Genomic DNA, 62204 nt, shown 5'->3' with positions numbered 1-62204 from the left:
AGAGGTCCCGGAGGTTTGGCCTACTAAGTAGCCTGCCTACAATTTTAAGCGAGAACAAAAATATATAGTTTTTATACCGACTTTTGTATACATTATATATTCTAGTGTATTATCATAATTTGTTTAACATGTGCAAATATTTTTTTTTTTCCCTCAACTTCAAACCAGATAAAGACTTGCGCACCCCCTGTGATCTTTGCCGCCCCCCTGAGGGGTCCCCGGACCCCAGGTTGGGAACCACTGATCTACCGGACCGAATAGTAATGCGGATTTCGGTGCCTTATTAGGTGCCACTTAAATGACTGCGCTTCTTGATGCTCTGAAAATGGACGTTAGAGGGAACTGAAACATCGCCGCACGGGATGCTAGTTAACGCTACACCTGACAGCAGCTAACGTTAGCCTACCATTAGCTAGCAGCTGGATTAAACACGGTTAAAATGCTGACAGCTAAACGGTGTAAAAGTGAGTCTGTATTTCACTGTAGAGGATTCTAACACAAGACTGTTGCTGCCGTTGTCTGAAAAACACAGACTCAGTCTCGCCTCGCCAGCCTTGTGACTGATTTTAATATAACATTATAGTCATTATGGCCTTTAGAAAAATGTTTTTTTGTGGGGGTGGGGTAGTGCACTATAGAGAGCCGAAGTCACGCCCTTCTACTTCCGGTCCATGGGACCTATCTTTCGAAAAAATATGAACGAGGGTCAATGGAGAGATAATAATAATTTTTTGATCCCGTTTGAATTGAGCCATGGATTACAAATATGATGTTCGTCAATTTAAAACATTATTTTTCAACCGAAGAAAGTCTCCGTTTATTGTTAAACTGTTGAAGTATAAGACTGTGAAAATACGTAATTATAAAGACTACAAACTTCATGGATGACGTCCCACTGAAGCTCCGATGTCTGTGTGTATCGTACCAGGGATGTAATGTTACACAAATGAGCATAGGATCTCGCTTGTTCTTTTGCTAATCTGCTGAAAACACTTGACTGGATAAAACACATCAGTTAAGATAACGTTACATGTGTTGTGGAACAGAGCTAAGCTAGCTAGCTAGCGAGCAAACCAAGCATCAAGCTAGGTGACGTAGATTGTGTGAAACGGGAGATGTAGTCCACTGAGGGGTTTCACACAAAACTAAGTGGTACTACGACAAACCTTCGGGTAACTGAGACTTTCTTCGGTTGAAAAATTATCTTTTAAATTGACGAACATCATATTTGTAATCCATGGTTCACTACCGTTCATATTTTTTCTGACTTAAGGTCCCATGAGGTCCACCGGAAGGGGCAGGACTTCAGCTCTCTATAGGCCCCTGTTGGGCGGGCTAAGCTTTTCTCCTTGATGGCAATTTTTTCCCTTAGATTACTTTTACTTGAGTAAAAAGCTTGAGTTGATACTTCAACTTCTACAGAAGTCTTTTCAAACCCTAGTATCTATACTTCTACTTGAGTAATGAATGTGAATAATTTTGACACCTCTGCTTATAGCAAACCAAACACGATGGTGCTTGTGCAAGTAGTGTATGATGATTTTAGTTTAAAGGTGCCCACAACTTTACTGTTTAGGTTTAGTCCCACTGCTCCTGTCAGCCTGATTTACAGCCACAGATATTTTTTTAAAGAAAACAGCTCAGATGAACCCACTGTAACCTACCTGCCCAGCACCAAACAGCAGATGAAGTTAGCGACTAGCTTGTGAACATAGTGGAAAATTTTGCAGTTAAAAAGCCTGATTTTTCCTTTAAAGCGCCCATATTATGCTCATTTTCAGGTTCATAACTGTATTTTAAGGTTGTACCAGAATAGGTTTACATGGTTTAATTTTCAAACAACACCATATTTTTGTTGTACTGCACAGCTCTCTCTCACTGCTGCAGATCCTCTTTTCACCTGGTTTCTGTTTTAGCTACAGAGTGAGACCTCTTTTCATCTTCTTCTTCTGTACTATCTTTGATTGCACTTCGCATTGCGCTCAGTAGTTCAGATGTAGATCATGTCAGCTAGCTAACTCTAGAGACAGTAAAAGAAAGCTTGTTTCTCCAACTTTGGTCAGTTACAAGGCAGGATTAGCTGGGAGACTTCTAAATGAGGGCACACATGTAAGTAGTTCTTTTGTAGATTATGGTGAACTTGTGTGTGTTGTAGCAGTGCTTTGCTATTGAGAACGACGTAGCATGCTAGCGTTAGCATTAGCGTTAGCATGCTAATGCTAACGGTTACGCACGCTAACGCTAACGATGATGGAGTAGCCAGCTTCGGTTTGACGTGCACAGGACGAGCGCCGATTTGAACAGCTCACTGGCAGAATTGAAAGGGAGACATCATCAGAAAGCGGTTCAAACTTAAATAGTATGATGGATTTTTCGAAGTTTGCATGTGACCAGAGACACAAAAGAACACCCCAAATCCCAGAAAAAGTGATTTTTTCATAATATGGGCACTTTAAGCATTGTGGAAACCAAATCGGAGCTAAAGGGAGAGTGGTAATGTTGTCTATATCCACGACATTCCACTTCCGGGATTGCTCCGTTGCTGCCGAAAATTCCGGATGTCACTATTTTCGGCTGGATGTCCGTTACCGTCTGCTTTCTTTGTTTTGTAATTTTAAACTCCAGTCGGTTTATGAGGACTATGGTTAACTGCTCCTCAGATCTCTGCAGGGTAAATCCAGACAACTAGCTAGACTATCTGTCCAATCTGAGTTTTCTGTTGCACCAAAACAAGTTCCTTCCCGAGGCTATTTTGCAGCGGCACCGTGGCTCCATCCAGCGTTTAGCACCGCCCATGACGATTGTGATTGGTTTGAAGAAATGCCAATAAACCAGAGCATGTTTTTATCCCATCCCAGAATGCTGTGTGGATTAGCCAGACCCTCATCACAGCAGCACTCTGGAGGAAGTGGCAATGCGAGACTAATGGTAATGTCGCTCTGTGCTTGTGGGTGTGAAAATACTGTTTAACATAACTTCATAAGGTGATAATATGTCAATGTTGTGTTTACAACTTGATCAGCTGACCATCAGCTGAGGTGTTTAAATTAGGTGGTTACTGCTTAATCAGTTAATCAATGATTACAGCTTTAAGTATTAGCTTGGACTGCCATGTCTTCAAAGTGAACATTGTTGAGATACTTTGCCATTGTTAGACAGTGCAAGTTGGCATGTCAAAGTTCACCAAAGTTGAAGTTGATGTTTTCTGAGCATTTACCTTGCTGCCGTGAGCAGATGCACCGATAGCAGCGAATTCTGCTGGCGTGAATGGTTTTACCGCAGCCATGTTGTTCATCTCTGCTGCTTTCTTAGCATTTCTGTAAGAATGAGTGTGCGAGTGTGCAGAAGGTGGGTGCATCAGCATGTGCACCGCATTTTAATTTTAAAGTACTTTTATAATTTATGTGGAGTAATTTACACACAAAGTGACACACCAACAGGAATTAGAGACACATGCAAACTACTCTTTCTCTAATTTAAGCTACAGTGGCTCCACTCTTCTCTTGTCTTTCAATTTGTTACGCATTATCTTTCTTTGCTCTCTTTTTCGCTTTGTTTTTTATTTTCCTTTCATAATTCCTATCCTTCTCTCTTTCACACTCTCAAGCGCTTTTTCTATCATCTCTCCACCTTCCCCTGTTTCTCCTCTCTTCCTCTCTCTCCTCTCTTCCCCCTCATTGCCTGAGGGTGAGCCAGGGTGTCCTGTTCCTCTCGCTCTCATCCCAAGCCTCCAGTCTGCATGAATGACTCTGCGTTACCTGCTGCAACCTGGCCTACTTCGAAAGTTCCTTTTCTGCTTTGCTCCAGCGCCACCAGCAAAGTCACAGCCAGACAGAAAGAGGTGCTGGGTCGGTGAATTAGCAATGTGGAGGGAGGAAGAGAGAGCAGATAAGAGAGGAGTAAAATATAAAAATGTGAATATATTTCCAAGAGCACATCATGCAGCATTCAGGTTGTGGCAGTTACTCATTGTTTTAAGTTGGGGAACAATGGAAGATGTTTTGTCAGTGCTCATGCAAAGGGGTTCATGCTTTTCTTTCCCTAGATTGTATCTACTGTTGTAGCAATGAAGAAAAAACAGACATGGAAAATCCTTTCAGAATGGATGCAGCCACTTGTGTTTGTCCAGCTCTGCTAGCTTTTCATGAGAGTTGTACAGTTTTTTTTGGGACATAAAAGTGAAATTTAACTTTTCCAATTTTCAGTGGAAACATTTAAACTGGAATCATTTAAAGAAGTCATGTCCGCATTCATTTTCAGAAATAACTATAATTACTATCAACAAATTAGACCATCACTGAGACAACAGGCAGACTAAAATGGGTCGGGCTCTGTGGTGAATCTGCTACATTCCTGTGTAGCACAAAACTGAAACTCTATTTACATGCTGCAGCTTTATTCTGAGTCTAGTTTATTCCAATTTGGTTTTCACATTAGCTGACCCAGTCAGAATACATTTTTGCTGTTATCAAAAGCTGTTACCAGAGGGGTAAACAGCAACATGCTCACTGTACTCACAAATATGAGAGTATGAGAAATATGGTCTTTCTTAAAAAGCATAAAATGCTACAGTACAGCTTTGATCATTTATTCAAAACGTATCGGTTTATTAGAGAACAGGCAAAGCTCTTTAAAGTGTAATTTTACCCAAATCACACCACACACACACAAACATTGACCTAACTATCTGTAGCGGTACAGGTATCAATGTAGAAAGTGTCATTTTTATATTCTACAGCTAGAAGTATCTTCAGCGTTTTCTTATCCTGACTAAAGGGATGGCTTCCTGACCTCATTTCATGATTCATTTGCATTAGATAAATAATACATAAACACAATCAGCCCAAGTATTTGTAGAAGGGTTCTGAATCCTCAAAAGCAAAAATGAAAAATCATGAGTAGACGCCCCTTTTACGTGTGCAAAATGCATACTTGTTTATGAATGCCCAAAACGTCCATGCATGAATTAACACTTTAATTAGAATGCAGTCCTGCTTGTGATTTTTTGTGTGTGTGCATGAAACCATACTGTTTCAGTCTACCTGACTGATCTTTTGTGTGTGTACTGTGTCCCCTGACCGGAGGAATCGGCAGGAAATTCACCTTAATCAATTTAGAGAGGAAAAAAAACAACAATAAAAAAACATACAACATCCCTCCATCTTCGTCCGCTTATCCGGGGTCGGGTCGTGGGGGCAGCAGCTACAGCAGGGGACCCCAAACTTCCCTTTCCCGAGCCACATTAACCAGCTACGACTGGGGGATCCTGAGGCGGTCCCAGGCCAGGGTGGAGACCCTAGTCCTGGGTCTTCCCCGAGGCCTCCTCCCAGCTGGACGTGCCTGGAACAGCTCCCTAGGGAGGCGCCAAGGGGGCATCCTTACCAGATGCCCGAACCACCTCAACTGGCTCCTTTCAACACAACGGAGCAGCGGCTCTACTCCGAGTTCCTCTAAGGGAGACGCCAGCCTCCCTCCTGAGGAAACCCATTTCGGCCGCTTGTACCCTGGATCTCGTTTTTTTCGGTCATGACCCAGCATTCATCACCATAGGTGAGGGTAGGAAAGAAAACATACAACAGGCCATCATAATGGCAATAACAATGTCGATACTGTGGAGTGATAATGTAGTTGTAGAACCTTTTTCAATTTATAAAATTGAGATTTTTATAAAATCTTGCTCTTGACATATTGGCGTATTGCTCTTGACTCCAAGGCTGAAAACCACAGATACAGCTAAAATACTTTGTGACTTTGTCATAAACATTTATATGGATGCCTATGAACAGCCTTGTATTCAATGTCAAGACTGTAGGTCTAAGAGCTAACATGTATGTCTCCTTCCTTAAGCCAGGGGTACAATTTAAATAAGCAGATAAGTGCAGAATTGAGTACAATGAGAGACGGGCTAATTGCTGTGGATTTTCAGTCCTCCAAGGTATTGTCTCCCAGACCCTGCTGTTACAGAGGTGAACTTCTCTCTCCTCTCGTCTCCTGGGTGAACGGGGGAGGTCCCGAGGCGGCCCTCCCTCCTTAGGAGTCAGTGTTAATGGGGGCAGAGCAGAGCAGAGCAGAGGGAGAGAAAGACAAGAGCTCAATCAAGATTTCTTTTTCTCTTTTTTCACACTCAGCTTTTTTCATTTCCTGTCTCTCTCCCTCTGTCTCTCTTTCCTACTTTTTCTCTTTTGTATTCTGACCTCCTGTTGAAGATTCCCTGTGCCAGTGTGTTTCTCCGTGGTGTGTGTCGGCTGGTATCCACACTGCATGATACTGAGCTGACAGACTCGTCCCAAGAACACCGGCCTACACAGAGCCCACCTTATCTTCTGTCACCTGTTTGTCATTATTCTCTACTAGTTTATGTACAGCAATTGTGTATCTATAGTGCAAGTAGCACCATTAGTAAGACGTCTGAAGTCTGTTCATGCCCTATAGAGTTGCGAAATGGGAGCATCATTATAGGCTCTGGAAGTTAAAAGGTTTCTGAGAATGAATCCTTATGTTTGGTTCATTTATTCATTTAGGACCATTATCATGAGCTAGTGCAGCTCTTTGACCAAAATGTCAATTAGGCACAGATTATATCTCAAAAGGGCTTGTGATTGATTATACGCACAGATTATATTCTATCTTTAAAGGAGATGCTCCAAATTTACACAATTGTAAGATACAAAAGGGTTCATTTCGTGATTCAAATGGGCTTTACATTATCAATATGTGTGTTTTCTTCACTATGATGCCATTTATAGCAGCTTTGCCACTCAGCGCGGGATAGAAGGGTGGCATCACAAGTCAAAAGTTACATGAATACTACTCTAGAGCAATACACTAAATTGTCTTCTTTAAAGTCAATGTCTGTGTTCCAACCAAAAGACTCAGGTTCAAGCTCCCATGTCTGCAAGTGTCAGCTCTGCTTAAGTGTCCTTGAGCCACACATTGAGTCATGATGAGCTCCAGGATTGCTGATCTGTAGCTGACATTGACCTCTGACCTGGGGGCAGATTACAACCTCATTAAAGGTAATTCAGACATAATATATCTTAATGAATCAGGTTGCATTTATTTGCCTTACAAGCACAAGAGGATACGATTGTATTGACAGATCGCTGTGGAGAAATCTAGTCATTACAGCCGCCAGTAGCAACAGGGTAGCCTGGCTCCGTCCTCCTACGTACTTCCGCTCAATTTTCATTTTCCTTCAGTACTACGTCTGGGTTTGCGGTATATTCTTGGGTTTTCTCCAGCCAAATCTTTAGCGGTCCAATCAGCGAACAGAGGGAGTGGCTGAGGACGATGATGTTGAGGTTTGGTAACCTTCGGTGAGTTCTGTAATGGCGGCTGAGAAAGATGCTAGCGAAGCCATTCGGTCCGTTGTGGCAACGCTGCCGAATATCCAGAAGTTAAAGCCCGAGCAAGAACAATCTTTGCTGAGTTTTGTTGGTGGCCATGATGTTGTGGCCCTCCTCCCCACGGGGTTAGGGAGAAGTTTGATTTTCGAGCTCGCTCCGTTAGTGGTGAAGGAGTTGGCTAAGGCTAACGCTAGCGATGCTAAGCCGATGTCACGACCAAACGTTAGCGATTGATTATGGCTCTGAACTTCAAGGAAGTTAACACTTGTCAATGGAGAGTGGCCAGACTCTCTGTACAAATGAAATGTACCAGAGTCTGGAAGGACCAGGCTAGCAACAGGAGCCAATAAAGACAGAACATACAAAACGTCACATCAGGGGATGTTTAGCTGTAATACACTCACCGACTTACATGAGACATTAAAAAGAGTATCCTGGATGAAGATGAAACAGCTATAATGATGTACAATATGCACACTGCTGTGCCGGTAAAACAAATTCATCGTTGTTCAACTTCGTTAAAATCATGAAGTGCTGAAGATACTCTGTCATCTTGTAAATCCCCTATAACATGTTTCACTTTTACAGAAAGACCGATGAAAGACATTTTCAACGGGAGATTACAAGGAAATTTACAGAAGTTAGTGGAACAGCTGCAAACCCGGATGTGACGTCAGAACTCCTGCTCTCTCTATAGACATCATAAAGCCTGTAGTGACACAGAAGAGACATATTCTTTAGCACATACTCTTCTGATACTGACTTGGACAACTTAGCTGTATATTAGAAATGTCCTTTGGTTAAGGTCCACCTTTACCCACTTTCCTTACTCTCTCTCTCTCTCTCTCTCTTACACTCTCTGTTTCTTCCTTTCTCTCTCTCTCTCTTTCTTACTCTCTCTGTTTCTTCCCCTCTCTCTCTCTCTCTCTCTCTCTCTCTCTCTGGAAGTTAAAGGACCAGTGGAGCCTTATTAGGATGCAGAGGAGGAAGGCTCTGCTGCAAATTGAAAACATATTGATTCTCCTCATGCTTGGAGGGAGAGGGGGCGAGAGACAGAGGGAGGGAAGGAAAAAGATGGGGAAAGAGAGAGAAAGAAAGAAAGAGGGGGTGAGGGTGAGGAAAAAGGAGGGAAAATTCTGGTGATGAAACAGAGAGGGCACAACAGTTGCCCAGTGCCAGTAGCAACTTGCATTGATGTCTGGTCTCTGTCACTCACACACACACACACACACACACACACACACACACACACAAACACACACACACACACACACACACAAACAAACACACACACACATATGCATTTTTTCATTTGCTAAGATTACATCCCATGGGTTCAGGGCTCTATGGTCGCCATGGAAACGGGGTCAGGGCAGCAGTTGTGCGCATTTGCATGAGTGTGTGCGCCTTGTGCATGTGAGCGCATGCTGTCATGTCCAGCTGTGGTGGGGTGAGGCCGCGGGATGCCGATGAGAGAGGACAGCCCACAACACGTACAGATGTGCTGACTGCACAGTTTCCATGGGAACAAGCCCCCCCCTCCCACCACCAACATATCCCTCCTCCTTCCATCGCTCCTCATTGCTCTTGCAAAAGCTTGACAAGCTCCACTAATATGTCTCGCTGCGTCTTTATGTGTGTCCATGCATTCCTGCTCTCAGATCAGCTACAGCTCAATCTATCTTGTTCTGAGTGCACGAGTCACATCCTCTAAATGTGTGTGTGTGTTTGTGTGTGTGTATGTGTGTGTGTATATGTGTGTGTGTGTATTAGTATGTGTGACATGCTTGTCTCCTTCTTTAATCAAGGATGAGGGTGAAGAGAGGAGAGTGTGAGGGAGTCAGTGGATGTTATCAAACAGAGTGGCTTTCTGTCTTGCACACACACACACACACACACACACACACACACACACACACACACACACACACACACACACACACACACACACACACACATCATTTGTGTGTACACAGACAATCACAGTCATTGCTTGTCATTGTCAAACCCTGTTGACAGGAACTGATTTATTGTCTATGTTGGTGTTATAACTACCAGAGCTAATCAGTAAGCATATTCTTTTCTTGTTGTATCTAAAAAAGTTGCCATCATTTGTCATCCATTGCCACTGCGTATTTAGTAACTCAAAGTGCTGGTGGCAATAGTGAAATATTGGTATTAGATATCATGCGATTGTGCACATAGTTATTGGTATCCAGATTCAGACTGCTTTGAGTCCTGCATGACCATTTAAAGTATTGCAGAGAATGCCAGAATGACAAGCAGTGGATCATCAAGCATTAATGAGAACCATTCTCTTTAATGAAAGTCACATCTGGCATTAAGATATACAAAAATAAAATAAAATAAATAAAAAGCATATTTCTAAAAATTTTTTTTAAAAAAAAAAAAAAAAAAAAAAAAAAAAAAAAAAAAAAAAAAAAAAAAAAAAAAAAATATAATTTTTGAGAGGATTGCCCTGCACTTTGCCTCCCTCTACTTGATTAATGAAGAAGTGGGCTAAAAGTTACTAAAAGCATTAAGATGAAGTCATTGACGTTTTCCACGACAATTATCTCAGCTAAATATCAACTAAAACAGTAATACATAATGTTTTACGACAAAAAAACGTCTGGTTAACTTATAGCCTACTGTGAATCATTCACCTGTTTTAAAATCCTTGTCAAGACAATAAACAGGCTATAACAATGGAGAAAGGTGTAACGACTGTGATGACATGATAATAGCATAGACTGTATGCTTGTATAAAACTAGGATAATAGTCATGCATTTGCATAGGCTATATACAGCGGGGAGTCAACATTTTTCCCAGTAAATATTTCCAATGGGGCAATCAAAACATGTATGTCCATGACAAAGCTTATCTGTAATAAAGTGGAATGATAATGGGAATAAATATTGAACACATGAAGTAAAAAAGGTGTAAAAAGGCACGGGAAGCCAATAAACCAGCTGTGATCTGTCAGTATTTAGGAAGCAATCCTGCCCCCTATTAGTTCAAATCAATATCAGCTGGATTAGTCCTAATTGATGGCCTATAAAAAGGTTTCTTATTACCAAGTTGTCACTCAAGAAGCATTTCATGATGGGTAAAAGCAAAGAGCTGTCCCAAGACCTTCCCAAGATTATTGTAGAAAAACATACGGATGGCATTGGTTACAGACGAATATCTAAACTTCTGAAAGTTCCAGTGAGCACTGTTGGGGCCATTATCCGGAAGTGGAAAGAACACCATTTCTCCATTAACCGGCCACGACCAGATGCTCCTTGCAAGATTTCTGACAGCGGAGTCCATAGAATACTTAGAAGAGTTGTTGAAGAACCAAGGAGATCTTCAGAAAGACCTGGAAGAAGCATGGTACAGTTGTTTCAAAGAAAACAATTAGTAATGCACTCAACCGTCATGGCCTCTATGCGCGCACACCAAGCAAGGCACAACTGCTCAAGAAAAGGCATGTGGAAGCTCGCTTAAAGTTTGCTGCACAACATCTGGACCAGCCAATGAATGAGAATATATCTGGTCAGATGAGACCAAAATTGAACTCTTTGGCTGTCATAGCATACACCATGTTTGGAGGAGAAATGGCACTGCACATCACCCTAAAAACACCATACCAACAGTGAAGTTTGGAGGTGGGAGCATCATGGTGTGGGGCTGTTTTTCAGCATCTGGCACTGGCAGACATCATATTGAAGGAAGGATGAATGGACAAATGTACCGTGACATTCTTTATAAGAATCTGCTGCCATCCACCGGGATGCTGAAGATGAAACGAGGGTGGACATTTCAGCAAGACAATGATCCCAAACACACAGCCAAGGAAACTCTCAATTGGTTTTAGAAAAAGAAAATTAGAATGGCCCAGTCAATCACCCGACTTGAATCCAATTGAAAACCTCTGGAAAGAACTGAAGATCAGAGTTCATATAAGATGGCCCCGGAACCTTCAATATTTGAAGACCGTTTGTATGGAAGAAGGGGCAAAAATCACAGCTGAGCAATGTGTGCTACTAATTTCTTCACAAAGGAGGCGTCTTGAAGCATTCATTACCAACAAAGGCTTTACTAAGTATTAAATAATTTTCAGCAGGTGTGTTCAATACGTTTCCCCTGTGTCATTTCGCTTTATTACATACAACTTAATTTATGGACTTATTACTTATTTATTTTGATATCTTTGTATGTGTGGATTACTTGGGATGTTACTGACATCTGATGAAAATGTCATGCCGATAGACCCATCAGAAATATATTTACTGAGAAAAATGTTGACGCGTTCAATACTTATTTTTCCCGCTGTAAATACTGAAGATCACTAACCTACATCTTACATTATTGATGCTGTCTTTTTTGGTGTATTGTCGCCATTAAATGCACCATACCATGACGTCTATCCGTTGCCAACATATTGACAACAACAAATCGAGTACTATATTTATTCATTTACAAATTTTTATTTTCACTAGCATTCAAAACTTGAGATAATGAAAATGGAAAATATGGCAACCTTCGTGGTTTGAGAGCCTGCTGATTTACGACAGTTTCAAAAACACACCGCCCACTCGCTTTACGGTAGTGGGTCGCTCGCTAAGCACAGCCAGGCAGCTGTAAGAAGGTAAGTTACAAAAAATGACTCTTGACAGGTTTGGTGCTACAGAATAACGTTAGGGGCTTTTTTTCCTCTTGTATTGCTCCGTAGTCTTGTAGTGTTGCCCTGTCATAAAGTTCCCGAAGCTTTAATCCCCGACTAACAACGTTACTGCTTGCGCTCACGCATACTAACGTAACGCTACTAGTACTAGCTAGCTAGCTAGCTAAACACACCTCTGCAAGGACCCAATAAACTAGAAACTATGATAGTTAAGAGGTTAGTACAAAGTGTTTTTTGTCACATTTGCATTATCCTTGGGTGCAAATAGCTGCCTGTTTATCTTAAGAAATAAAGTAAAGTAAATGAGTGTAGTAGACGCGACTGCTTATTGCTATTACTGTACGTTACTACAACTCTGTAAGTTTGGACAAAGTTAAAGTACAAAATACTCAAACTGTGCATATTTGCAGTTCTCACATGTGAAACATGGCAGCAATGACTACTATGTGAATATGCTGGCTGGCCAGTGGCGGAAAGAAACTCAAATATTAATCAATTTGTATTCGTCACATACAATTGTACTAGGGAAAAGTTCCAGTGATTTTTCAATTCCAAGCAGCTCCTTACACTTGACTCATCATAAAGCAGAATGTGTCCGTCAGATCGGCATACAGAAGATCTGGTTTAATGGCATCGTACAGTTTTGAGGTTAGTGAAGGACAGAATATTATAAGGTATCGTGCAGTTTAGTGTCCCAAATTCCCCATACAATGTCCTTAATTATGAACCTGCTAAACCACCTGTGCTACCCTAACCTGTCTCAAATAAGACCTACATCATTTGGGACACTCTATAATAATATAACACTTTGAAAGGAGCCATTCTGCATTATGAACACTTTTACTTTTGCTGTTTTAAGTACATTTTGCTGATATGTCTGCACTTTTACGAACATTTTTAATCACGATTTGCATTTATAATAGAGTTTTTAGAGACCATGGTATGTCTATTCTTTAAGTTAAGGATCTGAGTACTTCTTTCGCCACTGTGGCTGGCTGACCGGTGTGTTTTTGACCCGCTCAGGCAATGCACATTGGACTGCCCAGTGCAGAGACACTGCAAGGTGGATCCTTCAAAGCTTTGGTTGTGGTGAGTGTTATTTTCCTCGATGCTCCACGCTGTGTGCAGATGTCTCTAAATAACACACTTGGGATGGTTTTGTCCATGTTTGTTAAACGTCATGCCTATGCTCTAACCTGACCTTGTTGCCAGTGGTGGAAGAAGTATTCCGATCTTTTATTTGACTAAAAGTACTAATATCACACTGCAGTACTCTGTTACAAGTAAAGGTCCTGCATTGAAAATGTTACTTAACCCTCCTGTTGTCTTCGGGTCGAATTTGACCCATTTTCAAAAGGTTTCTACATCGCAAATTTGGGTTTCTTTCAACAAATTGTCCAAAAAATTACGTGGATGGTTCCATACAACGCTCTTTATAAGTAAAGAATCTTCATTGAATTTGTGTGTTTTTTTCTATTTTATAGCATCTGAAGAAAAGAAAAAAAGACAAAAGAACATTGAATAAAGTGACAAAAATGTCAGAAAAAGCTTCCAAAATTAGAGGAAAAAAATCGACAAACATTGGAAAAACAAACAAATGAAGAGGACAACAAATAAAATGGACAAAAAATCAGGAAAAGTGACAAAAACGTCGGAAAAAGTGATGTGTCGAAAACGGAAAAAAAAACGTTGAAAAAAACCCCACAAGGGTTAAGTAAAAGTATGTAAGTATCATCAGGAAAATGTACTTAAAAAAATCCTCAGATTTAGAAACTGTAGAGGATCCAAACAGTTCTGTGTTTAATGGTCTAATCATTTCAGCTGGACCTGTAGGCCGTTATATTGTTGGAGTTTCATTTATAATGACAAATCATATTTTATGAACTACATGTGTTTTGTGTGCAAAAATCTAATTTTTAAAGTGACTATAGCTTTCAGATGAATGTAGTGGAGTAAAAAGTACAATATTTCCCTCTGAAATGGAGTAGAAGAAGAAAGTGGCATGACATGAAAAAGACTCAAGTAAAGCACAAGTACCTCAAATTTGTACTTAAGTACAGTACTTGAGTAAATGTACTTAGTTACATGCATGTCTGCTTGTTGCCTTGTTGGTTGGGTCTGATCGTCATCCTCCTGTTCTCCTCCCAGACGGTGCTCCTGAGTGTGTTTATGTTCCCTCTGCTGAGGACTGTTGGACTGAGGGCCTTCTCCATGGCGTCTGAGACGTACACTTCTGGTACACACTCTGCAGCCTTCGTCACTTGTCCCAACGACACAGTGGCTAAAGACTTGGCCAGGTGATACAATCAGTCACATCCTAAAGGGTGACTACCGTTTTGTTCAATGCTATTTTCCTATTTTTTTGTGTGTAAGTGACAGAAACAAAATTCTTTGAAATTGGTCCAGTATTAAACGTGAAAGCTGTAACCAGCAGCCACAGACCGGTCTGCAGTATAACCCTATGGGGCAAATGTGCATCAACAATTTGGTCCACTAAAAGGGATTTATTTGCCACTGATTAATATTCTAAGTGTCTGACAACATAATGGAAAGTAGGGATGGGCATTCGATTACATTTTCTTAGCCGATCGTCGGGAGAATTAACGATCAACTATCGATTAATCATTAATATTTTTATATTAAAATTCATTTTTTATTTAACTTATGAGTTAAAAATTAAAAACTTGTGGCAGTTAAACTGGAGGTTATAGATATAGATTATAGATATATGCGCTGCGGTGCTCTGAAGCAGCAGAACCTGCAGCTGCGAGCCGGCGTTCTTAAACAGAGACCCTCGTTTGTTGCAAAATAATAAATAAAAAGAATCATGTTAAATAATAACTTAACCAAAAACCTAATACTTAGATCTGACAGGTTTTGTCAAAATGTAACTCAAAACTATCCAAGGCACGGACAAGGCCTTATAACAAAATAACCAGTAGGCTAACTCAGATACAACTTCTGCACCAGTCTACTGATTTGTGTTGAGAAAGATTAGCATGTTGACATGATCTGGGGTCAGACGCGACCGCTACCTGGTGACCGTCAGTCCAGCCGCCCAAAACACCCGCGTTGCCGGGATGCACAGACTAACTTGGCCAGCCCGGCGAATCTTATTGCATTCTTCGTAGTGAGTTTCTACCAGACTGGTGATGGTACGTCGTGACGAAATGTGATATGCTGGTTCCAATATCCATGTCAAGGAACTTGCAGCTCCCTTGGGTAATTTTCTCTGCTCGTTGTGCATCGCAGCTCCTCCATGCTAACGCAGAGTTTTTGCTAGGTTGAGACTGAGAGCAGGATGCGCCGCGGCCACCACCAACATTAACCAGGGTCGGATACACTTTTAGTGGTAGGCTACATCATTTGAGTTGTGGCCGTGTTGTACTTATACACAGCATCTCCGTGTTTGCAGTGAACAAAGTCATTTCTTTTTTTAAATCAAAATGGTCCCACGCCACACTTAGCCGTGTCCTCTTCATGATACTTTTGAAATCAAAACTCCCCAGGTGGTCAAATGTTTAATTGCTGCCACACTGTGAAATTCATTTAATTGCTTCAAGTCTCCCACTACGCAAGGCAACCAGCATTAGTTTAATCGATAACAAATTAACGTGATCGACGGAATTCTTAATCAATTATCGATCGTCGAGTAATCATGCCCATCCCTAATGGAAAGGATCCCTACAGAGAGAGGCCTTTTTAAAAACCTATTTATGACCTTTCTGTTTAACCAGAAAGAGCTCTGAGATTGCTAGCGCTAAACCCACCAGACTCCATTTAAAAAAGAAAAGCAATACTTTTAGCGTGTATAGAGCCAACATATTTTCACATTTAAATCGGTAAACTATGTGTTTATTTCAACCAAAACTAGAGTTGTGATGGCTGGAAAAGTAGAAAGACGACCCAAATGGCTTTATGTTGTTACTGTCGAGAGTGTGTTTTACAATGCCAGAATTAGTGTTTATTTACATGGAGTCTGGTGGCTTTAGCGAACGCAATTTCACGGATGTTTTTATGTTTAAAAGAAGGATCTTACTCTTTAACAGAAAGGTCGACCTCCTTAGAAATCAATTCCATAATGTTGTCAGACACTAAGAATATTAATCTGAGCCTGTCAGCGGCAAAAACGAGCACTTTTGTGCCCTATTAACTGACGTAGCTTGTTTTGCCGCTGCTGCAGCGATCTCGCTTAAAACTGGACCAATGTCAAAGATTGTTGTTCCCATCAGTCACTTAGACACAAAAACATAGACAAATAGGGTCCAGGTTGAAAAAAAAAAACGGTAGTTACCCTTTTAATTCTGTTTTTAGAAATGTTTTTTTTTGTTTAAACATGATTACAGAATAAAAGATCAAATAAACCTTATGCAACTCTATTCTTGATGTTGCTCGCTGGACATAATGAAAATAAGGATGTCCCATTGGATTGGAAACAAGTTTAGCTCGTACTCCACATCATCACTCTGCAGAACAAATGTTTATTTTCATTTCTGCCATTCAGTCAACAGCATTCAGCATTCTGGCCAGTTCTTTCATACGTATTCATTTGTGGCTGATTCATTATGTTCTTCTATCTCACAGGGGTATTGTGGAAAGGAAACTAGCTGCGTGCGTCAACATTGTCCCAGCAATCACATCTGTGTAAGTTTTGAGACGGCTGCTTTTCAGTGGCCTGCTAGACTGAGTTGTTTGTGTTTTCAATATGTACAGGGTGTTATTGCTTAATGACAGGTTATGAATGAAGGTTTTTTTTTTTTCTTCAGGCAAACAAAATAAGGATGACTCACAAGGATGTTTTTAGATGACAAATTACTTATTCTGTCTTGTTTGTTTTTTTCAGATATGAATGGCAGGGTAAGATTGAGGAGGACAATGAAGTGCTGCTGGTGAGTGCTGATGACTAAATGTTGTAATATTTTAGGCTGTTTTAAAATGTCACTCTAAATGCAGCTAAATCCTATTTCTACAACACAAGGTCAATTAGTATCCCTGCTACCATTACTTAACCGCATGGTGTATACTCCCCGTTGTCCTCCGGGTCAAAAATCACCCGCCTTCACTAAAACCAAAACCCTAAAATAAAGCAGCTTAATTGAGTTTTAAATGCCAAATCTATTTCGGATGAACAAACAACTTACAACATCGATCACAGTGTGTCAATATCTGAGTTACCCTTTTTACATTGCAGAAAGACTGCATTTATTCAATGGAGACACCACTTGTTTTATTACAACACAGCTGTCATAATGCTTTTCTTCACTAAAGTGGAAATGTATTACAATTTTATTTTTTATGGTACTGCATATGTGGCAAACAATATTTTTTTATGAATAGATAGTATTTATTTATATTATCTCTGCATCCCAAATACTAGATGCCGCCTTGCCTCTGGACCTGTAAACACCTGCTAAGATGAGGCTTACATGGAAATATGAATGAAATGCAATATTTAAATTTTTGTAGAGTTTTCTCTGCCGGTAGCGGGTCATTTCTGACCCAAAGACAACACAAGGGTTGAATACTATTATTCCTGCAACTGTACCTGTAACCATTACTGCTGCTTAGGTTATTTCTACCACATGTCTTACCATTACAGTGTAGTACTAACTGCTGCAGATAGAATTACTTAGAGGTATGGCTGGGATTTTATCATTGTTAATACAGTACTGCTTATTGACATTGATAATTAGCAATAACTTCATTGCAACTTCTTTAGAATGTTGGAATAAAAAAGGTGGATTTTGACGGGAATGGACAAGATAAATGAACAGTGTAAAACAAGATCATCTGTCAGTGGAGAATCTGGCATCCTCTCTCTTGCGTTACTAAGATAGTTATTTAACTTTCCACAGTGGTGCATTTCTGGCTAGGCTTCAATCAATGACTACGTTTACATGCAGCCAATAACCCGTTCAAAACCGGAATATTAGCAATAACCCGGTCGCGCACGGCCATGTAAACACCGGCAAAAACCCGAATATGCTAATATTCCGGTTTTTAAAAACCCGAAAATGATCCCTGGGTTACCCCTTTTCTAACCCGAAATTTTGGTCATGTAAACGCGTATCGGCATATCCCCATCAAAAGGAACATTGATTTGGTTTCTGCGCATGTTGTATTCGCAAGGAGTCTCGGTCTTTTGAGTAGAGGAACTTCTTGTATGCGCCAGAAAACCTGCGCGCAGTATACCGGAAGTAAACAAGAAGTAGAGGTAAACATGGCGAGACGCAGCACAGCACCACACTTTTGGAGCGAGGAGGAAACCAATTTCTTTATATTCATGGTGAAAACCATGAATATATTGTCTTTTGTTGACTGCAAAAAGTACCGAGATAGTGAGATTTATAAGAAGGTGACCGAAAAGTTACGCGAAGCAGGGTTTGTCCGTAGGTCCAGATGCTAACCGTGCGTCGCCGTTTACATCGGGATATTGCCAATTGATTACATATTCCATGTATACAGGAGTAACTCTCTCTGCTCACGCATGTAAACGGGTTATTCCGAATGTTTCAGAAACCCGAATAGTGACCTTAACCCGACCGTAACCCGAAAATTGACAGCTTGCAAACGTAAGGCAGGTTATTTGCATTTGGTAACATCAAATGATTTGATGTAAGAAGAGATCTCAGACTTCATGTTGAACCGTGACCGATGTTAGATTGTCCTCATATCATTGCCTGCAGGAAAGGATAGAGAAAGACTTTGGGGATCAGGATTATGGTTGGGTACCGAAACCTGGTTCCTACGCAACCAGTAGGAATTGGACCAAAGTATAAGCATATTAACCATTCACTGCACGTGATCGCTAGTAAACATATTATATCTTTTGATGTCATTTTTCAGTTTTTCAAGAATCTGTTTAGGAATCAAAATTGTAAAAATACAAACGATACCAAACATAATCAGGAAAGTCAAAGTCAAAGATCATGAGCATGTCACAGACTTTATCATACAGAGTGAGAGCGAGGGCAAACAATTTTGGGGCATCCTAGACTCAGAATAGATTGATTTTTATAATACTAAAATCATCATCAAGTGAGTGAGGAAGTCTGCGGAGCTCACACAGCATCTCTCCCTTGTTTAGATGATTAAAACGAGAAGTTCCAAGGTGCCGGCTCTCGCTGAATATGTCCGGTAAGTTCATTTTAAAAACTCGATAGAGAAAACACTTTGCGCCAGCCTAAACTCTCCCAGGAACACTTTGTTGTTCCATTATCTGCCGTGACTCATACAGTCAAAGAGCCTGGCTTTAATTACTGCTGTTTATATGCACTGCGTGCCAGTCTGTGCACTCAGTTGACTCATAACTGCTCATTGTCCTCCCAGCTCCAACCATCCTTATGAGGTGGCCGAGGTCATCAGTCTGCCCATTGACCAAGGCAACCCGCCCTACCTCAAGTGGATAGGACAAGTTGTCCCCGAGTGAGGATGGACCGATGGACGAGTGGATGAATTAAATCCTGGATGGATGTAAAACTGAATCTGAAAAACACTTTTCTATTTCCCTCAAAGAGACAGCAAGACACTATCCAAATCAGTAATGTTATTAATAACTGCACAAGACCAAGAGTTACAAGATGAGACAAAGTGCCCATCATGTAAATAAGCAACACACTGGGTGTTTTAAAAAGATCCAAACTATGATGTTATCTAAAATATCTTTGCCATGTTCCAGCCATTATTTGATTCTTGTAAGTGTTAATATTTCCCTTTCATTATGTTTACCTCTAGAGGGCAGACTTGGTCTTTTGAATTTCAAAGTTAACCAGGTGCAGAATCAACTGTGCTACAGCTTTGACTAGTTTGAACATGCCACTGTAATGTTTGAACCGACATCAGTTGGATTTCTCGTTTCTTTTGTGAAAGAAGCATTTTTGCAATAAAGTGGAGGATTATTTTTTAATTTTTTAAGTCTTTTTTTCGGTGAACAACGTACACTAAACAGTTACAAACATGTACATATTGTATACCTGTACACACTATGTGCATTAGTTCAAGTGACACAATTGCATACAACACCAAGTATATTCAGGGACAAAAATGTTTACGTACAACAATCCTCTGTAGGGCGGCATGGCGGTGCAGTGGTTCGCCTCGCAGCCAGGAGGTTCTGGGTTCTGTCTGTGTTTGCATGTTCTCCCTGTGCCTGCATGGGCTTTGTAAGGATGCTCCTGTTTCCTCCTAAAGGCCAAAGACATGCAGGTTAACTTATTTAGGGACTCTAAATTACCCGTATCAGTAATGTGAGTGTCAATGGTTGTCTGTTTATGTGTGCCTCTCGCACAATGTCCCCTGGGATTGGCTCCTGCTCCATTGCACCCCCCTAAAAGGATAAGCTGATATGGCTAATGGATGTGTGTATGGAAAATCATCTGTAAACATTTAGTGAGCCACCTCTTCTCACATTACACCTGGCGTGTGTACTTGACCAAAGCTCTGACAACATTGCTGATAATACATCGTAATGGCAACACTGATCATAGGAAACGAAAGCAGTAATTTGGCAAAATGGTCTAGTAATACAACCTGCCTTTCTGGGATTTCACATAAATAAGACATACAAATATAGAGTTCACGATTCACGACAACACACACACCCCGACTATTTCAACCTATCATCATAACCAATCAATTAGCTTTACACTGACCGTATTAACATAGTAACTATGAGCATAAAACGGCGACGCAAGACACTTAACATGAATGCACCAGGGATACACACTGTCTATCTAATGAGTTAAAAGAAAAATAATCTTTTTCATGTCTCATTCATAATTATAAAAAGGATTTACTAAATAAATACAAACTTAATCGTCTGTTTTCTACCCAGGGTGTGCCGTTTCCTCACTAGCGTATTTCAGATTTGATGCAAAAGTATCTCCCCTAAAGTTCCAGTTACACAGCAAATAGTCTTTAAACCTGCTTCTTCCTGAAACCTAGAAGGGCGCTGGCACTATTTTTTTTTTGTGTGCTGCCCATCTTGGGAAGTAAGCTGAAGCAAGTTTTCAGTTACAGTTGAAGTGAGAAGATAATTAAGAATACTGACGAAATGCAGCGACTGAGTTATCTGTGCTCAGCTCCATGTATGTGTGCTTAGGCACGCACAGTATTGAATTTGTTGCACAAAAGCTCAACAAAAGCACTAAACAACAAACACTACAATGTGTTTTCGTAAAATAAACAACACTACAATTATCTTTGTGGGATGTTTTTGTAAAAGTAAACCATTTTTTCATTTCACAGTGGGTCATTAGTTGTTACCTCCCACTGGGATATGATTCATACAGTGCATTAGACGTTTCAGAACAAGATGTTCCTAACTCAAAAAAACAGTACTTGTGACAGTCCTTTTCAACATTATTATTGAATAAATAAATATAAAAAAAACAATATTTAAAAAACAAATAGTCACTGAAGCACTCACCAACCGTCATTAATGACCTTTTTGCTCTTTCATGACCTTTTTGCTCTCCGTATCAATGACTTTTAATCTAATTAAAAGCCTTGTCTGGGCTTTTGTCAGTTTTAAGGGGACCATACCATTCCAGAATGCAACACAGTTTCAAGTTCAAGATTAAGTCGCGACAAAAAAATCGAAACCTCAAAAATAAAATGTAAATATATTTACCATACCAAAGTGTTTCTGCATGTCTGTAGACTACTTGCAACAATAACTCCAAACTGTACTTCACAATACCTGCAGCCAGTGATACAGATCAGATATTTAAATTTCTCATTCCAACTATTCAGGTTTCCATTTGCTTTCAATCCAACATGGTTAACATGCCTACTTTCATATTTTCTCAAAGTCACATTATTTTAGCATTCTTGCACCGTGGCAAAAATAATTGCACTTTTTGGCAGACTATTACATAATGCAAATTTCCATCCGGGGGGAAAAAAGATTTGCACAAATTTGTAAAGTAGTCACCCCACATGATCTAACACTGTAATGTAATCTGTAGTTTGTAATATTCACAGCCATTTCAAATATCTAAGAAATGATCCAAATGGCATCTTTGGGGAAAGAACTCCACAGACTTTATGTAATCTGTTACAGATAGGTGATTTCAAGCACTTTGTTATCTTCCAAGGAATTTTCCGGTTGTGACCTGCTGTCTTTGCTTTTGCTGGCCGTAGAGGACGCTACCTTAGCAGGATCAAAGCCTGGGCCTTTCTCAGCCAATTCTCCATGTTTGGAACTCTGACTTGGCTCCGGCTCAGGTTTACCTTTTTGCACGACCTGTGTCTTTGTTACTTCACTTTGGTTTCCATTTTGTGATTTTTTGCATATTTCACTCATCTGTATGTTCCCTCCTCCTGTTCCATTGATTTCCTCATCTTCTTTTTCAACACAATCCTTCCTATGTACATTTATGACTCCTTCACATTTTTGTTGTTCTTGGAGCACGATGCCGCCCCACTCCTCTGTTGGTCGCTGAACCTCAGTGCCGGCCCTGTCGTTGTTCATCACCCTGCGCGAAGTGCCGCACAGGGCCTTTCTGAAGCCTCTCTTGAAGTTGTCAGACAGAAACCCGTACAGTATGGGATTGGCACAGCTGTTCGCATAGGACAGCACAACAACAAAAAAGTAGAGCCCCCGGAAGTCCCCAGGCAGGACCATCAGGAGGTTGACGATATTCAGAACGTAGAATGGTAGCCAGCAAAGGACAAACACTGCCACCACGACAACCACCATCCTGGTGACTTTACGTTCCGACTTCCTGCGCCGAGAGGACGTGGCCTGCGCCCGCTTTCCAACGCTACGCACCTTTTGAAAGAAAAGACAAAGAACCCACCCTACTTAGACACTCATGTTCACTGGTAAAGGCTCATAAATGCTAAGAAAAAACAGATTTTCACAATTTTGCCATTTCGTCTGCTGAGTTATCCCCACCTTAGATTTGCAATACAAAAGTAAACGTAACTTTGAACCACTGTACCTAAGAAAAAGTTTGTAAGGAAACTTTTGTCCGTCATGTCTGTTTGTTATCTAAAGCAGATATGACATTCTTCCTACACTTTTATACACTTTGCTGTTTTTTAGTCCATTAGAGGAATTAGAACATCATCTCTTTCCTACTATGCTTTCTTTAGCAAAGGTGGTGTTTCCTGTTTTATTCTTGGAATGCATTACAGTGCAATGTTGCTATATCACATCAAATACAATATGCATGAACATTTATGATGAAAGATACAGAAAAAGTATGATTGAAACAGTGAAATAGTATATAACTCAAAACGTAACCAACACTAAAAGGATATTTCTGAAGGTAGTGAGAAGAATGGAGCCTTTATTGTGTCATATAATGTGGTGGATAATTACTGTTACTGTTTTCCACTGAATCATACTGTGGCACAGTGTGCTTCTCCATTATTTATGTACAAATATTGCTTTGGTACAAGAGCCCTCCAACATCGTTAGTGATATCAAGAGAGAACAGTCCAATTATAAAGGATATTTGTGTGACTGTGTACTAATGTGTTTGTGCAGTTTGAGACAAAAGCTGTAGCTGCATTGAAGGTCTTCTCTGCACTGCAGCTTCATTTGCAAGGATTTCTTTGTGAGTAGTCAAAAACAGCATGTTTTGGTAAAATATATTCAACATAAAAAGAATGTAATGCAACAGAGTTGGAACGTGGTATGAGCTAATTAAGGGACCCCTGGTGTTGGAAGTAAAAGTCCCATTTATTTTTCCCCCTAGAAAATGTTTTGTGACTCACAATCGGAGTGGTGGTCATACATAATATAACATAGCTATGACAACATAAATTATATTACATATCAAGGAGAGTCTCATGTTTCTATTTTAATTAACAGGATATTATTTAAAGACAATTTTGAAATGGGAATTCAGAATAGGGAAAATCATTCAGGTGACAAAACATCTGTATCACTGTAAATGCTGTACCTTGATGACGATTAGCAGGTAGCACAAGCAGATGACCAGCAGGGGGCAGAAGAAGCCGACGGTGCACGTGTACACGATGAAAGACGTCTTCCACACTTCTGCTGGCTCAGGCCACACAATGCTGCAGTTCCCATCATCCTTCAGCACGTCTGCAAACACCACCACAGGCAGCACCACCACAATAGACCCCGCCCAAACTGTGGCACTGATTGCCTTGGCTACACGGGGCCGCCGCCACCAGAAGGAGCGGATGGGATGCACCACAGCCAGGTAGCGGTCCACTGACATCACGGTTAGGCAGAAGATGCTGGTAAACTGGTTGATGGCATCTACCGTCATGACCACACGGCACATGAGAGAGCCAAAGGGCCAATAGAGCAGAGCGTTCTGCATCGCCAGGAAGGGCAGGCCCAGCATGAAGAGCTCGTCTGCAATGGCTAAGTTAAGGATGTAGATGTTGGTGACGGACTCGTTTTTGGTGTAGTTGACAACAACGTGGATGACCAGAGTGTTGCCTACGAGGCCAACAACACACACTATCGCATAGATAAGAGGGATGAAGATCCCAGCCAAGCCAGGGAGGGATCCGGGTTCCGGTTTGGTGCAGTTCTGGCAGGTGCTGTTAAAGAGGAAAGCGCCGTCACTGGTGGTAAAGCCGAGAAGTGGTTCAGAAGTGGTGGAGAGGAGCAGGAATTGGGAGTAGGGGGGGATGGAGTTGTTGCTCCATGTAGCTGCAGGGGCTTCCTGAGGCAGCTGGGTAGACTGGATGATCTCCATGGAGGCTTTAAGGAATACACGGCAACGAAAGTTGATAAGATCCCATCAGTGACACGTCAAAGGCCCTACAAGGCAAAGCACAGTTAGCACATTTCATACACATGTGTATGTCATACACGTTACATAATGCATTAAAGGAACACGCAACGTATTGGGACAGCCATCTTCTAACCGTATACATACTGGGAACTATTGTCTCAGAAGGCGAAGCACTGCTACTTCTGCTACTTGGGTGTAGTGATTTGCTCGCAGCACCTGAGAAGCCCTGTGGTGAGGAGCAGAGAGTAACATCGGTGCTTTTCAGGTGTTGTGCTAATCACTCCGCCCAAGTAGCAGTGCTTTGCCTTCTGAGAATATAGTTCCCAGTATGTATACGGTTAGAAGATGGCTGTGTCTCATGTGCAGTGTTGGGAGTGACGGCGTTTAAGTATAACGGCGTTATTTTTTCTCGAACTGGAAGTACCGGCACTACTTCCCGCTCATTGAAATTAAAGTTAAAGTTTTTATTCTTCAATCAGTTAACATCTTCGACGTTAAAGATGTTATAGAACGTAATAGCGTTATAGAACATAAAAAATAACGTCACAGTTACTTTGCTGAGTAACCAATTACTTTTACAATGTGGTAACACTTACTTTTTGGGAGAAGTAATTTGTAACTGTAACTAATTACTTTTTTAAAGTAAGATGACCAACACTGCTCATGTGACCTTGTTATTTGTACACGCTGTGACTATACAAATCACAACATGTAAATAGGAAAATGTTGGCGTTATTTTGTCACTTATTGGGAGCAGTAGGCTAGATGGAGCTGGTTACCTCCAGGATCTGTGCTAAGCTAGGCTAGCGGTGGGTGCCTCAGACAGAGTTACGACATGCACGGAGATGAGAAGGGTATGTATGGAAGTCCCAATAAGTCGGGGTGTTCCTTTAAAGGTGTTACACTTGCTTTCTCCAAAGTTAAAAAATATGACTAACCATAATAGTATATTGTCTAATTTTGTAAAAGAAAATTAAAGTGGTAGTTTGACATTTAGTTGTTTTTTTTCCCCACTTAGTTGCCAAGAGTTGTGGTGTATTCACCTTATCACAGAAAAGAAAAAACGCTTTTACACACGCCTCACCATTATTGTGTATGTGGTGTGTTGCAAAGTATCTGTGCGGCTGCCCTCATGGCGAGGTTGTGGCTAGAAAGGATTCAGCTATGGTGTTTAGCCGAGAAAAGTGGCGACGACAGTTAAGTTTAGCCACCAAAACGACAATGTGAGTTTGATTCATGTTGGTCTACTGCAAAGACCAACATGCAGCACACCTTCTCGTAATATTAATATGCCTTTAGATAAGAAGTGAATAAGCGTCAGTCCCCCATTTTCAAACTATTCCTTTAAATACAATAAATAATGACTGCAGCCAAAGAAATTACTTTTTCCAGAAAGGGAGCACGGATGAGAAACAACTGACATATTTTAAAAAAAAATCTGAGTATGTGTGCAATCAAAATGGTTAAAAAATGTTTGGTCCGAACCATAGACAGTATATAATGGACCAACAGATCCCGTTGCTCTGGACGGAGACCAGTGAAGGATATTAGAAGCACTTTTCCGGTGAGTGCCGAGTGTTACTGCGCGCAAAATTACGAATCCCACTATGGCCACGCCAAGACCCACTTGGCGTTGCTTACTGCGCAGCCTCCAACTGAGAGAGACGACGTAAATGTGAAGTGAGCAACCTGCTTGAAAGTTGGAAGTCTTCTGGTAGCTGTGCCAAGAGAAATCTCAATCATTCCCAATCTTGCAGAGATGGAGAGCGTAGGTATATTTAAGGAGATAACATAGGCACAGGCTAATTATTGCTAACTAAAATGCTAGTTAACATTAGTAATTAAACCTAAACAGCTCATGTAAGTTGAAACTGCCTGCGAGCTTCTCCTGTACTATACGGTAATTCCTCTACTATGCGACAGTAAGTTGCGTGGTTATGACACAATCGTTAGCCTATTTTTATAAAAACGTCTGCTACGGAGCCATAACGTGAGGTACAAGATAATGGAGCTTTTTGTACATTGTCGTGTTTCTTTAGAAATAAACAATGGACAAATAAAGTCTTTAAACGCTTCAGATGTAAATTTATTCGCTGTCAAAGTGACGTCAAAATGAATGCTAGTCAATGGGATGCTAACGGGGGGTGAGTGCTCGTTAGCATCACTTGCCAGACGTTCGCTTACCCCCTTGGTCCAAACTCAGATGAATGAAGCTGGCAGAATGCTAAACTATACTAATCAGCTAAACAACCCTGCTTCCATTACAACAAAAACAAGCCTGCACCAGAACAAAAACATAATGTATTTCGTCCTATTAGTACCAGACTTGTTTGTGAAGCCATCCTGGAACTTAATAACTAACATGGTGTACGCAGGCACACCCTCATCCCTCACAGCGATGGTTAATAATTGGTCTGATAGGAACAAAATGTACTGACCTATGGAGAAAAAATAACAGAGGCATGTCCTCCACAACCTTGACTTAAATGCATTAATGCATTAAACCAGGAAGAATAATTTACAGTGCTACAATAACTATACTATAACTATATCAACAAAGGGAATATTGTACAGTTTTAATGTTTGTTTGATTAAACAATCAGTGTGATTTTTATGTTTTCCCTTCGTAGAATATTGCAAGACGAATACATGGTAAAGTAGATATTGGATTATCTTGGTTTTATTTCATACTAAAGGTCAGCTAAGAAAGAAATACCACCACCTCTGAGTTATCTTCTCTGTTCAAAAACAAATCTTGGTGCACATGAATCTTTCTCATTTCTAATGTGAGATGTTCCTTTAAGATGTATATTTTATTTCTAGGTTCCATGTAAGAGCCAGTAGCCAGAAGTCTGGGCATCAATTACTTAATGCAATTTGCCAGAGGACAGTGTATATGCTGTGCAGGTGTGAGATTACATGAGCCACTTAATGCATCAAAATATGCAAGGACACGCACTCACATAATTCAGTGAATATAGTCTACAATATTAGGTTTTGGTGCAACTTAAGATTTATTTTAATTTAGAGTCTGTTGATATGAGCACCTGATATGGTCCTGTTCTGATTCAGTGATGTGTGGGTGGTTGTGAGCTTGTCAAACCTGAATTTAGTATATCAAGAACAAAATATCATTTTGACAATATGTAGCTGCACAACTTTCAAGTATTCCCACGGTTCAATGGTGTGAGGCTTACAGAGGTGGAAAGTAACAAAATACATTTACTGACGTTACTGTATTGAGTAGTTTTGTTGTGTATTTTTTATTTTTCAAGTAGTTTTTAAAATCGGTAATTTAAAATGTACTTGATTACGTTTTGAGTGAAGTATTGTATTTCGCTACATTACAAATCCCATCCATTACTGAGTAAAAAAAAACTTTTTGAAAGACTGTTTTTCATTTAAATTCAAGAGGGCCAATAGTATCATCAGGCAATGCCAGATGTGCCTGCCAAAAGTGACTGAACTGGCAGCATAAATGTCATGTGTGACATGTGTTAGGTTGTCATTACATGTGTATAGATTTGTATAGATGTGTATACATTTGTATAGATTTCTTTTTAATTACAAACAAAATAGTTTTGGATTTATGACCCCTTGTCCTACATGGGAGAGATTCCACCCCCCCCACCCCCCTCCCCCCGCCCCTTTTTAAATTTTTTTTTTAATGTAACTAAGTAACTTTTACTTAAAGTACATTTTAAATGAACTACTTATTACTTTTACTTGAGTAATTTTTCAGATAGGTAATTTCACTTGTACTTGAGTAATATTTCATCAAAGTATTGGTACTTTTACTTTAATACAATATGTTAGTACTTTTTCCACCTCTGGAAGCTAAACACTCTAAACTCCTGTAAATTAGAGGAAGGTAACAATGAATACTCTTCAATCACTGTGGAGGTGGACTTGAATGGAGCAAAAAAGCAACTTGGCTAAACTTTTGATAGGAATGTAACTTAAGTCCTCAAAATAAATTAATATTAGAGTGAAGATGGTTTTGCAAGCATATTAAAAATCAGCTAATACACAACATGCACTGCACAACACTTTGTATACACTGTATAATATAGACTCTGAAAATAACAACAAGGTTGACAGATTATTGTATAGCAGATGAATAAAATATAAAAGGTGCTTAGTCCACATGGGCTTACAAGACAAATATTTCATATGTGCATATCAAAGGAATCTCAAAATCATGCATTGTATATGACTCATTGGACAGTATTTTCTGTGTAAATATTATTCTAATCAAGCCTTGTGAGTCATACAATGATATGTGGGATGTTAGAGTTATGAAGATATGACTGATGTACAGTATTTTAATAATTAAAGTCATTGCAATCTATTTTCAGCTCTCAACCCTAACTACTTATAAAAAACACGTTTGGTTATAGCATGCACATTTATCGAAAACAAATTGAACTGAAAACTAGATGTTGAAACATTTGCTTGACCTTAGTCATGCAGTTATAATAAAGAAAAACTCATTAAAACCTAATTTGTAGCAGATTATGCATAAGAAAAGGAGCATGTACAAAATGTGAAGGATGAATCCAAAATCGCAAAGCAAGCTGTGGATTTCTGCAGATCATAAATCATAACAATGCCAGCCCGGAGGATGGAGATACAGATTTATCACCAAATGACCTGAATCCCTGGACCAGCTGGACCCCCAAATAGTTACAAGAACATACAGATGGAGCTGGAGTGTAAAACAACATACATCTTTTTCTAAATCATATGCGATTAAAGGAACATGGAAAGGCTTTTTACAAAAATACAGTGCAAGAAAAAAACGTATATAAAGTCACCAAATGTCCAAAAAATCTCTGACACATCGGAGAGCTCACTTAATCACACACACAATTCCCTATGTGCTCCTGATTTCCAAAATGTGCAGCACAACACGTGCCATTCTAATCTGGGAAACACACAATAGAGCAGACAGACAATCTGTCTTCCGAGAGGGCATCAACTCTTTTGTCTGCCTTTCTATGGCCAACTTGACGAAAAAAACTTCCTGGTAGATGTTGCTATGGTGATGTAAGGTCAAACCAAGACTTTAAAGGCCCTGTACGTAGCAAATGAAAGAGACAACAACAAGAGAGTTTAAATGAATGCTGATTGAAGAGCCAGTCCTCTTTACGTTCACATACAAAAGGCAACAATGACATCCATTGGCCATTGTGTGTGTGAGTGTATATGAGTGTGATACGTGCCTATGTGTATGAAAATGATGGCATCTGCATCTGCTGACTGCAGATACTGTAGGTCTGGAGATATCAGTGAAACTTTGATGTTCAGTGTATTTAAGAGCTGATGCCACCTTTCGTGTTGCCATATGCTCATTACAATTTAACATTTTCAGTATCAGCAAATTTGGCAGTTAGAAGCTGGGAGGTTGGGACATTAACCACCAGAGTACAATGATTAGTTTGGCATGAAATGTACTGCAAAGTGAACATTCAGATCCATAGACTCTCTTCTGCGATCTCTCTCCCTAACCCTGAGATATATTACATAAACTCTTAGTTCTTAAGGGCTCTTAGTATATCTTACATAGACAGGCCCTTCTCTAATACAGACATATGACGCTTAAAAGTTAGTTAAAAAGGGAGCAGATAGACATAGTGGGGAGCTGTTGTTGTTATTCTTTAATAAAGTGACACCGAACACTTTACAATTTGTACCTGAGCAGAGTAGGGGGCCATTTCTGAAGGTGTAAGAGGGAACATTTTAAACTAATATCTAATCAAATGGATGCCTCAACATTTCAAAGGTCTTACTAGTGCAAGTCTCTTATGACAAGGTTTCCTAGTGACAAACTACTACTACTACTACGACAAAGGATTATCACCCTACTCTGCAGTTTCCTTTAGCTCTATTTTAGCCTCATTCCCAACTGCAACAGGCAGCTGCTTTGAATAATAAAAAGATGATAAGATGAACTGGATGAACTGGCTGTGAGTCACCTGTCCAGTACTAAACCCCTCCATAGATAACGTTAGCGACTAGCTGATGAACATAGTGGAGTATTTAGACACGAAAGAGCCAGATATTTTGAGTTGTTGTTCTCTCAAAAGTGAATAATGGACTTATATTTGGCAGCTAAACATAAACATGACTTCAATCAATTAATCAATCAATCAATCAAAGCCAATGTTAGAAGGGGATGTCAGTGTCACAGTCTGTCTCTCTGTCCTCTTCTCTAGCCACATTCCCAATTCCACAGGCCAGTTCATTACCATTGTCGATCCATCCTCCAGATGTCCTTGGACTTTCCCTCCTCCCCCCATCCCAAACCCAACCCCACCAAAAAAAACTTTTTCCTAACAACCATTAAACATATTCCTACATTCCTCATTTATTCTGTCAGTTCCTGTAAGCTGCTTTTCTTCTATTACATCTCTTATCTTGTAACCATTTGTCCTGTTGAGAAAAATAATTTTTTTTTTATTATTTAAATAATTATTTTTATCCTTAAGCTTTGTACCATAATTATTCCTTTTTCTCTTTTTCTTCCTTCCCTCTCTCCCTCCCACCCCCCCCTCCTCCCCCCCCCTGTTGCACTGCCACACCCACCACCCCACCCCAAACAGCTAAAAATCAGTTAATTCAGGCGACTCTGCTCTTTAAAAGTGGAATACATTTCCACAATGTTTAAAAGCTATAATTCAATAACAGTTTGAACTAATGATTTTAAAGTGGCATTTAATTATAAAAGTGTGCATTCCTGTCTGATACAATGTCTGTTTAACACTGCTGTAGGCTACCAAATTTTACATAAAGGCTTTAAAAGATTGGTTGGTGTCTGGAACACCCACATTGCATGGACTTCTTAAATGTACTGGATGTGCTGAGGCCAAAAAGCAAGCGGAACAGACAAAAAGTGCACACTGGGTTGTATGCATAACCTGCGGGAGCTAGCGTGGCTGTAACAGGTCAATGCCATCCTGTTTATCTATCTATCTATCTACTTGAGCGCTGTATTTTTTTCATAAATATGAATGGGGAGCTAAATATGTGTGACTCCAGCAATCAGGAAATCAGTAGCAAATAGGAAATTTTTAACAGCCCTGAACACCCACACAGTTGTTTTGAGTTAACCTGGCTGATCAAAAAATAAAGTGCCTACAGTACTTCTTCTGAGGTGGGGCGCTCCTTTAATAGCAGTTTCACACTGCTACAGCTGTGATGTTTACAGAAATGACATATTGGCTGTCGCCAATTCTGGTACCTGATAAACTTCTCATACATATAAATAAGCCAACATTCAGAGAACATACACATTACAAATACATCTTTCACAACCACTCAGCCTTTGAATAGATTTCAACGCTTCAATTTTCTGAAAACTGTCAGTACTGTTATATCCAGACTGTGTGTATAAGAGGCCATCTCATGATTACATGGTTGATACTGGGGGTGAAGGGCTGCTTCCTCCTCACTGAAAACCCTATTGATGCCTGTGTAATTACCTCATAATAGATCGAGCCACAGCATATAAAATGAAATAAATGCCTGTCTGCCACACATTTTGTCATTGTCATTTCATGCTGATTTCTCAAATCATTACTATTACCTATAAGTGGATTTTAGGGCACTTCCTTTGTTTTGTTTACAATCTACCTGGTCTGTAACAAAAAGTTGACCCCTTCTGAAGACCTTTTTTTGACACTGAATGGATTTGAATGGCATTTTAGCAAACATTGTGTAGCAGTTAAGTGCTTTTTGCTCGCCCTATGGGTAATTCCACTAAGCTGCCATTAATACTTTGCATGAATAGTCATCCCTTCACCCTTATTTCACATGCTTTACACACATACAGTACACCTGATCAACCATATTTAATGCTACAGGACAGAAAACCACCACCTCCACACATGGTTGCACCCATATCCTCAAACACACACACACACACACACACAAACACACACACACACAACACACACACACACACACACACACACACACATACACACACACATTCGATATAAGCATTCACACACTGAAACCTGAAACACACTACCGTATCGTACGTACCGTACCCTATCTGTTTATTATGCATCACGTAGCACTTAAATACTGCTGGTGTCTGCTAATAGCATGATGTAACATGTAGGCTTGCACTTTAAAGTGAAAAAGCCATCAGTAGCCCACCCCCCCTCACACACACATATACAAGGATGTTCGTTGCAAGAGAACACCATGCACTCAGTAATTAACTTGCTGCAAATTATATAATAAAAACTCAAAAGATATGATCTTGTCACGCAGAAGATGCCCTTTTGAGGAAGACAGTGGACTAATTATGTGTATGTACTGGTTATTTAGCTGAAATGTGATCGACATCAATGTTTTTTTTTTCTCAAACGATCCTACAAGAAAGTATCAGTGGAAGAGAGATACACCATCAGCAAATTGACAATCCATCAGTTTTATTCCCCCCGGGAGTCTACTTCCTCTGCTGCTGTCCAATTAACGGATTTGCAGCAATGGATCAGGTCTACATCCCCGCCACGGCTCGGAGTCTGCCTCCACACTTTTCATTACAAAGACCGACAAGAGCTCACAGATTAACCCCAGTTTGATCAATACCCCTCAAAGCTCCTCATGCACATGCTGACGTGCACACACAAACGCACGCGTGGAACGTTTTCGAATGTGGTTTGCATTTTACAAGCCTCACGCAGGCAAACGTGCACATATGCATACACACAAAGATAAAAGTACAAAGGTGTGCTCACATGTGCACATTGGAATGAGTCATTTTACCCCGAGTGAGGGATTAGAGGTGACAACATGATGAAGGCTTTGCAGCAACCAAAAAGGAACACAAAGTGTATTTTTAGGAAGGTGAAATGTGTTTTCTTTTTATGTTTGACTTTATTTATGTTATGTTAAGATGTAATGTCACAGTCCTTAACCTTCTAACACTGTTCCAGTCAAAATTACAATTACATTACATTCCATTACATAATACCACTACTACAGCTTTGCTTTTGTTAAAAAAAACCAAAAAAACACACGTGTACACCACTTCTACACACACACACAGACATGCACACACACTTGCATGGTGATCATCAATGTTCATTACCACCCATTCACACACATGTTCACAATACATACACACACACACACACACACACACACACACACACACACACACACACACACAAAGTTCATGTGTCATGTTGCCACTTGTGCGTGTGAACCACCAAAGTTCACACACACATGCATGCACACACACACACAGAAACACACACACCCACACACACACGCGTTGTAGATGTTAATGTTCTACTAAGGTTCTTTTCCAATAAGGATACTATTAAAAATACTTTTTGTCATTTTTATTGGCATTTATGTTCAAATAAGAGCAGTTAAAACTGTCCGGTCAAATTTGACCGAAAACAGTAAATTAAGGGGGGGCGGTAGCAACAAACAGTGTTTAAAGGTTAAACACATAGAGGTACAATTAACTCCTCTTCGCACACGTGTCCAAACAGATAAATGTAGGCCTAGGCTAATTACAGGCCAAATTGGACAGATGAACAGAATAAGCTTAAAAGCTACATTAGAGTGGATATTTGCCACTTAAAGCTCCTGTTTTTCCCCAGACAGATACAGGATGAGAGAGAAAGCAGGCTCACAAGAGGTTAGATTAGTTTTACTCTACTGACTGATCCATTAATGTAAGCAGTGTTACTTTACTATAGGGTGCAAAAGGATCAAATGAAGAGAACAACGAAGATACTGGATATAAAGTATATGCTCAGTGTGTTTCTTATCAGGTGGGGGCGTAGAGGGGTTTACATTAATCATTATTCAAAATGTATTGTCATTATTTCTTTCCTCTCTACCTTTCCTTCTTTCTTTTTCTCTCCTTTTCTCGCGCAATCACCTTTCTTCTTCTTTCTCCTCTCTCTCAACTCTAGTCTCTCCTTGTTTCCTCTGCTTGCTTCTTTCTTCTGTTCTCGCCTCTCCTCCGTCCCTGACCATAATCTTCCCTCCTCTCCCCTTTCGTTTCCTTTCCTTTCCACTTCTCTCTCTAGACTCACCTGCTCTCATAAAAAAAACTTATACCTTTCTTTTTTTCTCCATATCCATCTCTCCATTCCTTTCTCTGATTTTCCAGTCCAGTGATTCCTAACCAGTTTTTGGTCTGCGACCCCTCAAAACAAATCATTGTCAACTTGCGACCACTCGTCTCATGTTGTGGACTTAGAGTGGACATGAGTTGAGAGCAGTTCAACCAAAAACGGATTTTTCCCTCTCAGGATGATTCATTTGAAGGATTTTTAGAGGCAATCGGAGCTTAAAGTATCCAGTGTTTCTCAATACAAAAGCAAAAATATATCATGAAAAAACGTGTGCAACAGAATGTTTCTAATACCTTTACTAGTACTACTGGAGGCTACTACTGTACTTAACTGATTTGCATTATGCTTGATACTGCTTGTGTGCCTTAATTTGCACATTAACTCTGTGTGTGTGAGTGTGTGTGTGTGTGTGTGTGTGTGAGTTTCTTTACCCGTAATGAAAACATCAAAATCGTATTCCACCAATACAGAATAACAGTCTACTTATTACATATTACGTGGACAATATATCCTTAATCAAAACACACTGAATAAATGCTTCTGTAAATCGACAACCGATTCTAAAATGTAATTTAAATTGGCATTTGGATACTCAGACAGACAAGATCAGCCGTATGTGTACCCAAGTTTGGTTTGTTAAAAAACGACGCGCTATCACTCCATGAGGCAAATTCTGGGATTAAAATCTCAGGCTGTGCGAGCTGCTCCGTTTGATAAGAAAGCACATTATTTTATTAAACAATGAAAAACCTCGTTTAATCTTCAATATGAAAATAACCGGAGCACCGAAGATACAGCAGAGCCAGCGATCACACGTTTGAAAACAATAAAAAAGAACTTACCACAATCCACCTGGTCTGAGGTGTGTTTGCATCGGAGTCTAGTTGAGGTTAAATTTGCCTAAATTTGACTTGTGAACTGTTGCGATTACAGAGCTCCGTCTGTTCGCACAGAACAGCCTCCACCCCCCAGCTGGGAGAACAGCCTCCACCCCCAAACCTCTACACACACACACACACACACACACACACACACACACACACACACACACACACACACACACACACACACACACACACACACACACTGTGTTACAGTAATGACGTTATCGACTGGTTTGATAGGAGCCTATATCACTTTACCAGTTACAGTTTTTTCCAATTGCTAAAACACAATTTTGCAAACTAGGCTGGTTTCATCAAAATACTTAACACAATTCACAAAACCACACACCCAAACTGCAAAATACCTCATATATATCCTGCAAAATGAAGCACTGTAACCAAAACTTCATATAGCATTATCAACAAAATCAAGCGTTTGCACCAAATGGCTCACATTTCATTCATATTACCAGATTTTTGCAAAATTTGTAGCCTATAAAGCAGAAAATGTGTTTAGACTTTTGGAGACTTGAGAAGAGGTTTCGCTCTCTGTGTGTCAGTTTAAATAATTGTGCTGCATGTTATTTTAACGTGTTAGCAATTGGAGAAAACTGGCCACCAATTTCTGAAAAAATTAAAATAGTAAAATGAATAGTGGGTTAGAAGAAAATACCATCTTTTCTTCTAACCCACTAGAAGAAAAGATGGTAAACCAGAGTCTCTCTCTCCATTTTCCTCTCATCTCTCTCTACCTTTATGAAGAACACTCATGAAGCTCCAGGATAAACTGAACTCTTTGTAACTCTCCAGATGAGTCTTGGTGTAAATATAGGCTGCTGCTCTACAAGCTAGAAAACCTTCTGTGCGCTGGTGTCCTTTTTATTTTCTTTGCCCCTCAGACCTGAGTCTGCCACTGGCAAAGCCCATGTTATTCCATGATTGACAGTATTTATGTTGCTTTTAGTCATAAAACATGTAGGCTACATTTGCAAACCAAAAGCCCCTGACAAGAGGGTCCTTCCTTCTTTGAAAAGAAAAACAGTGACCTCTAAAACGTGCAAGTGTACTGAATGCAGAGTTAACCCATGATGACTCAGAGTGCCCAGAGATAGAAAGGGGCCATGATGGTCACTGTTTCAGCACCACAAACAAACTGTTGGGGTTTAGCATGTCTAGCAGCTTTCATGTACACATGGAGGTTGTGAAAGAAAAGCGGTTTGGCTTTGGAGAAGGATCCTTACTGGGTTTTGGTGATGTTTGTGGCACAAAGCTTTCATTCAACTAATTTCAATAGGCCTACATTACAGGTATATGGTAACAATTTTACTTTAAATGAATGCCTTTCAATCAAAATATCAACTTTAGGTCAAAGTTTACTCATGTTCTTATTATAAACCTAAAGACAGTTTGTGTTCATCTATAGGAAGCCAGTGTGATGTGGTCTCTTCTTCTGGTGCCCATTACAGTAATATCCTGACTGATTAATTCTAGGTCAGTTGGAGGTGTAAAGTGGCTCTGACTGAGGCAGAAGCAATGACTGACAATGAGCTATGTAGCCCATCCATGTTGGTTGTTTTCTGTCAATATGACTCTTGCATGCTTGCTCTCTGAAAGGCCAGTTAAAAGTTTAGGTAGGTGGTATGATGCAGATAAGGAGCAGATCCAGTGAGAGCACACAGATGTCAGGCCCTCCAGGAAAACTTAATCTGTGGTGCCTGCAGTTCGGTCTGCTGCCACAAATGTTTTTGCTGTTTTACAGTATGTACCTATTTCAATAGAAAAACTATTGACAATGATTAACTCTCACATTGGAAAGTGACTGGAAGTCCCACACTACCTCAGCAGTGTATGAATGAATATTGTTGGAGCTCTTTACAGCCAGCTTTTCTGAATGGTTCTTACTGTAACAGGCAATTTATGAAAGATTAACCTCACTTTCTGGTAAACTCCATAGACTTGCCTATTCTCTTACACTCACACATGACTTTTAATGTTGAGACCAATTACCTAATATCTATTCCACAGGCCCAGAAGAATTTAATTCAACTAAAAAGTTTCTTTCCTCGTTTTGTTGTAATGGACTCTTGGTTTATAGTGATACATATTTTAATACTTGTTAGAGATGTTTTAAGTAATTGTGTTCTGAGTAACAAGTGTTCCTGTTGGGAGACAACTGCTGTCAGTGTTCTGGTATAAGAGTTGATCCTGAGATGTGTATCAGGAGTTTTGGTTACCTAAGTGGCGAGCTTCTACTCAGTAAAAAGAGAACTGTCTGAACAGTTTTGTGAAAGTGAACTCATTGTAGAGAAATGTATGTTATTGATTGTGAAGCTGTTAAACTACGCTTCAACAGAATGCTAATGCAACATTTGGCATAGTTCCCCATGTATATTGATAACTTTCTAGAGAATGAATAAGTTCTCTACAACAACCACTGTTTTAACGTACAGTAACCTGGTGGAGGACTTTCTGTTTCAGGTGTCAGAGTGAGCACAGGGCTGGATCTGCAGAAGAGAATCATTGGAGGTCAAACATGTGGACAAGATGACCGTCTGTACCATGTTGAACTGAAACTAACTTCTCGTAAAGGAATATTCTACTGCGGCGGTACTCTGATAAAAAAACAGTGGATTCTGACTGCAGAGCACTGCTGGGAGGAGGGAGGGTGAGAAAATTACAATAAAACTATTAAGAATATATTTCTCAATCATTAGGATTCAACGTGATAGTCCTAAAGCAGCCGTCAGTAATTGTTTGATGTAAAACTATAGCATTCCCAAAATTAAGACAGATGACTCATGTTCATGTTTTGTAATTATTGACCTAAAATATCGCAATATGATGTATTTACATTTATTGAGGGATGATCATTTTCAACCTTTACCTATTTGTAGGACTATAACAGCAAGTTTAGGTGGGCATCCAGACATCAACAAAAAATCAGTGCAAACCATCAAAAGACATGAGATCTTTACAGTTGCCAACAGAAAACATGACATCATGCTGCTGGAGCTACCTAACCCACCTAACATTACACCTGTACAACGTCCTGACTGTCCAAATGTTCCCGGAATGTGAGTCATGACCTTTCAACTCTAACCCTGTCTTAATAAGTCTGAAAGCTTAACTCATGAAGAAACTACAATTAGAAATTCATGTACAATCTTTCTTTACATGTAAAGTCATTAGTGGGGGAAGTAGTTTGTTTTTTAAATATTTTTTCTGACTTAAAACCAAAAAGAAGATATAAAGTAACAATTATATTTATGAAAACATAAACCTGCCAATTCACTTCTTCTCAACTGACCACAAATCAAGATATCAGGAAAACTAATTAAAGAAATCAGATAAATAACCTAATTTAAAGATGCTGTTTGATTCTTAAACACATTTGGATGCCTTGTATAGATGTAAAAATAAGTATTAATACATCAGATTCCAATGGTGAGTTACAGCAGAGTTCTGTTCATTTTTCTGTGTAACATGTAAGCATGCATAAGAATATATTTTTTGTTTTGTAGCAAAGAAACAGTTTTGTTATTCTCATCTAGAATCTAAAAAATCAACTACTCTCCACCACGGTTGTCAACTGTGAACCCGGGTTTTCTGACGCCCAACAACACGTGTTCTGTGGCAAAAGAGCTAGAGTGGATGCTTGTCCAGTGAGTTGGCATGGCTTCTAACTGTATATCTCTTCAATTTCATGTATTTCAATGAGTAATGTAAAAGTCTGTCTCGAACAATATCTGCATCTCTCTCACAGGGTGACTCTGGTTCAGGAGTGGTGTACAATGGCAGGATTTATGGTGTCATTTCCTCTGGTTATTGCACTAAGAAAGGAACACAAGTTCAATTTATGGACGTCTGTAATAATGATTACATGGACTGGATCAATGGAATAATAACATAGCAACATAGAGATGTCTAATGTGTGGTTATTGTAAAATGTCCTGTCATTCAAAAGACATGTCACATGTGTTAAGAAAACTATTACTAAAACTAAAATTGTTAAGTTATTCTAAATTTGCAATTCACAATTGTTTGGATTACATTTAATGTTTGACTATGATTTGTAATGCCCTTAAAGACAAACAATAATTATGATTCTCTGACTGTAATTTTACAAGGTACTGTCTGAGTTACAAATGTTAATCTACACAATGTTATCAAACTGTTGTTATCTATCTACAGTTTTTAAATATCCTTTTCTCCTTTTTCAATCAAAATGTGTAAAAACACAAATATACATTTGCCCTTATATCAATTCAGCAGATTAAGCATGCGATAATAATTTTATGGAAAAGTAACAAAGGGACATTATATATACAAATATAACAGTCAATTCTTTTAAAAATACTTTAACCAATTATAATCAATATGTCTACCTTGACCATGTTGTCAGTTAAAAATAAATGGAGATGACTAACAATCATTAATTCTGTTGTTTTTATGCTTTCAGTGTCCCAGAAAAATATACATAAACATATCTCTGTACGATATAAAGCTCCACTAGTTACAGTAATATCTTTACACCTGCAATAACAGGTAACCCTGTGAACACAACAAAGACTTATCACCTTTTCTCATAGATTGTTTACACATTCAGCCGAGCATTAGCATTAATTTCGGGAAGGGTTTCTGACACCTTTTTTCAGTGAAAACAGCTGCCTGCTGTCACCTAAAAAATGAGAGCTGAGACAGTGAACCAAAATAGTAAAGTTCTAGAACTGACAGCTAAAAAAATGAGCTGAAAGTCACTGGTTATATCCATAAGAGAGGGCTGCAGATTCAGGTGATAATTCTCCATTTGGTCATCAATACAAGTGACCCCTCTCACATTGTCGCATTTTCTTCACATTCTTCTATCATTCTTCACATTCTTCTATCATTTGATGTATGTGGTTGTTTTATTATGATATCAATGTATATTACCAATGACTAGTTTATCATCAGTGAGGAAGGGGCATAAAAGTGCAAGGGATATGTATTATTACTTTTTTGAAGCAAGCACTTTTATTCTGGTCACAACTTTGTATTTAAGTTCAGCCCCCTTTTTGCCAGGGCCAAAATACAACAATAATATCCCTGTTTTACCCAGGCCCAGGTTAGAAAACAGTGTGGCCTGAGACTTGGTCAATTTAAAACAATTAAAAACAATAAAAATACACGGCTGTTCTGCTATTTAGTAAATGAGAAGGAAACAAAGGCTGTATTATTACTCAAGAAAGAAAGAAAGAAAGAAAGAATGAAGCCCTCAGCACAGTTTTCCCTTTAGTAGTTACAAGATGATTACAAACACCCGACCAAGACGCAAATTAACTCACAGGGAACAAATGCAAAATATGACTACTGGGTGGATCTACAAGATGTATAGAAGGAAGAAAAAAGATAAGAAAAAATAATGTGACAAAATTAGAAAAAGTAGCTGTACAGACAGCTGTACTGTGGCCGAGCTGACAACTGTGCTCCCAGTCACCAGTGAGGGGAGCACTGCTAAAAGAAGCAAATTCAGTGGAGATTCAGTACAGTCAGTTCAGTTGGAAGATTTGGTGATAAAGAATTGTACATGTGCTGACCACCTCTAATCTTCTCTCCTTTTTTGGACCTCCATGATCCCGGAGTCCACAATGCCAACTGCAGCCTCGGGTCTCGACCAAACAGGACCAACATTATTATTAAAAGGTGGAACATTATTCACACATGGTTGTTCTTGGTATATTACATTCACCACTTGCATTTGATACAGGCAGTTATAGACCAGAGCTATTTCCACATTTGGGGAAATATTAATTATTTTCTCATGAAGCACAACGATAAAATCCAGCACTGAGGTGAAGAACTAGGCTCTCTCATCAACACTTCTTCTGCTCTGATGGTGACTGATGGTGACTGGCTGTTTTTCCTTGGTCTTCTTTCTCTGTTTCACCTGAAATCTCCATGTTCAATCTGCAAGTCAGGATGAAGAGTCAAAACAGGACAAGCTCTCAACTTCAGCTGTAAACAATGTACGACTGCTCTATTTACTGCTGCAATAGAAAAGGTCCGCCAGTGCCTACATTGTTATGTTTGCTTATTGTGTTGTCATTTCTTGGAGTATCTTCAAATGCTTCACATCCCTAAAATTAGCACAACCTCAGCCAAACGGTTATATAAGTCAAGGAACCATAATAAATAACAAAAAGTATTAAAATTGTGTCATAAATGAAAACATAAGAAAATGTGTTATATAGGCCTTAGTGGTCCCCTAATACTGTATCTGAAGTCTCTTTTATATAGACCTTAGTGGTCCCCTAATACTGTATCTGAAGTCTCTTTTATATAGGCCTTAGTGGTCCCCTAATACTGTATCTGAAGTCTCTTTTATATGGGCCTTAGTGGTCCCCTAATACTGTATCTGATGTCTCTTTTATATAGGCCTTAGTGGTCCCCTAATACTGTATCTGAAGTCTCTTTCCTGAAATTCAGCCTTGGTGCAGAATTACAGCCACTAGAGCCAGTCCCACAATGAGCTTTCCTTAGTATGTGCCATTTCTGTGTCTGTAGCTATTGAGGAGGGAGGGGAGGGGTCAAGGTGGAAAAAGGGGTGTGGCCTTGACCAACTGCCACTTTGCTCATTTGAAAGCCATGATGTCTCTCTCTCATAGGTGGGCCAAATTCTCTGGGCGGGCAAAGCAGAGAAAGGGGAGGTAACCTTCCTCCTTATGACCTCATAAGGAGAAGATTCCAGATCGGCCCATCTGAGCTTTCATTTTCTCAAAGGCAGAGCAGGATACCCAGGGCTCGGTTTACACCTATCGCCATTTCTAGCCACTGGGGGACCATAGGCAGGCTGGGGGAATGCATATTAATGTTAAAAAACCTCATAAGTGAAATTTTCATGGCATGGGACCTTTAAGTTTGTCCTGCAAAAACAATGAATGCTCTAGCTGTTATGGCGCTAGCTCCCAGCAATCCATATAAAATATGGTTTTGACTTGCAAAAGGCAAAGCAGGCCATTTTGGACTGGTAATGACCTGCAAAGAACAATGTTCTCTCTAAACATTTCTTCCCCTTCTAACTTCTGCTGTAAGGATGACTGTCTGTTTCCTTGGCATTTCTGCTGAAATCGTCATGTTCAATCTGCAAGTCAGGATGATGAAGAGTCAGAAAAGACAAGCTCTCTAACCCTTTATTGCTGCATATGCCCTATAGGTGCATATGCAGCAATCATCTTTGTGACCCCTCAAAAAAAGAATTGCAAGACATTTCTGGTGTTCAGACACTTGGAAGTTAGTAAAGAGTAATATTCTGAAATATCCTATTTGGGTGATCCTTGTTCTCCAGGCATTACTGTTTAGGTGCCTCAAGTTGTTGTGAATAAAGTAGTCTATATCTACCACCTTCCACTTCCGGGATTGCTCCGTTGTCGCCGGAAATTCCGCCGTATGTCCTTTTTGTCGACCGGATTTCCGTTACCTGACGGTGTGTGACGGCAGTGATGTTTAAACTCAGCAGTAAAAAAGTAAATAAATACAACAAGATTTCATGATTCAAGCAGTGTGGTGTGGACTTAAAGGTTAGGTTAATTGTTGTCTCTAAATTGTCCCTAGATGTGAATGTGAGTCTGGCTGTCTGTCTCTATGTGTCAGGCCTGTGATTGACTGTTGATCTGTCCAGGGTGGACCCCTCCTCACAACCAGTCAGCTGAGATCCCCCCCAAAAAACTGACTGAAAAGAAAAGCTGCTATAATGGATGGATAAAACAACGACTGAGGTCAAGTACTGACTTTTAGCTTTAAGGATGTTTAACAGTGTTCACATCCATACTGAGTAAACAGTGAAGGACTCATGGACATTGTTATGTGAGTTATCTGTAAAGAACTAGGCTCTCTCTTACTCAACTCTTCTTCCCCTTCTAACTTCTGCTGTGATGGTGACTGATGGTGACTGGCTGTTTTTCCTTGGTATTCCTTCTCTGTTTCACCTGAAATCTCCATGTTCAATCTGCAAGTCAGGATGAAGAGTCAAAACAGGACAAGCTCTCAACTTTAACTGTAAACAATGTACGACTGCTCTATTTACTGCTGTAATAGAAAAGGTCCACCAGTGCCTACATTGTTATGTTTGCTTATTGTGTTGTCATTTCTTGGAGTATCTTCAAATGCTTCACATCCCTAAAATTAGTACATCCTCAGCCAAACAGTTATGTAAGTCAATGAAACATAATGATTAAGAAAAAGTATTAAAATTGTGTGATAAATGAAAACATAAGAAAATGTGTTTTCATCAAAGTTTTCTAAATTTTTTCTAAACATTGATCCAAAAGATTTCTAAATGTAGAAACATTAACAAAATATCCCTTAACAGTCCAGAAGTAATTCGAAGGATGTAATTTTTTTTTGTTTTTGAGATATACTCATTTTTTTGTCCTGCAAAAACAATGAATCATTTAGCTGCTATGGCTCTAGCTCCCAGCAATCCATCTAAAATATGTGTTTTTGACTTGCAAAAGGCAAAGCAGGACATTTCATACTGGTAATGACCTGAAAAGAACAATGTTCTCTCTAAACACGTCTTCCCCTTCTAACTTCTGCTGTAAGGATGACTGACTGTGTCTTTGGCATTTCTGCTGAAATCTTCATGTTCAATCTGCAAGTCAGGATGATAAAGAGTCAGAAAAGACAAGCTCTCTAACCCTATATTGCTGCATATGCCCTATAGGTGCATATGCAGCAATCATCTTTGTGACCCCTCAAAAAAACATTTCTGGTGTTCAGACACTTTGACGTTAGTAAAGAGTAACATTTAGAACTATCCTACTTGGGTGAGGCATTACTGTTTAAGTGCCTTGGGTTGTTGTGAATAGTCTATATCCACTACGTTCCACTTCCAGGATTGCCCCGTTGCCGTCGAAAATTCCGCCCTATGTCCTTTTATTCGACCGGATTTCTGTCACCTTCCGCTTTCTTTGTGTTGGAATTCTAACCTCCGGTGGATTTCTCAGGACTATGGTTAACTGCTCCTTAGATCTCTGCAGGGTAAATCCAGACAGCTAGCTAGACTATCTGTCCAATCTGAGTTTTCTGTTGCATGACTAAAACAACTGAACGTACACATGTTCCACCAAAACAAGTTCCTTCCCGAGGCTATTATCAAGTGACACCGGGGCTCCGTGCAGAGCTTAGCACCGCCTATGATAATTGTGATTGGTTTAAAGAAATGCCAATAAAACAGAGCACGTTTTTCTCCCATCCCGGAATGCTGTGTGAACTAGCCAGACCCTCCTCCGCAGCTCCGAAGTGTTGTGGAGGAAGGTCTGGCAAAAGAAGACTATGAATAAAGCAACTATAAAAATGCATGGCTGTGACTGGTCAGTTTTTTGAAGAAGACATGAACACTGTTAATAAATCCAAAATAATGATTATTCAAATACCTTTATTGATGAATTAATTAACAAATTGTTCCTGCGTTAAATCATGCATGATATACTATTAATCCTTGTACATTACTGATTGTTCATGAAGTACTAAATTAATGAAGTCAAGCTTTTTCATGCATGAAGTCATGCATGAATTCATGATAATTCATGTACCATTATTAAAAAGTGTTAACAATATTTCTAATGCTTGAGTTATGTGGCAGCGCTATGATGCTGTCTGCTGAGTAGCGGGCTACACCATGTTTGTTAAATACAACATGAACCTTTGGGAAATCGAGCAGACCTGCTATATAACACAACAAAGGATCATGCCTAAGGATAATTGTTTTTTACCACTCTAGTTGAACTATACACATTTTTCCAATTCAATATTTATTAGATTTGACCAGAGTTAAATAGTACTTGAGTTATAGCTATTTATACAATTCATTGCAGCATTGGACTCTCCTAATTTCCACAACAATTGATTAAAATCACAAATTAGCATAGATGTGCAAATTTTAGCCAATAGAGTCGCTATTGGTAAAACTTCAAAACGTGATTGGGTAGCTCAAAGAATTAACTGGAGGTGTAGACAGACTTAGAAGCCGTATCACACCAGGAGACGAAGTCACAAGAGGTGTATGACAGCCCGATGTTTCGGCTCACGCCTCTTCTCTTTTATTAAGATTACGTTGAGTGGTCAACAATTATCTCTGGATGTTTGGTTACACGCTAATAGTTTCTTCCATTATATATTAAATTGTTGTTCTCTACTGGAGTACAGAAACAATCACTTTATTCTAACTCTCACAAAGAAGATTGGAGGACTTTCTGTTTCCAAGGTACAGTGGGCACAGTGGTGGATCTGCAGAAGAAATCATTGAAGGTCAAACCATGTGAACCAACACGAAGCGTCTGTACCATGAAGTTGATAGCGAATGATGATGGTACCCTGCTTCTTGTGTGGTGGATCTCTGATGACGTTGGATACTGACTGCAGCTCACTGCTGGAGAATTTGAAAGTGACATTTAAGTGAAAGTAACAATATACAGGGTCGCGATTTGTGGCCGAGAGGAGTTGACAACAAAACATGCAACAATTAAATCCCTCTGGTGCTACGTATTACATGTAGCGGAGTAGAAGTAGAAAGTGGCATGAAAAGAAATGACTCAAGCAAAAGAACCTAAAATGTCTACCAAGTACACTGCTTGAGTACATGTACTAAGTTACATCCCACCACTGGTATGTACACATGATGCTGCTACACATAGGACAACATACACTCATTTGAAAAAACAGATAAAAGCCATTCTTAAAACAAATAAACCAACATCAGTTTGATAACGGAGGTAATCTGATTTTGCAAACTGAACCTAACTTGACTTGGATCGTCTAGTTGATTGCTTCGTTGTGCAACTTCAATGGACACACGCAACTAACTGTCTTTAGCAACATCCTGTTTCTACCTCATGCGTGTGTTCATATTCATAGTCATCTCACGCCATCAGTTAGTAAAAGACAGCTGCTAGAGGCTTTTATCAAATTCAAAGAGATATATCGCCCATGTTCTTGCCTCTCTTCAAAGGTTACAAGTCGGTTTTAGCGTTGAGTTGTTTTACTTCATGGACCTAAATCCGGTCTAAAGACTAAAAAAGGTTTGTTAATGTAATTCTATTTCAACTCACTGTATCATTTTTTTTTACATTTATTACAGGATTTTACTTGTCCTTTAGTTGGTCTGGAAATGTTGGTGCTTTTTGAATGCTTTTATATAGGCCTTAGTGGTCCCCTAATACTGTATCTGAAGTCTCTTTTATATAGACCTTAGTGGTCCCCTAATACTGGATCTGAAGTCTCTTTTATATAGACCTTAGTGGTCCCCTAATACTGGATCTGAAGGCTCTTTTATATAGGCCTTAGTGGTCCCCTAATACTGGATCTGAAGTCTCTTTTATATAGGCCTTAGTGGTCCCCTAATACTGGATCTGAAGTCTCTTTTATATAGACCTTAGTGGTCCCCTAATACTGGATCTGAAGTCTCTTTTATATAGACCTTAGTGGTCCCCTAATACTGTATCTGAAGTCTTTTTTATTTAGGCCTTAGTGGTCCCCTAATACTGGATCTGAAGTCTCTTTTATATAGACCTTAGTGGTCCCCTAATACTGGATCTGATGGCTCTTTCCTGAAATTCAGCCTTGGTGCAGAATTACAGCCACTATAGCTAGTCCCACAATGAGCTTTCCTTAGTATGTGCTATTTCTGTGTCTGTAGCTATTGAGGAAAAGAGAGGGGGTTTGGCCTTGACTAACTGCCAATTTGCTCGTTTGAAAGCCAGGATGTCTCTCTCTCATAGGTGGGCCCAATTCTCTGGGCGGGCAAAGCAGAGAAAGGGGAGGTAACATTGCTCCTTATGACCTCATAAAAAAAGTTTGGTTCCTGTTGGTAGGGAATTTATTTAATTTTTAATTAAAAAATTTTTTCCCAGTGGCAGTAGCGATGGATAATCTATTTTTTTCATAACATAGCGCCTACCTGTACTACATGTACTCTACCACCTTGTGTGTCTCACACACACACACACACACACACACACACACACACACACACACACACACACACACACACACACACACACACACACGCACACACACACAAATATTATAGTTCACTTACTGTCAGCAAAAATGAGCCTTGGTTTGTGCTCTCTGGAAGAGAAAAGCCCACTCCCGGGGTCCGCAGGCTCCCTAGAATGTCATTTTTCAGCTCGTCTTTTTTGGTCTGTACAATTTTCAGCGGGGGCAAATGAGTAAGTTGCTGTGCACGAAACAGCATCTCAATTGCGGACAGAGTCGGGGTAGCATACTTTGAGCCGTGGAGGGCACAGATTCTGGCTCTCGGGTGCACTGCAGTGCTAAATACCTGAACTGAAATAAAGACATGACGCCACTGACAAGCGAACCAAGCTGCTGAGTGGGGGTTGACACCATAACGCTGGCGATGTCTGTCCATTTGTCAGCTCTGTCAACTTTGCTGGCTGCTGATACGAATGTACAAGGGCGCTGTTTGACTTCTTGAAGCACGTTTTCAAATTATTTTAAACCCTATCTCACAATTTTGGTTTACACGCTAGTGTTGCATGGGCAAATAATCGACACATTAGACATGTCCATCATTGTAAAAGAAAGAATAATATTGTTATGTTGATACGTTAAGGACTGGACTAAAGTTAGGCTTACTGTATATTAACTAAGGTAATTCACACGGCTGATTCCAACAACTCTTACTTACTCTCCTTCCACACATTACATATTTAATGTTCATATTGCGTTCTCTCCACCTACTGGCAACTATTCAGAACACAACAAAAGTTACCAGTGCCTTAAGTGACGATAACGATTGTCTTTGTGAACGACCGTGTAGCTGCCTCGTTTGTTTGCATTACTGGAGGACAACAGGCATCTTGCATCGCAAGAGTGCTGTATAAAAACGGTGCTGTACAAAAACATAATTATAGTTTGCCTCAAACTTTTTATTTGTGTATTTATTTAATTTGCATTATTTCTTCCCCAAGCTCATAAAATAAATTTGGGTTGCACATAAATTAAAGGGATACGCCACCGTTTGTTGAAATAGGGCTTATCACGGTCTCCCCTAGCTGGAGATAGGTGGGCCAACTCATTTTTTGTGCATGCATGTTTTAGTCTGGTGCAACACCGGCAGCACCGCCGCTAGTTAGCTTAGCATAGTGAATGGAATCCTATGTTGCCGGTTAGCATGTTGTGAGTAAACTAAAGACAAAAAACAACCTAATTACTTGCACTGAGACAAAAAATGCATTGGCCCACCTATCTACAGCCAGGGTAGACGGTTAAAGGAATACGGTGGCGTATTCCTTTAACAGGGTCGGTTGAACAATTGCCTTGGGTAGACGAGGCCGCCGCCACCAGACGGATGGGATGCACCACAGCCAGGTAGCGGTCCAATGACATCACGGTCAGGCAGAAGATGCTGGTAAACTGGTTGATGGCGTCCACCGTCATGACCACACGGCACATGAGAGAGCCAAAGGGCCAATAGAGCAGAGCGTTCTGCATCGCCAGGAAGGGCAGGCCCAGCATGAAGAGCCCGTCTGCAATGGCTAAATTGAGGATGTAGATGTTGGTGACAGACTCGTTTTTGGTGTAGTTGACAACAACGTGGATGACCAGAACACACACTATTGCATAGATAAGAGGGATGAAGATCCCAGCCAAGCCAGGTAGGGATCCGGGTTCCGGTTTGGTAGCCTGGTTAACACCAGACCCTTCTCAGCTGTAACTGAGAGTGGGTCTGGGAAAGGTTCATTGACAGTTCATTTCCAGAGGGGCGTCACCAACGGACGCCACTCAAATACCTCTGGGTGCCATTGGATAGTCCTTCAACCAATCAGACCAACGATCCGGGTGACGCTTTTCACATCCAACAAAAAAAATGTGATTCTGGTTTTTGGTGTCGTCCCTCCACGCCCTACTTTCTCCTTGCAGGTGTTGCATATTGCTAACTTGTTATCTTCTGCACACACGCTGAAGAATTTCCAAACAGCTGATATGTTGCAGGTTAATTCACGAGGCTCCTTACATGTGCAATAGCGCAGACACGCGCTTCACACCGCGAGCGGGTACACGCCACACACGGCGGAGAAGTTGAGAGAAAGGAGAAAGAGACAGTGTCTCTGTCCGTTGGTGCGTGCGTCCTTGAGAACTGTAACTCGTATAACTTATGTTGTCAGTTAATTATAGAATTGACCGGTATAAAATCGGCATATGTCAGACTGACCTGCCGGTCCCTGGTCATGGTGAAGCACGGCTTCGGTGGCCGCCATGTTGAATGTAAACAAAAATGCTGCCGTTGCCGCTGCTATCCTCGTCGCGTAAAGCCCGCCTCAACGGTTGTGATTGGTGTAAAGCCCGCCTCAGCGGTTGTGATTGGTGCCTCAATTTTGAGGACATTGGAAATGGTTTTGAATGGGCTCTTCGCCAGACTGACCTGCAGAGCAAATCTAACATTTGCCGGAAGGTCGTCAGGGTTTACCCAGGCTACCGGTTTGGTGCAGTTCTGGCAGGTGCTGTTAAAGAGGAAAGCATCGTCAGTGGTGGTAAAGCCGAGAAGTGATTCAGAAGTGGTGGAGAGGAGCAGGAATTGGGAGTAGGGGGGGATGGAGTTGTTGCTCCATGTAGCTGCAGGGGCTTCCTGAGGCAGCTGGGTAGACTGGATAATCTCCATGGAGGCTTTAAGGAATACGTGGCAACAAAAGTTGATAAGATCCCATCAGTGACACGTCAAAGGCCCTACAAGGCAAAGCAAAGTTAGCAAATTTCATACACATGTGTATGTCATACATGTTACATAATGCATTAAAGGTGTTACAGTTGCTTTGTCCAAAGTTCAATATGACTAACCATAATAGTTCATTGTTTAATTTTGTAAAAGAAATGTAAATGGTAGTTTAACATTTAGTTTTTTTTTTACACTTAGTTGCCAAGAGTTGTGGTGTATTCACCTTATCACAGATAATACACGCCTCACCATTATTGTGTATGTGGTGAGTTGCAATGTATCTGTGCGGCTGCCCTCATGGCACGGTTGTGGCTAGAAAGGATTCAGCTATGGCGTTTAGCAGAGAAAAAGTAGCGTCAACAGTTAAGTTTAGCCACCAAAACAACAATGTGAGTTTGTTTCATGTTGGTCTACCGCGAAGACCACCATGCAGCACAAGACCCTTCCCGTAATATTACTATGCCTTTAGATAAGAAGTGAATGAGCGTTAATCCCAAATTCTCAAACTATTCCTTTAAATACAATAAATAATAACTGCAACCAAAGAAATTACTTTTTCCAGAAAGGGAACATGGATGAGAAACAACTGACATATTAAAAAAAAAAAATGAGTATGTGTGCAATCAAAATGGTTAAAAAATGTTTGGTCCAAACTCAGATGAGTGAAGCTGGCAGAATGCTAAACTACTAATCAGCTAAACAACTCTCCTTCCATTACAACAAAAACAAGCCTGCACCGGAACAAAAACATAATGTATTTCGTCCTATTAGTACCAGACTTGTTTGTAAAGCCATCCTGGAACTTAATAACTAACAAGCTGTACGCAGGCACACCCTCATCCCTCACAGCGATGGTTAATAATTGGTGGTCTGATAGGAACAAAATGTACTGACCTATGGAGAAAAAAATAACAGAGGCATGTCCTCCACAACCTTGACTTAAATGCATTAATGCACTTGTGAGTTATATCGGAAGAGAAGAGGGGGCAAAGCAGGAAGAAGTAATTTACAGTGCTACAATAAATATACTATAACTATATCAACAAAGATAATATTGTACAGTTTTAATGTGTGTTTGGTTAAAGAATCAGTGTGGTTTTTTAGTTTTCCCTTCGTAGAGTAAAGGCTCTAATATTGCAAGACGAATACATGGTAAAGTAGATATTGGATTATCTTGGTTTTATTTCATACTAAAGGTCAGCTAAGAAGGAAATACCACCACCTCTGAGTTATCTTCTCTGTTCAAAAACAAATCTTGGTGCACATGAATCTTTCTCATTTCTAATGTGAGATGTTCCTTTAATATGTGTATTTTATTTCTAGGTTCCATGTAAGAGCCAGTAGCCAGAAGTCTGGGCATCAATTACTTAATGCAATTTGCCAGAGGACAGTGTATATGCTGTGCAGGTGTGAGATTACATGAGCCACTTAATGCTTCAAAATATGCGAGGACACACACTCGCATAATTCAGTAAATATAGTCTACAATATTAGGTTTTGGTGCAACTTTAGATTTATTTTAAGATGGAGTCTGTTGATATGAGCACCTGATATGGTCCTGTTCTGATTCAGTTATGTGTGGGTGGTTGTGAGTGTGTCAAACCTGAATTTAGTATATCAAGGACAAAATATCATTTTGACAATATGTAGCTGCACAACTTTCAGGTATTCCCACGGTTCAATGGTGTGAAGCTAAACACTAAACTCCTCTAAATTAGAGAAAGGTAACAATGAATAAACTGTCTTCAATCACTGAATGTCAAGGTGAACTTGAATAGAGCAGAAAAGCAATTCGGCTAAACTTTTGATAGGAATGTAACTTATAGTAAGTCCTCAAAATAAATGAATATTATTACAGTGTGAAGATAGGTTTTGCAAGCATATTAAAAATCAGCTAATACACAACATGCACTGCACAACACTTTGTATACATTGTTCAATCTAGACTCTGAAAATAACAACAAGGTTGACAGATTATTGTATAGCAGATTAATAAAATATAAAAGGTGCTTAGTCCACATGGGCTTACAAGACACATATTTCATATGTGCATATCAAAGGAATCTCAAAATCATGCATTGTATATGACTCATTTACGGTATTTTCTGTGTAAATATTATTCTAATCAAGCCTTGTGAGTATACAAGATATGTGGGATGTTAGAGTTTGAGGTAGTTGTAAGTTTTATAATTCAAGTCATTGCAATCTATTTTCAGCTCTCAACCTTAACTACTTATGAAAACATGTTTGGTTATAGCATGCACATTTATCGAAAACAAATTGAATTGAAAACTAGATGTTAAAACATTTGATTGACCTTAGTCATGCAGTTATAATAAAGAAAAACTCATTAAAACCTAATTTGTAGCAGATTATGCATAAGAAAAGGAGCATGTACAAAATGTGAAGGATGAAAACAAAATCGCAAAGCAAGCTGTGGATTTCTGCAGATCATAAATCATAACAATGCCAGCCCGGAGGATGGAGATACAGATTTATCACCAAATGACCTGAATCCCTGGACCAGCTGGACCCCCCCGAATAGTTACAAGAACATACAGATGGAGCTGGAGTGTAAAACACGTCTTTTTCTAAATCATATGCGATTAAAGGCTTTTTACAAAAATATAGTGCAAAAAAAGAAACGTATATAAAGTCACCAAATATCCAATTAAGCTCACTTAATCACACACACAATTCCCTATGTGCTCCTGTTTTCCCAAATGTGCAGCACAACACGTGCCATTCTAATCTGGGAAACACACAATAGAGCAGACAGACAATCTGTCCTCCGAGAGGGCATCAACTCTTTTGTCTGCCTTTCTATGGCCAACTTGAAGAAAAAAAACTTCCAGGTAGATGTTGCTATGGTGATGTAAGGTCAAACCAAGACCTAAAAGGCCCTGTACGTAGCAAATGAAAGAGACAACAAAAAGTGAGTTCAAATGAATGCTGATTGAAGAGCCAGTGCTCTTTACGTTCACATACAAAAGGCAACAATGACATCCATTGGCCATTGTGTGTGTGAGTGTATATGTGTGTGATACGTGCCTATGTGTATGAAAATGATGGCATCTGCATCTGCTGACTGCAGATACTGTAGGTCTGGAGATATCAGTGAAACTTTGATGTTCAGTGTATTTAAGAGCTGATGCCACCTTTCGTGTTGCCATATGCTCATTACAATTTAACATTTTCAGTATCAGCAAATGTGGCAGTTAGAAGCTGGGACGTTGGGACATTAACCACCAGAGTACAATGATTAGTTTGGCATGAAATGTACTGCAAAGTGAACATTCAGATCCATAGACTCTCTTCTGCGATCTCTCTCCCTAACCCTGAGATCTATTACATAAACACACAGTATCGTGATACGGCTCTTAGTATATCTTACATAGCCAGGCCCTTCTCTAATACAGACATATGAAGCTTAAAAGTTAGTTAAAAAGGGAGCAGACAGACATAGTGGGGAGCTGTTGTTGTTATTCTTTAATAAAGTGACACCGAACACTTTACAATTTGTACCTGAGCAGAAAAGGGGGCCATTTGTGAAGGTGTAAGAGGGAACATTTTAAACTAATATCTAATCAAATGGATGCCTCAACATTTCAAAGGTCTTACTAGTCCAAGTCTCTTATGACAAGGTTTCCTAGTGACAAACTACTACTACGACAAAGGATTATCACCCAACTCTGCAGTTTCCTTTAGCTCTATTTTAGCCTCATTCCCAACTGCAACAGGCAGCTGCTTTGAATAATAAAAAGATGATAAGATGAACTGGATGAACTGGTTGTGAGCCACCAGTCCAGTACTAAACCCTATAACCATAGATAACGTTAGCGACTAGCTGATGAACATAGTGGAGTATTTAGCCACGGAAGAGCCAGATATTTTGAGTTGTTGTTCTCTCAAAAGTGAATAATGGACTTCTATTTGGCAGCTAAACACAAACATGACTTCAATCAATCAATCCCAATGTTACAAGGGGATGTCAGTGTCACAGTCTGTCTCTCTGTCCTCTTTTCTAGCCACATTCCCACTTCCACAGGCCAGTTCATTACCATTGTCGATCCATCCTCCAGATGTCCTTGGCCTTTCCCTCCTCCCCCCATCCCGACTGCCCCGCCCCTCTACACACATGTTCCTACTTTCCTCATCAGCCTTTGCAGTTGCCTTTCCTTTCCGCTCACCTGCTCACCATTTTCCCTAATTAGACACATAAACCGGTTCATTTTCACTTGTACTCTGTTAGTTCCTCTGGATTGCTACTATTACCTCCATCTGAACCTGCTTGTCTGATTCTGTAAGCTGATTTTTCATAATTAAATCCCTTTTTAGACCATTTGCATTTGGGTCCTTCCCCTGTTGCCTCGCACACACCAGCCATGAGGTTTACAGCTTGTTGCACTGCCCCCCTCCCCCTGCCCCGAACAGCTAAAAATCTGTTAATTCAGGCGACTCTGCTCTTTAACAATGGAATACATTTCCACAATATTTAAAAGCTATAATTCAATAACAGTTTGAACTAATGATTTTAAAGTGGCATTTAATTATAAAAGTGTGCATTCCTGTCTGATACAATGTCTGTTTAACACTGCTGTAGGCTACCACATTTTACATAAAGGCTTTAAAAGATTGGTTGGTGTCTGGAACACCCACATTGTATGGACTTCTGAAATGTACTGAATGTGCTGAGGCCAAAAAGCAAGCGCAGGCCAAAGTGGCCCAAATCCGATTTTTTTGGGGGTCAAGTGACCAGGTCAGGCTTCTTCAGAAGTAGTGTGAACACTCAAATCTAGCCCAGATCTGATTTTTTCAGATCAGATTCAGGCCACTTCCACATGTGGTCCTGAATCCGACCCAGATCTGATTTTTTTTCAATGCGACCGCAGTGTGAACAGCCAAGGCGGATTTGATGTGACTTTTACCCTAAAAAACCCTCGCTGCGGCCACTCTCCCCGCGGGGAGGGGCGGGGCCCCCTGCTTCCAGTGCGGCTGTTAACCGGGGAGGACTGTCCTCAGTGTTCCCCAACCACGCGTCGCATCGCCAGGGCGGGGATCGACTCACGTAAAAAGGTGATGTCGGCAACCCCCCCGACCCGTCTGTAAACACGGACCAAGGAGTTTAACGCGCTCGCAAGTCGGGGGCGCCGCGGTGCAAGTGCAAAGTGAAAGCCGGCGTGCGCCGCCTGAGGTGGGATCCCGGTCCCTCGGGGTCGGGCGCACCACATACACCACCGGCCCGAGTCGCCGCACCGCCGGGGAGGTGGAGCGTGTGCGAGGGCGAAGCCGGAGTGGTGGAGGCCCGTAGCGGTCCTGACGTGCAAATTGGCCGTCCGGTCACACAGACCTGTGTAGTGAATTTGCAGCCATAACCCCGCAAAGCTGTCTCTTTCTCTTCAGTCTTCTCCTCCTCAGCATCTGCGCATTAATGTTATGGCTGCCATTACACAAACATTTTAATAAAAATAAAATAAAAATATATAAATAAAAGCGAAAATGCTGATTTCCTCCATAACCTCCCTAACTTTAGTGCAACAGCGTGCTGCGTCTGATGTCATTGTTAGTGTTCTTTTGCGCATGCGGGTCAGTTCTAAACCGCAAACAGTTCACACTGGAATCTGATATAGGCCACATTTTAAAAGGTAATGTGAACAGCCAAACAAAAAATCGGATCTGAGCAAAAAATCCGAATCAGGCATTAAGACTTGCGGTGTGAACGTAGCCTTTGGTGCGCACTGGGTTGTATGCATAACCTGCGGGAGCTAGCGTGGCTGTAACAGGTCAATGCCATCCTGTCTATCTATCTATTTGAGCGCTGTATTTTTTTTCATAAATATGAATGGGAGGCTAAATATGTGTGACTGCAGCCACAGCAATCAGGAGCAAGTAGGACATTTTTATTAACAGCCCTGATCACCCACACAGGTGTTTTGAGTTAACATGGCTGATTAGACCTCTTCCCAGGGTGACTGTGTGGGTGCGTAGAGGCTGATTGATTGACATCTTCCTGAGTCTCTTGTTAGCTTTGTTGCACCAGTTAGGGCAGGACAAATGACAGCTTTACCATTCTTATTGGTCGAAAAGATTTGTGACCTAATAAGTTCCCATCTAAGCGCTGGCCCACTTCAACTTAAGCAGAGGTCTAATCAGCCAGATCAAATGAAATCAGCTGTGTGTGTGCTCAGAGGCTTTAAGATAGATTTAAGGCTTTGCTGCCAATCAACACCTCAACAGTAATTGTCCCTTGACATAAAAAACACTCCAGCTGTGTGTATGTGTGTACTCCCAGTCGACTTGTTTATGCCCTGGCGAAAAGTAACAGTCCCTTTACTTATGACGCTGGTCGCCATGGCTGCCACTGCTGCTGGATAAGCCACCTCTCTCCTGTGTTCATTATATTCTAAACACTCTTTTTTTTGTCCACGACGTTGCTGAATACACTACTTCCATGACATGCGTGCTCATGACCCCAAACCTCCACTGGAAGTAGTGTAGTTTGAGGTTAATTGCATGGGGACGATTGTTTGGAACACAGAGAACAAGATCCACAGTGGAGGATCTGGGTTGCTATTATTCATTGTAGTTGAAATTTTGCCCAACGATGCAAAAAATGAAGTGCCTACAGTACTTCTTCTGAGGTGGGGCGCTCCTTTAATAGCAGTTTCACACTGCTACAGCTGTGATGTTTACAGAAATGACATTGGCTGTCGCCAATTCTGTCAAGAGCATTGAGCAACTGATTTCTGGTACCTGATAAACCTCTCATACATATAAATAAGCAAACATTCAGAGAACATACACATTACAAATACATCTTTCACAACCACTCAGCCTTTGAATACATTTCATCGCTTCAATTTTCTGAAAACAGTACTGTTATATCCAGACTGTGTGTATAAGAGGCCGTCTCATGATTACATGGTTGATACTGGGGGTGAAGGGCTGCTTCCTCTTCACTGAAAACTCTATTGATGCCTGTGTAATTACCTCATAATAGATCGAGCCACAGCATATAAAATGAAATAAATGCCTGTCTGCCACACATTTTGTCATTGTCATTTCATGCTGATTTCTCAAATCATTACTATTACCTATAAATGGATTTTAGGGCATTTCCATTGTTTTGTTTACAATCTGCCTGGTCTGCAACAAAAAGTTGACCCCTTCTAAAGACCTTTTTTTGACACTGAATGGATTTGCATGGCATTTTAGCAAACATTGTGTAGCAGTTAAGTGCTTTTTGCTCCCCCTATGGGTAATTCCACTAAGCTGCCATTAATACTTTGCATGAATAGTCATCTTTTACACACATACAGTACACCTGATCAACCATATTTAATGCTACAGGACAGAAAACCACCAACTCCACACATGGTTGCACCCATATCCTCCAAAACAAACACACACACAAACACACACATTCGATATAAGCATTCACACACTGAAACCTGAAACACACTACCTTATCTGTTTATTATGCATCACGTAGCACTTAAATACTGCTGGTGCTAATAGCATGATGTAACATGTAGGCTTGCACTAAGAGTTGTACTAATGTATGTACTGTACATGGTAAACAACATTATTTGTTGCATGTTAGTGTGCTGATGTGAGCATTTAGCTCACGTCTACCAGAGCTGCTGGCTGTAATCTTAGTCTTGTTCAAGGGAGACTTCTAAGAAAACGTGGTACCTTTAAATGTTAAATGTAACTTGGAATAAATAACAGATACAAAAAAATGCTGTACAAGAGAAGACAAAACACTATGTACAATATAACCTAGCAAGTAATTAGTAAGCAAATGGAAAATGCCAGTCTAAGCAAATGTGTAAGATGCTTTCATAAACTTGCCCTGAATTGGTTGAATGAGGTTTCTGAAATGTTATTTTAAAGTGAAAAAGCCATCAGTAGCCCCCCCCTCACACACACACACACACACACACACACACACACACACACACACACACACACACATACAAGGATGATCGTTGCAACAGAACACCATGCACTCAGTAATTAACTTGCTGCAAATTATATTATAAAAACTCAAAAGATGTGATCTTGTCACGCAGAAGATGCCCTTTTGAGGAAGACAGTGGACTAATTATGTGTATGTACTGGTCATTTAGCTGAAATGTGATCAACATCAATGTTTTTTTTTCTCAAACGATTCTACAAGAAAGTATCAGTGGAAGAGAGATGCACCATCAGCAAATTGACAATCCATCAGATTGTCAATTTGCTGATGGTGCATGGATTTGCAGCAATGGATCAGGTCTACATCCCCGCCACGGCTCGGAGTCTGCCTCCACACTTTTCATTACAAAGACCGACAAGAGCTCACAGATTAACCCCAGTTTGATCAATACCCCTCAAAGCTCCTCATGCACATGCTGACGTGCACACACAAACGCACGCGTGGAACGTTTTCGCATGTGGTTTGCATTTTACAAGCCACACGCAGGCAAACGTGCACATATGCATACACACAAAGATAAACGTACAAAGGTGTGCTCACATGCACACATTGGAATGAGTCATTTCACCCCGAGTGAGGGATTAGAGGTGACAACATGATGAAGGCTTTGCAGCAAGCAAAAAGGAACACAAAGTATATTTTTAGGAAGGTGAAATGTGTTTTCTTTTTATGTTTGACTTTATTTATGTTATGTTAAGATGTAATGTCACAGTCCTTAAACACATAGAGGTACAATTAACTCCTCTTCCCACACGTGTCCAAAAAGATAAATGTAGGCCTAGGCTAATTACAGGCCAAATTGGACAGATGAACAGAATAAGCTTAAAAGCTACATTAGAGAGGATATTGGCCACTTAAAGCTCCCAGACAGATACAGGATGAGAGAGAAAGCAGGCTCACAAGAGGTTAGATTAGTTTTACTCTACTGACTGATCCATTAATGTAAGCAGTGTTACTTTACTATAGGGTGCAAAAGGATCAAATGAAGAGAACAACGAAGATACTGGATATAAAGTATATGCTCAGTGTGTTTCTTATCAGGTGGGGGCGTAGAGGGTTTTACATTAATCATTATTCAAAATGTATTGTCATTATTTCTTTCCTCTCTACCTTTCCTTCTTTATTTTTCTCTCCTTTTCTCACGCCATCACCTTTCTTCTTCTTTCTCCTCTCTCTCAACTCTAGTCTCTCCTTGTTTCCTCTGCTTGCTTCTTTCTTCTGTTCTCGCCTCTCCTCCATCACTCACCATAATCTTCCCTCCTCTCCCCTTTCATTTCCTTTCCTTTCCACTTCTCTCTAGACTCACCTGCTCTCATTAAAAACATTTTTTTATACCTTTCTCTTTTTCTCCATATCCATCTCTCCATTCCTTTCTCTGAATTTCCAGTCCAGTGATTATTAACCGTTTTTGGTCTGCGACCCCTCAAAACAAATCAGTGTCAACTTGCGACCACTCGTCTCATGTTGTGGACTTAGAGTGGACATGAGTTGAGAGCAGTTCAACCAAAAACGGATTTTTCCCTCTCAGGATGATTCATTTGAAGGATTTTTAGAGGCAATCGGAGCTTAAAGTATCCAGTGTTTCTCAATAAAAAAGCAAAAATATGTCATGAAAAAACATGTGTGCAACAGAATGTTTCTAATACCTTTACTAGTACTATTGTAGGCTACTACTGTACTTAACTGATTTGCATTATGCTTGATACTGCTTGTGTGCCTTAATTTGCATATTAACTGTGTGTGTGTGTGTGTGTGTGTGTGTGAGAGAGTTTATTTACCCGTGATGATAAAAGCAAAAACGTATCCCACCAATACAGAATAACAGTCTACTTATTACATATTACGTGGACAATATATCCTTAATCAAAACACACTGAATAAATGCTTCTGTAAATCGACAACCGATTCTAAAATGTAATTTAAATTGGCATTTGGATACTCAAACAGACAAGAGCAGCCGTATGTGTACCCAAGTTACGTTTATTAAAAAACGACGCGCTATCACTCCATGAGGCAAATTCTGGGAATAAAAACTCAGGCTGTGCGAGCTGCTCCGTTTGATAAGAAAGCACATTATTTTATTAAACAATCAAAAATCTCGTTTAATCTTCAATATGAAAATAACGGGAGCACCGAAGACACAGCAGAGCCAGCGATCACACGTTTTAAAACAATAAAAAAGAACTTACCACAATCCACCTGGTCTGAGGTGTGTTTGCATCGGAGTCTAGTTGAGGTTAAATTTGCCTAAATTTGACTTGTGAACTGTCGCGATTACAGAGCTCCGTCTGTTCGCACAGAACAGCCTCCACCCCCCAGCTGGGAGAACAGCCTCCACCCCCAAACCCCTACACAAACACACACACACACACACACACACACACACACACACACACACATGGTGTTATGATGATGTCGACTGGTTTGATACAGGAGCCTGTATCACTTTCCCATGTCAGGTAATGGCGTATTCCACCATATGTTTGAATTCAGTTTTTTTTTACATTACATCCTATCATAACAGTGTCTCACCTTAAAGGTCCAAAACTTCATTTGATTGTCCAGCTTCATAATACATAAATAGTAGTTCATTCTCCACTCCAAAAAAAAAGTAAATAATAAAATAAGTAGTGGGTTAGAAGAAAATACTAAAACCCCGTGCAAGGGGCAACCACTGAATACAGAGAAACACTCAGACAACCAGGTAAAAAGAACCGAACAGCAACACAGGATACCGGACCCAGCTCACAGTATAGGAATAGAGTTCACTACCAAAACGATACAGTAGGAGGTCAAGCAACCATAAGGTACAACATCAGAGTCAGACAGGCTAGTCAGGAGGACGTCCACACTGTCCACATGGGAACTAGGCAGCCAATGAACAAACTGCAGTCCTGACTGCATCCGCAGATCAGGGTTGGCAAAATGTGGGTGGAGCCAAACAATTGACACGGGAAAAGACCCCCCATTTCAAGTTGTGAAGAGAGAAATCCACAAGTGCCGTCAGGTACTCCCTCCACCGGGCACCAGTGCTGACTTGTGAGCCACAGCCGGTGTTAATACTTTTTTTTTTTTTGTAGTGGAAAGTTTAACAGGCTACATCACTCATCGCCGGTGTATATTGAATTAATGGTGACAATGCTTTACCTTTGCCGTGAAAGAGACAGGATATTTTAAACTAGTAGGCAGCTTCTTTTAGAATTTTAATAGTCAACCCAATTAAGAAATGCAAGTTTACTTTCAAACTCATACAGTGGAGTGAGCAATCCACACCTGTATAAGATCGTTCAGGTAAAATAGAAATAGTGGACATAACTAAATGGGTCTGTAAAATTTTACAGTGTAGTTGACCAATGCCCACAAGCACCAAAATCAAGAGATAAAACACAAACCATACACCAATACAATACAAACACGAACAACAGAAGAAAACAGGATATCAAAAGGTCCCTGAAAACACCGAATACAATATTCTATAATCCTAACCAGACAGGAACCCAGTGAGCATGCCCCAAACAGACAGCACCTGTTGGAGCCAGATACTGTCTGTTTCCTTGGCATTTCTGCTGAAATCTTGATGTTCAGTCTGCAAGTCAGGATGATGAAGAGTCAGAAAAGACAAGCTCTCTAACCCTTTATTGTTGCATATGCCCTATAGGTGCATATGCAGCAATCATCTTTGTGACCCCTCAAAAAAACATTTCTGGTGTTCAGACACTTTGACGTTAGTAAAGAGTAACATTTAGAACTATCCTACT

General features: G+C 40.2%; 4 protein-coding genes across 6 annotated transcripts; 2 read left to right on the top strand and 2 right to left on the bottom strand.

The window, feature by feature from the left end:
* The first annotated feature begins 11884 nt into the window (after positions 1 to 11884).
* On the top strand, positions 11885 to 19925 carry LOC120565820 (protein CutA homolog). 2 transcript variants are annotated; one of them, XM_039811865.1, is made up of 8 exons: positions 11926 to 11983; positions 12545 to 12667; positions 13043 to 13108; positions 14168 to 14316; positions 16604 to 16663; positions 16863 to 16908; positions 19107 to 19156; positions 19349 to 19925. In XM_039811865.1, exons 2-8 carry the CDS (start codon positions 12647 to 12649, stop codon positions 19446 to 19448), a joined length of 492 nt encoding a protein of 163 aa, XP_039667799.1. In that variant the 5' UTR covers positions 11926 to 11983; positions 12545 to 12646; the 3' UTR covers positions 19449 to 19925. The 2 variants fall into 2 exon arrangements, with proteins under 2 accessions (XP_039667808.1, XP_039667799.1); XM_039811874.1 differs by lacking the exon at positions 12545 to 12667 and having other exon boundaries at positions 11885 to 11983.
* On the bottom strand, positions 18312 to 35811 carry LOC120565807 (somatostatin receptor type 5-like). Of its 2 annotated transcripts, XM_039811854.1 has the most exons (4): positions 35705 to 35811; positions 23935 to 24776; positions 20075 to 20203; positions 18312 to 18699 (listed from the first exon to the last, which is right to left on the bottom strand). In XM_039811854.1, the coding sequence occupies exons 2-4, from the start codon at positions 24709 to 24711 to the stop codon at positions 18688 to 18690; spliced, it is 918 nt and encodes a 305-aa protein (XP_039667788.1). In that variant the 5' UTR covers positions 24712 to 24776; positions 35705 to 35811; the 3' UTR covers positions 18312 to 18687. The 2 variants fall into 2 exon arrangements, with proteins under 2 accessions (XP_039667788.1, XP_039667779.1); XM_039811845.1 differs by lacking the exon at positions 18312 to 18699 and having other exon boundaries at positions 20069 to 22793.
* A 1578-nt stretch (positions 35812 to 37389) lies between these two features.
* Positions 37390 to 39656, top strand: LOC120567055 (anionic trypsin-like). The gene is given in 5 exon segments (XM_039813849.1): positions 37390 to 37471; positions 38225 to 38411; positions 38641 to 38897; positions 39314 to 39408; positions 39510 to 39656. Coding segments are annotated over 5 exon segments (768 nt in total).
* Positions 39657 to 48978: 9322 nt separating this feature from the next.
* Positions 48979 to 50010, bottom strand: LOC120567046 (somatostatin receptor type 3-like). Its single transcript, XM_039813838.1, has 2 exons — positions 49965 to 50010; positions 48979 to 49455 (listed from the first exon to the last, which is right to left on the bottom strand). Exons 1-2 carry the CDS (start codon positions 50008 to 50010, stop codon positions 48995 to 48997), a joined length of 507 nt encoding a protein of 168 aa, XP_039669772.1. The 3' UTR covers positions 48979 to 48994.
* Between the last annotated feature and the right edge of the window lie 12194 nt (positions 50011 to 62204).

This window comes from Perca fluviatilis, chromosome 1, assembly GCF_010015445.1.
Source record: "Perca fluviatilis chromosome 1, GENO_Pfluv_1.0, whole genome shotgun sequence".
Taxonomy (NCBI): domain Eukaryota; kingdom Metazoa; phylum Chordata; class Actinopteri; order Perciformes; family Percidae; genus Perca; species Perca fluviatilis.
The sequence above is the reverse complement of the archived record's forward strand: the minus strand, read 5'-3'. Positions and strand labels throughout refer to the sequence as shown.

Excerpts from the sequence above, each read along its gene's own strand:
- LOC120567046 (XM_039813838.1), bottom strand. The coding sequence starts at position 50,010 with ATGGCGGCCACCGAAGCCGTGCTTCACCATGACCAGGGACCGGCAG. Across the intron at positions 49,456-49,964 it reads CCATGACCAGGGACCGGCAG|AAGGGTCTGGTGTTAACCAG; the intron begins GTCAGTCTGACA and ends GTTACAGCTGAG.
- LOC120565807 (XM_039811845.1), bottom strand. The coding sequence starts at position 24,711 with ATGGAGATCATCCAGTCTACCCAGCTGCCTCAGGAAGCCCCTGCAGCT. Across the intron at positions 22,794-23,934 it reads ACCTGCTAATCGTCATCAAG|GTGCGTAGCGTTGGAAAGCG; the intron begins GTACAGCATTTA and ends TTCTTTCAAAAG.
- LOC120565820 (XM_039811865.1), top strand. The coding sequence starts at position 12,647 with ATGGCATCGTACAGTTTTGAG. Across the intron at positions 16,664-16,862 it reads GTCCCAGCAATCACATCTGT|ATATGAATGGCAGGGTAAGA; the intron begins GTAAGTTTTGAG and ends TGTTTTTTTCAG. Across the intron at positions 19,157-19,348 it reads GCTCTCGCTGAATATGTCCG|CTCCAACCATCCTTATGAGG; the intron begins GTAAGTTCATTT and ends TTGTCCTCCCAG.